Consider the following 57,796-nt stretch of genomic DNA (forward strand, 5'->3'; position numbering starts at 1 on the left):
CTGCCCTGGCCCTTTGGGGGTGCTGGGCCGGAGTGCGGAGGCTTTGGGTGCCTTGAAGACACGTGGTGGAAGTAGACCCCTGGACTTGCGCTGGCCCCAGGGCGTGCCGAGTCTCCTTCGAGAAGGGGCGCACCCTCTATCACACCCGGCGACAGGCAGCAGTTCCCCACTGGCCATCAGCTCTGGGGAGGGGCCGTCCCTCCTGCACAGGTGACTAGACAGGATCCTGAGCTCTACCGACTCAGCCCTGGGGGGCCAGGCCCCGGCCCTTGGTGAGGTCAGGGCGAGCAGCTCCCCTGCCCCGTCCCGGCTCTGCTCCCCCACCTGCCATGGGCTTTGGGGTCCCTGTCTGGACAGCAAAGGGCCCGACCCTGCGAAGGCCTCAGCCTCCAAAGGCGGCCCCGTCCAGACCCAGAAAGGCCACAGCAACGTGCCCAGGGGAGTGGGCCCTGACGCCTCCTGCACCCCAAGGCAGGGAGAGATCGGAGGTCAGGCTTGTGGGTCCTGTGCCTGGGTGACCTGGAGGGCTGCCTGGGCGTCAGAGCGTGGAGGGGCCCTGGGAAGCCAAGGGGTGCACTTGGTCACCCCAAAGCAAGGCTCACCAAGAGCCTTCTGAGGGCAGGTGTGCTTGTGACAGCCCTGCAATGGGGCCTTTCCAACTTGCTGGAAAGGGGGGCAATAAGCCAAGAAAATCAAGCAGTCAGGCCAAGAGATGGTGGGGAAACTGAGGCAGGACAGGACTGTCGCTGTACAGGTCTGCTTGGCTATCCTAACAAAGTCCCACAGACCCGACTTACACAGCAAACGTTTATTTCCTCCTGGCCCTGGAGGCTAGAATCCCAGATCCAGGTGTGGGCAGGGCTGGTTCCTCCCAAGGCCTCTCTGCTCAGCGTGTAGATGGCTGTCGTCCCCCTGTGTGTGTCTGTGTCCCGATCTCTTCTCCTTGTAAGGACATCAGTCCTATGGGATTAGGACCCACCCTAGTGACCTCACCGTAATTGGCTTCCTCTGTAAAGACCCCATCTCCAAATACAGCGACACTCTGAGGTCCTGTGGGTTAGGACTCCAGCATAGGAATTTGGGGGGACACAGTTCAGCCCATGACAGTCACCATTGCAAGAAGTGTCACCAGAAAGGACGGAGAGGCCGCTGCAGGGGCTCGGGAAGGGGAGCCCAGCATCGCGTTTGCACGTCTTTGGGAGGAGGGGAGGCTGGATGTGCCTGGAGGAGAAAAGGGCTGGGAGATCTGGGAGCGGGGCCGGGGGAGGGGCGGCTTCAGAGCCAGGTCGTCTGTCCGCTGGCTGGAAACCGAGCCCCAGCCCAGGTGTGCGGCCACGAGGAGAGGGGAGCAGTGGGGGAGGCTCGAGTGGGGCCATCGCCGCAAGAGCGGGGCCCCGGGTCTGGGCGGGATGACAGCAGCGGGCATTTCCTCAGCGGGTGATCGATGGAGCAGGGGCTGAGGGGCTGGAAGCACAGTGTGGGAACCGACTTAGCCAGATGTGCGAGGGGACCCTCGGGAGGAGTCGCAGGGGCTGCGCTGCAGAGCTGGCCACGGGGCGTCCAGACCCCCGACTCTCGGGAACACCAGCATCCCGTGCCGGCAGGTGGGGACCGGCCCACGTGTGCCCAGCCGATCCTCCCCAGCTCCCCAGCAGCGGCCCCCGTGCCTCCCCTGATTGGCCCCATGTACGCTTGGACGAGGGAGGTGAGTTAACGCAGAAGTTTCCTCCAAAAGAGCTCAGCAGCAAAGCCCAGATGGAAAAATCCGCCTCCGTGGAGCACTTTGGAATGGGGAATGATTTCTTTCTGGAAATATGTGGTGTGAGGGGTGAGACAAAGGACAGCCCTGGATGCTCCTTAAGACAGAGACCAGGGCCTCCGTGGGCCAACAGTCCCCTCTCCTCGGGACCCTCACCTCCACATCTTCCACCTTGTCCCCCCCTCCTGGCTGCCCTAACTCTCGGTGCCACAGGTTGGAGGGTCCCAGCCCAGGTCCTAGGTGGGCTTGCTGCACCCCAGACCAGCAGAGCCGCGGGGACTGGTGGCCACCACGCACACGCGGTCCCCCATGGCTGCCTGTGCCGCCGCCAATCCCACCCCCGCCGTGTCCTCCTGGGAGCAGCGGCTCACTGCTCTCCAGGGCGGCCCACCCCGTCGGGCTCTGCTCCAGGTGTCTGCGGGGCCCAGGCTCCCGCCGTCTTGTGGCTCGACACTCCTGGGAGTGCAGGAATCCTCCCCGTCCTGCGGGTCCCTCTGCAGACGTGGACGGGTCAGACCCGGAAGGGGCACAACCCCTTGTGTTCACATGTCCGTGCTTCTTCCTGTGGCGCGTCCACCCCGCGTGGGGCTGGGCCTCACGGGCCCGTCAGCGGTGCCCTTCCCGCCTCCAAGCCCTGTCCCTCTGCCCCCTGGCCAGCCCTTCCTCCTTTCCCCTGAGGCGGCTGCCTGGTCTTTGCACGTGGGCCGGGCACCCCCACCCAGCCCGTGCCTGTGCTCGGCCCACTGCCCTGGGGCTACTACGGCTCTGGGTTCCCTGCCAGGCGGGCTCTGCTGACGGTAGGCGGGAGCGCCTCCTTCCCCGAGTCTGTCCTCAGGGAGCTCGCGGTCCAGGTGGGAGAAACCACTCAATGGGGACATTTAGGTGCCAGGGGCAGGCCTCCCCTTGGCCGTGAGCAGGAGAGAAGGGTCTGCAGGAGGCCTTCCCCACCGCAGGATGCCACCGTGACAGGCCCGAGGCCTCCCTGAATCGGGCCCTATGTGTCGTGGGCGTTGAGCAGAGAGGGACCTCAGAGGGGTGAAGGCCAGAGCGGGCAGGCCCTGGCACGGGCGTGGGAAGGGAGACAGGATGCGCGCCCCTACCTCCCGGGTCAGCCCAAGAGGCAGGGAGGGTGGAGGAGGAGAGGCAGAGGTGAAGCTCGGCCGTGGACCCGCCTGGCCTCTCCAGCCCCCAACCCCTGACACGTAGCCTCAGTCTTCAGGAATGTCCTGTCCGTGGCAGGAGCTGCCAAGGAAAATGGACAGAGCCCAGGGGCGGGGGCCCCGGCAGGTGGCTGGGGGCTCTGACACTTTCCTGGCCGGGGCCGGCGTCCCCCGTGGACGCTGCTGTGAGGCCGTGGTGTGCTCATGCATCTGGGGTGTGGGACAGCGTCCAGACCTCTGGCCATCTGCTGAAGCTCCCACTTGGAGGGCCGTGTTGAGATGTCTGAAATATTTGTTTTCTAAAGGATTAACTTCCAGATGATTCTAGAAGGGGCCAGGAACAATCACCCTGGCTGCAGCAGGAAGGCCCTTATTCCCCCTTGGAATCTGGACCAGGAAAGCACCTCTGTACCTTGAAAAGTTGAGGCCACACTCTCTGCCTTTCTTGCGGCATCAGCCCATGGACTCACTCCCTTGTTCACTTATTCATCCAGCAAACACCTCTGCTATGACCCAGACCTCCGGCAGGGGCTCGAGACCCCACCTGGTTAAGTCCCCCTCCTCGGCAAGAAGAGAACAGGGAGGCTGCCGCAGACGGCCCCAGGCTGCCTCTGCCCGGCCCCCACACTCTCCCCTCTTCCTGCGGCCTCTCGCCCGTATGCCCGGGGCATCCTGGCCCCTGTTCCCACGGAAGGGTCAGCCCCAGATGGGAGCTGGGCGTCCCCCCATCTGCCCACTTTGCTCCCATCGCCCTTGGGGGTCTGGTGAGGAAGGGGAGGAGCTGGACACCTCTCCTGTGTGAAGCTGCTGTGGGCAGAGGTCTCCAACCCTCCGTGGTCTGACCCGCGGTGTCTACGGGCACTTGCCGAGATGCAGGGTCCCCGTGGGTGGAGGATGGGGGTCGAGGAGAAGAAGACCCCCTGGACCAGCCAGGCGGGGGCCAGTCCGCGAGGGAGGGGGAAGAGGCCCGGAGAACAGACTGCCTTTGAGGGGAGGCTGGGTGTGGTGGACCACGTTTGTTTCGGGGAGGGAGGGGTTGACAGTTCCCACGGGGGAGTGGTGAGGGGCTCGGGGACAGCCTGGAGATGGTAGGGGTGCTGAATGAGCCAGAAAGGGGGCGGCCAGGGGGTCACTTGAGGAAAAGTGCGGTGCATGGAGGCTCCAGAGTGCCGGGTGGTGGGTGCCCCTTTGTGGTCTCAGAACCATGAGTACTGAGAACAAGAGAGAAGCGTCTTGAAGAAAAGGCCAGAAATGGGGCCTGGGAGAGGCAAGGGTCCCCGGGAACCCTGGGTTCCCAGCTTGCAGGCAGAAAGTGGGGACTGAGAGACTTCCCTGACGGTCCAGTGGTTAAGACTTCGCCTTCCAATGCAGGGGGTGCGGGTTCGATCCCTGGTCAGGGAGCTAAGATCCCACATGCCCTGTGGCCAAAAATCCAAAACAAAAAACAGAAGCAATATTGTAACAAATCAATAAAGACTTTAAAAATGGTCCACGTCAAAAAAATCGTTTAAAAAAAAAAAAGAAAGCGGGGACTGAGACACCCCAACAGACACACCACAAGCCACTGAGGACCCGCGCTTGGTTCCTGAGCGAGAACCCAGTCACTCCTTTGACTACCCAGCGAGACGCCACGCACTCAGATGTCCCCAGAAGATTTGCAGGACCCTCCCTCCTGTGTCTGCCTGACCTTGACCTTGCATTAGCAAGCGCGGTTAATGCTGGGTGCCTGCTGTTCAATGGCCGAATCCAAGGGAGCCTCTCTGAGCAGGAGGGTGTGGCTGGGGGATGACAACGGGGTGGCCCCAGGGGCCCCGCGGGCGGCGGTTATCCTCCGCTGCCTGAGAGCCTCATTAGAACGGTGAACTAGTGCCCACGGCTCCGCGGTCGGGACCCAGGAGGGACGGGGCTGGTGGACCATTTTGTCCACGCGTGATGGGCTGGACTCGGTCACTTGGAGACACTCCCCTGGCAGCCGGGCTCAGGCCCCACGTCTGCACCTCAGAGCTCCCTGCGGGCCCCTCTCTCCATATGCCTCGCCGGGCTTCCTCACCGCTAGTGGCCTCAAGACAGTGGGATGTCTTGCACGGTGGTGGCTAAACGAAACCTGGGTGGCTTCTTAAAGCTCAGCCTCGAGTCTCATGGCAACAATTCCAGTGCATTTTATTGATTCAAGGGGAGGGGGACAGACCCCACCTCTTAACGGGAGGGACATCCAAGTTTCATCGCAAAGGCCCGGGCATGGGGAAGGGGGCTTTTGCCGCCGCCTTGGTAACCGGTGGGCCGCACCATGTGTCTCTAGAGACAGGAGGAATCGCGGGGCTGGGGCTGTGGTCAGAGTACCGGCACCAAAGTCAGTGGATAAAACCATCAGTCCAGCGGCAGGCGGGGCGGTCCTCAATGCCACTTCCTCTTGGGATGAACTGTCTTGTCTAAGCTCCATTGTGTGAACCGTGAGATGAAGTGAGGATTCTATCATAGAAGCAGAATCAAAGGACAAGGGAACTTTAAGGGACTCGAACTTCTGCAGTGATGGAGCCTTGCGCTGTCTACGAGGCGCTGCTGCCTCTGGTCTGGGGTTGGGCCTGAGGCCAGCAGGGCAGGCGCTCAAGAGAGAAGACGGACAGGACGTGGGAAAGGACAAGGGCCACCCAGACAGCACGAGGACACACAGGGACCCGGGTGGGCAATCTGGAGCCTTCATCTCTTGCCACCTTCTATGGGTTAAAGCGTGTCTGCAAAATGCACGTCCACCCAGAACCTGTGTGTGTGACTTTATTTGGACAAAGGGTTTTTGCAGGTGTCATCAAGTGAAGATGGGGTCACAGTGCAGTAGAGCGGGCCCTAAATCCAGTGGCCAGGGTCCTTCTAAGAAGAGGGACATTGGAACACAGAGACACATACACGTAGGGGAGAAGCCACGTGAAGATGGAGGCAGGAACGGAAGGATGCAGCCACAGGCCCAGGGACGCCTGGAGCCCCCAACGCTGGAAGAGGCAGGAAGGACCCTTCCCTGGAGCCTCAGGAGGGAGTCCAGCCCGATGACACCTTGATTTCAGACGTCTGGTCTCCAGAACCATGGGAGAATCAATTGCAGTTGATTTAAGTTGCCCAGTTTGTGATAAATTGTCATGGCAGCCATGGGGAGCTTGGGCGGCTTAAACAGCAGACATTCACTGTCTCCAGTCCTGGAGGCTGGAAACCCAAATCCAGGTGTGGGCAGGGCTGGTCCTCCTGAGGCCTCTCTCCTTGGCGTGTAGACGGCCATCTCCTCCCTCTGTCCTCAGGGGTCGTCCTTCTGTGTGTGTCTGTGTCCTGATTTCTTCCTATAAATAAGGACACCAGTCCTGTGGGATTAGGGCCCATCCTAGTGACCTCAGTTTACCTTAATCTCCTCTTAAGTGTCCCTATGTCCAAAGACAGTCACATTCTGGGGTCCGGGGGGTCAGGACTCTAACATACGGATATTGGGCGACACAACTCAGCCCGCGACATCAGACGATGTCCTCACGCGGCCGACAACTCAGACCCACACAGGGACGGGTATTCCGGGGACACAGCAATGCAAAGCAAACCTCAACCCCACCTATGGGACCCCCGTGCTGCGTCGAAGGTCACAGAACCAGACACTGGGAGAAGTGAAAACAGAAGACGTCTGCAGGAAGGACCCTCTGAGCCGTGTTTCAGGTGTGCTGGGCCTCGGCCAGTCCTGCTCAGTGCGTGGGCCAGGGCCAGGGCCAGGGCCAGGGTGGATTCTGCCCACTGGGTCCAGGGTGGTGACCTGCCCTTGCCATGTGAGAACCGGATTTCTGGGCCAAAGAGATTGAAGTAGGGTGGGCACGGGGCTTGAGCTAGGCCACGAGGTCCATCTCTGGGACCTTTGTTGGGACCACTGGGAAAGGAGCCTTCTTTCCACTGAAATCTGTACCCATCTCCAGGGGCGGCTGCAACAGATGACCGCAGGCTGGGCAGCTTAAACAACAGGAATTCATTCTCCCCCAGTTCCGGAGACTGGAAGTCTGAGATCAAGGAGGCTGCAGGGCCGTGGCCCCTCCAAAGGCTTAGGGGAGGGTCGTTCCTGCTTCTTCCAGCTTCTGGGGGCTCCAGGTGTCCCTGGGCTTGTGGCCGCATCCCTCCCGTCTCTGCCTCTGTTTTCACATGTCCTCCTCCTCTCCCTGTGTGTCTCTTCTGTCTCTTATAAGGACACTTGTTATTGGATTTAGGGCCACCTGGGTAACTCAGGATGACCCCCTCTGGGATCCTTAATCACAGTTGTGAAGATTCTTTTCCCGATAAGGTCACATTCACAGGTTGGGGGATTAGGACGTGGACATGTCTTTTGGGGGGGCCACCATCAGCTCACTACAGATGCTGTACTGCAGGATTGTAAGCATGGCCTGGGGACGGACGGCCTCTGAAAACAAGAATAGATGAACCTCAGGACCAAGAGCTGCAAACGGGCATCTGGGGACCCAGCTCTGGGATCCAGCTGAATCCAGTTTGACTTGAGATACTGCCACTTGTAGCCAAGTCTTATGGGTCTCTGGGTTGGTCACAGAGGGAAGAAGAAAAGCATTGGGGGTAGGGGGCTGGCTGCTTGGGAAAGGGTCCCAGGGGGACCTGCCCTACATCTGACCAGGCCACTCCGCCTGCAGGACCAACGTCCATCGGGCGAGCTGGCCCATCCTAGTTTAGGCGGCAGAGATGTCCTCCCAAGGGCAGAACAACTGGCTGTTCTGACACTCAGCTGAGCCCCAGTTCTAGAATGGACCAGCTTCCGCCAAACGAGGGGAGCAGAATTCAACACAGCTGCTTCTTTCTTAGTCCGGCCCACGCCCCTGCCCCCTGTCAGGCTCACGGTCGCTCCTTCCGGCCGGGCGGCGCCACCCGGGCACCATCCGTGCTCAGCTCCTCTGGGCAGCAGCTCCCAGGACTCTCCTCTGTGTGCCCAGGGCGCCCGGTCTGGAGTGAGTATCAGATCAGAGGGAGGTGTGGCTGTGCGACAGGGACCACGAGAAGGGCCTTGAGCCCGCCGAGCTGCCTCCTGTGCCGGGAGGTCGTGAGGGTGGACCCCACGGGTCCAGCCACCTGCCTTGCTGCAAAGAGTTTCCATCGTGGGGTCCGTGATGGGCTGAATTGTGTCCCCCAAGATTCGTAGGTTGGAGTCCTAACCCCCAGCCCCTCAGAATGTGACCTTTATTAGGATATAGGGTCGTGACAGAGACAATGGGCAAGGTCCCTTTGGAGGAAGTAGGGCCCTGAACCCTTTGGGACTGGTGTCCTTATAAGAAGAGAGACACAGACACAGAGAGAAGCCACGTGGAGACCGGGGCAGAGACTGGAGTGATGTGTCCGCCAGCCGAGGACCGCCAAGGGTGGGGGACCACCACCAGAAGCTGGGAGAGGGGCCTAGAACAGATTGTCCCTCAGAGCTTGCAGAGGGGACCTGCCCCACCGACACCCTGATTTTGGACGTCTGGCCTCCAGAACTGTGAGAGAATAAATTCCCATGGTTCTAATCCAACCAATCAGTGGGGCTTAGTTATGGCAGCCCCTGGGAACCTCAGGGCCCCACCACCTGTGCACATCCCAGCCAGGGGGAGAGGGGACAGAAGCACGCACCTCTGGAGGGGTGACCATGTCCCTTTGGTCAGAAGTTGATCATGTGGCCACGTCTAGCTGCAAGGGAGGCTGGTAAAGGTTACACCATAACAGTATAGCATCTAGAAGCTTCTAACAAAAGATTCTATTGGTGTGTAAGGAAGGGGGGTAATCAGGAGTGTGTGGCATAAGCCACTAGAACAAATGTCTGGGGGGGGGGCGCGTCCACGCAAACAAGGATCTGGGCCTCCAACCGCCCTGCCCCAGGAGTGGAGGCCTGGAGGACCTGGTGCTGTGTGGGTGGCTGCAGCTCTGGGGAAGGCAGAGGTGTGATCTGATGCCCATGTACTGGGTTTCTGAGTGCCAGATGAGAAAGTCTGGGTTTGCTTAAGGGAAGCTCTCGAGGTTTCGGGTGTGAGAGGTGCGTGCTCCAGGGACACTGCAGGGAGGGGGTGGGCTTGATGTGCAGCGAGAAGGCGGGGGAGGGGCTGCCTTTGGGTCTAAAGGGCACCAGGGCCCAGGGCCCATCCGGGTGGCAGCTGAGGGAGAGGAGAGAAGGTCCTGAGCTGGAGCGGGAGGTGGGAGCCAGGGGTCACGAAGACGTTAGGATGGCCCCATGATTTTGTCTGGACACGGTGGCCCAGTGTTCACGCAGACAAGTGAGTGAGGTGAGGGTTCGTGCCGGCTGGGTTTAGAGCGAGGCAGCAGCTCCAGGCTCAGGCAGTGGCAGACGGTCAGCTGGAGTGGCTGGGACTGGACACTGCTCTGGAGACGAGCACAGTGTCCTGAGGAGCCTGAGGGCCGGGCTGGAGAAGCGTGTGCCCCTGGCTGCCTAGCTCAGATCCCTGCTGCTGCATTGCCGGCTCCTTCCTGCCCGCTGTGTGCCGGGCGTGTGGCGTCCCCACGGACCCCCGGGGAGATGTGTACAGGCTGGCACGGACACACAGCCACAGGCGCGAATGCCAGTGCCGTGTAGGGGCTGTCCGGGCCTCCCCAGGGAGACCTGAGATCTGAGTGGGAGGGGGCAGAGGGATGACATCTGGGGTAAAGGGCATGGTCAAAGCCTGGAAGTTAGGGAGGTCAGAGTGGCCGAAGGCAGATCCTGGAAGCCTTGGCCAACCACAGTGAGAAGGGAGCAAGGGATGTATATATGTATATACATATATACATATGAGGTTAGTACCAGTTGGGGGTTGTTACCCAGGTAGGAGTTTGGTACCCAGGTGGGAAGTTGGTACCTGGTGGGAGGTTGATACCCAAAAGGGAGGTCGGTATCTGGGTGGGAGACTGGTACCTGGGTGGGAAGGTGGTACTTGGGTGGGATATTGGTACTTGGGGAGGAGGTTGGTACCCAGGTGGGATATTGGTACCTAGTGGGAGGCTGGTACCTGGGTGGTAGCCCGGTACCTGGGGGGGGGGGTTGGTACCTGGGTAGAAGATTGATAACTGGCTGGGAGGTTGGTACCCAGATAGGAGGCTGGTACCTGTGTGGGAGGTTGGTACCTGGGTGAAAGGTGGTACCCAATATGAGGTTAGTATCCAGGTGGGAGATTGACACATGGGTAGGAGGCTGGTATTGGGTGGGATATTGGTGTGCGGGTGTAAGGTTGGTACTCAGGAGGGAGGTTGGTACCCAGTGGAGGTGTCACTGAGTCCTGCTGATGGATGTGGGTGGAGGGAGAGGGCAGGGAGATGGCTCAGGTCTTGGAGGTAGAAGTGCCTGCCTCCTCACTGACTGGATTTGGAGGATGAGGGGGAGCAAGGGACAGAGTGATGAGGCCAGGAGCCATGTCTAGGAAAGGAACACTGCAGGAGGCAAGGTGGAGAAAATGGTGGCTGTGCTTGGGGCCTGGGAGCTGGAGGCTTGTGTGGGGCTGCCATGCGAGGTGATGGGGACTAGTTAGTCCTGTGATTTGAGCGTCCGAGAGCTCGATGGGATGAGCGTCAGGGCTCAAGCACCGGGCGTGACTGTGCCTGGGCCGAGGAGCACAAATGGTGACGGCAGCCAGGGTCCTGCCCCCCACCGTGGCCCTGCAGGGCCTGTGCCTCTGCCACACCCTTGGCTGTCCCGCGGCACAGGACACGAATTCACTGCCTCCTCCCGAACCCTCCACCAAGCCCGGTTCTCCCCCCACCTCCCCACTCCCCCACCTCCCCAGCCATCCACCCCCTCACCCCAGCCATCCACACTCCCGCCATCCACACTCCCGCCTCTCCTTCCCTCCAGACTCAGTGACGCTCCTTGTACTCTGCCCGTTGACTTCTGCCCGGCTCAGGGCGGGGCCTTCTGTGTGTCTCCTTCCAGGGCAGCCCTTGTGATTGTGGCCTAAATGGAGCTGCAGGGCCCCCACTCGGAGCTCCGGGGAGTCACTCGCAGCTCAGCAGAGAAGTCTGCAAGATGGCCCAAACTGCCACCCTGTGTGCCCTGCCTCACTCCCAGGGGGTGAGGGATGGCATCTCTCCAACATCCCATCCAGTCCCTTGTGTCGCGAGCCCTCACCACCCACACCTAAGCCTGTAGGGGACTGTAGGGTGACGCCCCCGAACGGCACCAGCTAGCACTTTCCTCCAACTGCTGAATGCCAGCAGTGCTTCCTGTGGGCACCCGGCCTGGAACTAACACTGCCCACCAGCGTGGACGGTCCACTGTGCAAGCCTGTCTGGCTGCTGAGGAGTGCACACTGGGTCCCCGCACACGCACAGTGGTTGCAGTCTAGGCACCTATGTCTTTCCGTTGGCTCGGCAATTGGACTGGACCAGCCTGGGGCACAGGTGTCAGGAAGTAGCCCTACAAGGCCCGGTGCTGAGGTGAAGGGCAGAGAGTGGAGTTGCCACTGCTTCTCCAGCAAGCTCCCCATCTGGCTCCTGGCGATAGGGTGGTGAAGGAGACAGAGGCAGTGAGATGACGGTCAAGCCTAGCAGGCTGGAGGTGCCCGCAGCACAAGGAGCAATAGTGTCGGGGAGAGAAAGGGTCCGTCCATGACAGTCCACCGCCCCAGACTGGCCACGTCTGCAGGTCATGTCTGCTGGGGCTCTACAAACTCCTCTTGGTGCTGTCCCACGCATGTATCGCAGCACCTAGCCACCCACTCTTACTGTGGCCAGGACCAGACTTGGCCCAGGGGGTCCCCGGAGCCCCTCCGCTAGGGAACCTCTCTAGCTGTTGTTACCTGAAATTGACGCCTGGCCTCTCCTCCAAGCCCTTCTATAGAGATGCAAATGTTCCATTAGCATGCAAACAGCCTGAGGTAACCAGCTCTCACGCAAATACCTCCCATTCTCCCCAGGGGAATCAGGGAACTGAAGAGGTGCCCGACCCCAGGAGAGTGCGGATCTAAACCAGGAGGACCCCCGGATCCTGGCACTGTGGCCAGCGAGTAGAGAGAAATGCCCACAGGAGTGCCCTGGGTCTGCCCAGGAGCCCACATGATACACGGAGCCGGGCCGCAGCGGACCTCTGACCCAGATCCCCATCACCTGGTCCAACAGGAAAGTGACAGCAGATGCCTGGAGGCACAAGGGGTCCCCGTGTCCTGGGGTGGACATGACTGGGAGCCCAGGGGATGGATGTCCGGGGACAGGAGACCAGGTCCAGAGGGAAACTCTTCCTGCAGGACCTCCAGCAGCCCAGGGGTCCTGGGGGCTGACTTGTCCAGCACAAGAGTATTTCAGGATTTTCCCCCTTGGTTGTGGGCCGACCCCCGCCCCCTGCCGCCCCAGGCCCATTGCACCCGTGAGCGGTGCTGAGTTGGTTGTGTGTGTGGAGACAGAAGCGGCCGCGAGGCGGCAGTGCAGGCTCACACATCACCGCCGCCGTGGTCGCGGCCGGGGTCCACCCACGTGGCGTCCCGGGTCCGCCCAGGCCAGATACCGCAATGGTCCACGAGGGTCATCAGGGAGACGGGACACTCGTCCGAGCCACCCCAGTTCACCCCATCTGAGTCGCCCCGGGCTGCACCATTGTAGCTGGGAGAGGAGAGGGACGGCTCAGGACAATGAGGGGTCCCTGTGCCTGGGGTGACGCGGAGTCGGCTTCAGAGGGAGAGACTTCCTATGGGGTCTCTGGCAGCCCAGGGTGCTGGGCGCTGCCTTGCCGAGTGCAGGAGGATTTCTGGGGTCTTCATTGTCTTGGGCCGACCCCGCAGACCAGTTGCACCTCCTGAACGGTGCGAAGTGGTTGTAGGTGTGGAGATAGAAGCGGCCGCAAGGCGGCAGGGCAGGCTCACACATCACCGGCCGGGGTTCGCCCGCGTGGCTTCCCGGGTCTGCCCGCGCGGCATCCAGGTTCCACCTGCGTGGCGTCCCAGGTCCACACAAACCAGTTACCACAGTGGTCCACGAGGGTCATCTGGGTGATGGGGCGCTCGTCTGAGCCACCTCAGGTGCCAGGTCGGGCCACATTGCAGCTTCAGTCACGGGTCTCCCCCTGAGGTCCCGTGGTGTGGGACCTATGTCACGTCCCCCAGGCACGAGGATGGCGTCCCGTGCAGCCAAAACCTGGGACTTTGTGTATCCAGCCCAGCGCGCCGACCCCACCAGACGGTCCTCCCAAACTCTGGGCCTTTTGTTGAGCTGCATCTGCCTCCAAGGGGAGACTCCGACCCTAACAGCCAGTCATTAACATCTCCATGCAGTTCAGCTGTTTGAGATGCTAAAGGTCTGGGCGTGCCGCCGCCGCCTCCGGGTCGGGCGCGGCAGGTCCGCTCGTCACCCAAGCACCGCCACGAGCACCGCCACCACTGTGTAGTGAGGCAGTCACCCTAGTTTCCTGGGGATCACTAGTGGGTGGGGATCCGGACGGGGCAAGTCGGTCAGTTCTCCATGCCGTGCTCTGGGACCCTCATGAGCCCGTGGAGGTGCATTTCCCGACCGACCGGAACACCCTGGGTCTGCTCTGGAGCTCACGCGCTGCTGGGAGTGGACCCCACCGCACCCTAGGGTCACGGCCCCATGTCACCAAGGCTGGGGGACAAGTGGGGATATGGGAATAAGGGGTCCTGTGTCCAGGGGTGACGAGGACCTGATGGGGAGCCTGGGTGAGACAAAGCCCAAACTCCAGAGGGACCGCAACTGCACCAGACCACCGGTGGCACGGGGCCCTGAGCACCGCCTGCCCAGCACAGAGGATCCCGGGGTCCTCCCCCCTGCATCAGGGGCCAACCCCCTGAGTTGGTCGCACCCCCAAATAGGGCAAATGGTTGTGTGTGTGGAGACAGAAGCGGCCGCGAGGCGGCAGTGCAGGCTCGCACATCACCACCGTCGTGGTCGCGGCCGGGGTCCACCCAAGCGGCGTCCCGGGTCCGCCCAGGCCAGATACCGCAATGGTCCACGAGGGTCATCAGGGAGACAGGACACTCGTCCGAGCCACCCCCGTTCACCCCATCTGAGTCGCCCCGGGCTGCACCATTGTAGTTAGGAGAGGAGAGGGACCGCTCAGGGCAATGAAGATTCCCCGTGCCTGGGGAGACATGGAGTCGGCTTCAGAGGGAGAGCTTTCCTACGGGGCCTTCGGTAGCCCAGGGTGCTGGGCGCTGCCTTGCCGAGTGCAGGAGGATTTCTGGGGTCTTCGCTGTCTTGGGCCGACCCCACAGGCCTGTCACACCCCCTGAACGGTGCTGAGTGGTTGCCGGAGTGGAGACAGAAGTGGCCGCGAGGCGGCAGTGCAGGCTCACACATCACCAGCCGTGGCAGCCGTGGCCGGGGTCTGCTTATGGCCAAATCTGGGGGTCTGCCCCATCCTAGCTTGGGAGTCTACCCATGGCAAAGTCTGGGGTTTTCCCATGTAAACCTGGGGGTTCACCCATGGCGAAGGCTGGAGTTTTCCCACCTTAAATCTGGGGGTCCACCCATGACAAAGCCTGGAGTTTTTCCACCATAAATCTGGGGGTTCACGCATGACAAAACCTGGAGTTTTCCCACCGTAAATCTGGGGGTCCACCCATGACAAAGGCTGGGATATTCCAACGTAAATCTGGGGGTCCACCCATAAAGTCTGGAGTTTTCCCATGTAAATCTAGGGGTTCACCCATGGCAAAGGCTGGAGTTTTCCCACCGTAAATTTGGGGGTGCACCCATGGCAAAGGCTGGGTATCAGGTGTGGCAAGGGTCCACAGGAGCAAGCTCTTCCCAAGGCCCTGTGTGAGGTGCAGTCAGAGCTGGAGAGCTCTGGGTCCCTTGCTTAGGCATGTCTCCTCCCCCCACCCATGGCACCAGCCCCGCTAGACTCCGTGGCCGATCCCTATGGACCGCCTGGCCCCAACACCCCCCACGAGGCCAACGTGGTTGCCCCAGGGACAGGGTGGCCCAGGGTGGCTGGGGGAGACTCGAGGCTCTCTGGTCTTTGTCGCAATCCTGAATGCGCAGGCGGTGTCCTGGGCAGCGGTGCACAGAGTGGCCACGGCAGGGCTGGGAGGTTGCCGGGCTCATCACCAGGGCGCGCCCGCGAGCCGTGGAGCACAGCGGGCGTGCCGCGTCCTGACGATGGATCGTGGCGGCGAGGGGACAGGGCGCCCGGCCACAGTGGGGAGCCCGCGCGTGGAAGCCACTGTGCGCGCAACGGGCACCGTCAACTAGACGGCACTCGAGCAGGGAATCAGCGCCTGCCTGGCCCGCGAGACCACGGTCCCTTCCCTCGGCCCGACCTGAGCCCCAACCCCCCACACCCCTCACGACCGCTCCATGGACTCCGGGCCCGCAGCGTGGTCTCAGCCGCGGTGGTGACGGAAGGCGACTCCGAGTCCCACTGGAGCGCCTGGCGGCCCCAGCCAAGACCTCCGTCCAGGGGCAGAGTATGCGCCCAGTGGGGGCTGGGTGGGGAGCAGCCTGCAAGGTCCGCCCAGAGGGGACATGACTGTTTCGACCTCGGAGGGGGGAGGGACATTTGGGGACAATGCCAGACCCTGTCTACGGGATGCCAAAGGAGGGGTGTGGAGAAGGCCCTCTTTGGAGAATTCCAGGACAGGAGAGGAATGTGCGCTGGACCGTCCCGGGCGGAGGTGGGCCTTGCGGTGGCCCCAAGCACGGTCCCCGCTCTGATTGGCTGGCAGAGCAGGGGCGGGAATTCTGGGCGGGGCCACCCCAGTTAGAAAAAGCCCGGGCTAGGGCCCGAGGAGCAGGGTGTGGGAGGGGGGTGGTGGGAGGGATGGGGGGGCTCAGGGGAAACTGGGGAAGTGGGGGAACTGAGGGGTAACCAGGGAAGCGTGGGGTACCGGGGGCAACCAGGGGAAGATGGGGAAGCGGGGTGCAGGGAAGCATGCGTGGGCCAAGGATCACCTTGGAAGTCTGGAGCCTGGCAGGAGCGGAGAAGGGTGGAGGGGCTGGCTTGGGCAGGGCTGGCGGGCACCTGGGAGCCTGGCGGGGATGCGGGGTGGGCTCCCAGGTGCCCTGCAGGCAGGACGACATCGGTGTGGGGAGTGACAGGCCCAAGCTGGGGGTGCGGAAGTAAGAGGGGGGAGCCAGGCATTCATCCCGGTCAATTTTGGTTTCAGGTCGTGGCGGCTGGTGGACGGGGGAGCTGGAGAGAGGCTTGCCCCAGGGCCTGGGCGGTGGAGGTGTAGCTGGCAGCCGTGGGCAGGTGAAGGCAGCGCTCTGCCGGGCCAGGTGAGTCCCCTTCCCCTCCCTGGGCCTTGCTCCGCTCGCCTTCTGCATAAGGAGGTTCTGGGGAGCCAGGGCCAGCGAGGCGAAGTGGCTGACGTCCCGGCAGAGCGGCAGGGTGACGACAGGGCAGGCAGCACAGGTGACACCGTCTCAGGGGGAGCTGAGGCAGGGCGGGCTGGGAGCTGCGGCTGTCCCAGGTGGAAAGGGCATTTCCAGAGAGTCGGGCGGGAGATGGGGCAGGGCTGCCAGCGAGGGAGATGATCCAGCACGTGGGGGCCATTCAGGCCCCGGGGCAGACAGGACGAGGCGGGGGACTCAGGTCAGTGGGCCCCCAGCTGCCACTTCACCCACTGCAGTTCATTTAGTAGCAGGTACAGGGGCGGCTCTGGCCCAGGCCTCCTGAGGCCTGAGCCGGAGCCTCGAGGGCCGGAGAACGGGCAAGAAGGCAGGCGCAGTGTGCGGGGAACCGCCGCAGGACGTCACCTGGGGGGAGCGGTGGCCACAGGGACAGGGTCCCAGGGAGATTTCTGCAGCAAGGAGGCTGCCGCGGGCCCAGCGGGCCACCATTCCCATGCGGCACTGCGGCCCGGGGGCTGGCGCAGGAGGGCCCCCAGTGAACTTGGTGACACTGGTGACACTTGGCCCTTACCGCCCGCCCCTGGGACTGGCACGGCAGACAGGACAGCACCCAGGGGAGTCAAGGGCACTGGCGAGACCAGACTAGGCGAGGGGGGCGGGGTGGCGTGAATGAGAGCTCTGGGGGGGCGGGAGGTCGGGGCGCAGGCAGGGGCGAGGAGCCGGAGCCTGGCGGCGAGCCGGGGGGGTCACTGGCCTCTGAGCCCGTGGCCAAGGCGGGCCTCTGCGGGCGGTGACGGAGCAGGGATCGGTCCGCGCTCAGACCGGAGACGAGGGTGAGTGTCCAGCCCGCTGCCCTCCCACCCCCTCGGCCACCTCTGCCCACTCAGCCAGCGCCTCCTCTGTCTGCCCACAGCCATGTCTCCAGTGGGTGTGGACGTGCCTGCCAGCCACGGAGGCCGGGCGCCGGGATGTGGGCAGAGGGACATGACACGGTCCGGCGTGACGGCGAGGACAGGCGGGACGCCGTCCGGCCTCCCTGGTGAGTGCAGGTACAGGCCAGGCCCCCCGGGCCAACCGACCCGCACCCAGCCCTCATGGCCGTCCTCTTTCCCGTAGAACATTCTTGGCTGGCCCCGCGGGGGAGCTGGAACACCCAGCATCTCTGTTCCTTTACTTTCCTGAAGGAGCCAATGCACTACTGCTGCTCTCTGGACCCCCAGAACCCTCAAGATGACAAGGTGGGCGGCCCCCTGCCACACATGGGGTGGACAGAGTCGGGGGGCTCGGGGCCGAGAGCTGGGCACTCATTCTGTCCTGACCCGCAGAAATGGTGCTACCCAGCTCATGCCTGGGCCTTGGAACCCGGACTTCTTCAAGTCTTTCTAGCTCTGACTAAGAATATGCTGCATTCTGGAACCACTACACACCCTGACTCAGGAATCAGCTCTGGAAGGTGGGCGCGGGCGCCCCTCCCAAAGCCCCCTGGCCGGACCGCCCTGACCCGCCTTCACGTCCTGCCTCTGTCCGCAGGTTGAGCTAAAGGAACGGACGACCCACACCACCGGAAGGGCAGCACCGCGGCGACACCCACCCCCGCCTGGCAACTCCATCTTTGCGGCTACCCCCTGCCGCGGCCCAGCGACCACCACCAGCCTCCCTCCCTCCTCTTCATCCTTTTCTCTGTCTTTTTTCTTCTCTTCTCTCCTCTGTCCTTTGCTCGGAAGACTCAGAGCGCCCAGAACCCTGTCTCCCCGTCCCTCCTGAATTAATTTGCACTAAGTCGTTTGCACTGGTTTGGGGTTCTGGAACAAGCCTGGGTCTCTCAGCGAGTGAGTGAGCTGCTGAGTGGCCCGGCCTCCTCGGCCTGCGTCCCCCCCAGCGCCCCCCCCTCATCCATCTCTGTCTGGGGGCGACTGGGAGGGGGCCCGAGTGTGTGGGGCCCCGCCCGCCCCTCGCCTAGTCTGGACGCTCCGAACATCGGGAGCAAAGCTCGAAGCATTCCATTGTGTGTCTATCTCGCTCTGTGTCCCTCCCTGCCAGGGCCTCCCCAGAAGCCCTGGACTCATCAATAAACACAGTTACAGGAATTGGTCTCAGGGACTCTGGATTTGAGCTGTTTGCCTGAGGGGGGTGCGCCGTGGGCTGGGGGGACAAGGGGCTGGGGTGGGGCCTGGGATGGGGAACGTGAAAAGGCGTATGGGCCACGAGGGGACGGACACAAAGGGTGGCGTGGTGGGTAATGGATGGGAAGAGGCGATGGGTGGGGAAGGATCACAGGGCGGGGGGCTGTGGACAGGAGGGGTGGGCAATGAAAGGGCCTGTGAGGTGGGACGGCAGAGGGCACTGGGACTTCCGGGTACAGGGCAGGCACCACGTGGGGACCGGGGCTGGGCGGTGGGCTGTGGGACCCAGGGGTTCCCTGCAGGGAGACGTCGGGGCTGAGGGTGAGGAAGAGGTCCTGCCACATAAAGCCCCTCCTGCACACGCATCACCTAGGCCTCCCTAGGCCCCTGCCCCGGACCCCGAAGGCCTGGTCTAGGGGATTGGTTTCTAGAATTATCCTAGGGGAGTGGTCTTGACATGTGGCCCAGGCCGGCCACGCCCCTGGGAAGTCCACCGCCCTGCCACACTCATCCACAGCCCTGCAGGCCCTGAGCGCTGGGCTCGGGGCACAGAGGCCTCCCTTCCCTTCACTCTGCCGTGGTGGAGCGGGGGGCGCAGGCGGGCAACAAGCAGGAGACCCCCGCGAGGGGCAGAGCAGGGGCGCTGTGGGGCGAGCTCTCACTAGGCAGGCGACAGCGGGGAGGGGGTAGAAAGGGGTGGGGGCAGAGGGGAGAGGGGGCCCACGGCCGGGATGGGAATCTTGCCGCTGAAGGCCCAGGGCCATGTCCTGCTGGCGTCTGGCCTGGGGTTTGCGCCCGGGGTGCAAGTGCAGCCCCCGCCTGTGTTCGTGGTTGGTGTCCGGGTACAAGGCAACAGCTGGCCGGTGACGCCCCTCTGCCTCTAACCGCCCACCCCCCCCACCAGGCCTCCCAGCTCCTGGGCGCCAGGCGCGGCGCTGGGAACCCGAGGGAGCAGCCCTTGGAAACAGGGCTGGGTCCTTGACCCCTTCCCGTGCTCAGGGCAGTCAGGAAATGCCTTGCGGGCCAACTGACCGAGAGGAGATAGCAAAGGCCTGGGAGACCCCGAGCGCGTGCCTTTCCCAGCGTCCGGGCTGCGTGGCCCTTGGCTGCTCTGGCTCTGGCCCCACGAGCTCCCCCCTCCCATGCACTCCCCATGGGTTCCGTGTGTCTGGTCTCCTCTCTGGGGCCCACCTCCCGCCTGATGGGAGACATGGGAATTCCAGGGCTGAGAAGGGGGCGGTTCCAGGCCAGCAGGGCAGGTGGTCAGCAGGGTTGCATTTATATGAAGGCGTTTAATGAAGGCTAGCCCATAGCACCCTTGGGGGCTCCCCAGTGCCTCCTGCCCCCCACCCCCTGGAGGCTTTCACGGGCCAGCGGGCAGCTCATGGGTGAGGCTACATCCATCTCCAGGCCCACGGCCCGCTGGACCTGCCCACATGGGTTTTGCCAGCAGGACAAAGAAACCCATCCTTCAGGTGTCACGAGTTAGAACTCCCCATGGCCTTTTTCACAAGCACCCGTCTCTCCTGGAGCTTTGCAAAGCTGGGCCTCAGAAGACGAAAGCCCAGCTTCCCAGGGGATGGCGGTCGTGGGGTGGGCACCGCAGGGGGCCGGAGGGGCCCTGAGGACGACCTGGCCGTGGGTGGGAGGAGAGAGACACAGGCACTCTGGAAACCTCTTCCGGGCATGGGGAGGACTCTGCCTACTTCCAGGGGAGTGGGGCCGCCGAAGGCAGTGGGGCCAGGTCCTCGGGGGCTGCAGCCCCTCCTGGTCACACCCGCACTCCTGCTCTGGGCTTCCACCTGGAAACCCGAGGTTGACCTGGGGAAGTGGGTGCTTCTGGATTGGCATTAGGCCAGGGTAGGGTCTCCTCGCCACATCCACCTGGGGTAGGTGTCCGAGGCCCTCGGGCCCCGCCCTGACGCGGGCTGTGCCCACCCGCCTGCCCCTCCGCATGCACACGGCAGCGTGCACCCTGGGTGTGTCCACCTGCTCTGCTTCCAGGGCCGGTTCCCTGGGCAGCGACCAGGAGGGGACCCACCTGGAGGGCTCTGGGTGGGTGTGGGCATCCTGTGGGGAGGGCAGGGGTGGGCCCAGAGCCCCGGCCCAGGTTGTGAGCCCCGCCCGGGCTGGGAAAACAGGCGGCCAGTGCCTGCGGCAGAGCCCCTCCGTGGAACTGGGGACCCCAGGTTGGAATGTGTTTACCTTTGGCCCAGCCCGACTTCCTGCTTTGAGAGAAGGGGCCCAGAGGGGGCTGTAAGGCAGGCCCGGGCCCCCCACCCAAAGGCGCTTTCAAAATGCCCCTGCGCTGAGTTAAGTGTCACCAAGCAAACTGGGGCTTGAATTTCACTCCCAGCCTCCGCAGGGGCAGGGGCGGGGCAGTCACCTCCAGGGTCTTCACACCTGGACCCTCCCCCAGCCGCGATGCCCCGGAGGGTTTAGGCTGAGCAACCACCAAATCTCTGGCCTACGGAAAACAGGACTTCACGTGTCTGTGTGCCCATGCATCTGTGTCCATGTGTGTGTCCATGCATGCGTGTCTGTGTGTGTGTCTGTCTGTGTCCACACATGTGTCCGTGTATCTGTATGTCCCTGTGTGTGTCCACGTGTCTGTGTGTCCATGTGTGTCCACGTGTCTCCATGTATCTGTGCCCACACGTGTGTTCGTGTATCCATGTGTCTGTGTGTCCACATGTGTCTCCATGTACCTGTGTGTCCGTGTATCTGTGTGTCCACACGTGTGTCCCTGTGTGTGTGCATCTCAGAGTGTCCCCGTGAACCTGTGTGCAGTGGTCAGTCGTCCGGCTGTGTGCTCTCAGGCTGTGCAGGCCTGACCGGCTGCGTCTGCTGGGCTTGTGTCCGCAGGTGTGTGGCTATAGCTGTGAGTGAGGATCTCCGCTCAGGGTCACTAACCCTGCCGGCCGTGCTGAAGGCATAGATGGGGGCCCTGTCCTGTTTGGAGGGGCTCTGTGGGGACTGCTGGCTTTTGTGTGGCCCTGGTTGCATGTGGGTTCGATCTGGGCCCGGATTTAATGACCTCGTGGCCCACCTTCAGGCAGGGATAGTGGACGGTGGGGTGGGGTGGGGTCCGGCCCTCCCTGTAGCCCTGAATGGCGACAGAAAAAACTCCAACAGTACAAAGGAAATGACGTCCCTTAACCAGGCCCAGCGTGATGTTTGGGGTCAGCAGACACGCCCCCTGGGGAGTCTCAGTAAACAGGGCCGGGCCTGCCAGGGGGCCCCTTGCCCCACCCCAGGCTCCGGGCGGCACTGAGCGTAGGGCGCAGCGGGCAGGGGCCTGGGCTGGAGGCCCACGGGGCGATGCCGATGGGGGAAGGGGGCCCAGGAGGCTTGGCTGCTGCTCGGGGCCGGGACCCCATCCCCGGCCTGGGCTTGGAACCCTTTCCTTCGTCTCCCTCTTGTGTTCGGGGTCTCCCCGGGTGTTGTACCAACAAGGCCCCGAGCCAGGGGCCCCAGTAGAGATTGTGTGACCCCCCCCAAAAGGGCAAACGGAAGGTTCTAGAAGGAGCGTGGCCAGGTTGGGCCTCTCCTCAGGCTGTGGTGACCACACTGGGCCATGGCCCAGGCCACCGCGCCCACCTCCTCCCCCTGCCCCCTCCCTTCTCCGCACCTCTCCCAGCCTGCACCTGGTGACACGGCTGGCCCTTGGCCAGGGGTGAGGGGGACCAACGGGCCCCTTCCTGGAAGCCCACCTGCAGGCCGGCTTGCTGGGAAGGGGCCCGCTCCTCGGCGGCCCCCCGCCCGAGCCGTTTCCTGGAAGCGGTCACTGTGGGTATTCTGTTCCTTGTCAGCAGCGTGTTGCATGAAGCAGACACTGCACTCCTTGTCCTCTGGGAGCCCGCGCTCCAGCACCGAACACCTGGCCGGACACAGGCGGGCAGCCTGGGCTGTGGGGAGCTGCGCGGGCCTGGGGCCGGACCAGCAAACAATCACGGCGCCAAGCGCAGGGCCCGTCCCGCTCCTGCCCAACGCCGCCACGTGCCCGGGCCTGGTGGGGCCCATCCTGGGGACCGGGAGGCCGCTGCGGGCGCAGAGCTGAGAAGGGGGCAGGGGCACCGGGGTCGGCAGGCCACGGGTTCCCACGCTCTGCAGAGACCCATCAGCACGCATGGAAGGCTGGCTGGGAGAGCCCGAGGGGGCGGAGGAGCGGGGTCAGGAAGCAGGGCAGGAGCGGTCACCCTGAGCCGGGTAGGAAGAGGCCCCCGGAGGGCGGGGGAGGAAGGGAAGGACGGCCGAGATGGGAAGAACGTGCCCTGGGACAAGGAATAGAAGGAGGGGGTTGGATGGTTGGCATGCCAGAACAGGACGGCCACCAGCGCTGACGGGGACCTTGGGGACATGGACTCGCCTGGGGGCCGGTCCCAGGCCTGGGCGAGCTGTGTGCCGGGGGGCTCATGGCAGCACGCGGGCCACTGGGAGCACTTGGAACGCCGGGAGGCCTGGGCAGGGCCGCAGGACAGGGCTCGGGACACAGGTGGGGGAGCACGGATGCTCCCAAAGGATAGCGTAGGCTGTGGCCTCGGGGACCCATGACCGCCAGGGGGGCCCCAGAAGATGGAGGAGTGGTCGACGGGGTTAAGGGGTGCTGGGGGACAGGGCCCTGGGGCCGCATATCTGAGGAGGACTCAGGCCCAAGGCACAGGTCTCCTCCCCCCCACCCCACCCCGCCCTGTGCCACCTCTCACGTGTGGGCAGTGGGGTGGGATGGGACGTGCAGGAGACAAGGCCCAGGGGAAAAGCGGGGGCCCCTTGGGTTTATTCAGGTGGCTTTCAGATCCCGCCCCGTGCGTGGCGGGGCCCACGGGGTACAGAGCAGCACACACAGAGCCCCCGCCGTGCGCCCCATTGGTTGGTGGTGACATCACCCCTGTGTCAACACCGAGGAGTCGACAGCTTCCCGCCAGGCTTTATGGAGCGGGACCTGACCCGCCCGGGCCTCCACCCCACGCCCCACACACGGCCACACACTGGCCCACTGTTCTGGGGTCTGGGGGCCAAGGCCCCCCAAGGCATCCCGGCACTGCCTGCCCCTGCACCCACTCCACGGGCCTGGCCTCCACCTCCTCCTCCCTCTGGGAGAGACCTGTGGATTTGGAGGGCACAGAGCCGCCTCTGGGATGGGTCTCAGGCCCAGCGCGGCAGAGCGGGCTCCTGTGGGTACCTTCAAACATGGGCCAGGCCCCCACAGACCTCGGAGAGGCCAGAAGTGGTCACCCCTTCCCGGCCCCAAGCGCTGGCAGACACCCATCCTGGGACTGTGGGCCATTGGTCAGAGGGCAGGGCAGCGAGATCCGCCATGGTGACACCCTGCCCACACAGCCTCGTGACATCCCTGGAAGTGGCACCTCAGGGGCCCCCTCTGGGGTCGGGGGTCTGGTCTGCTCCTTGCAGCCAAGCCCCGCCAGCCCCCCGTCTCTCGGAAGGTGGTGGGAGGTCTGGGGCGGAGGCAGGGCAACACATGGCCCGGGAACCTTGTTTCCTAGAACCTCTGCGTGCGATGGGGACCCCTCAGCAGAGGGGCCCTCTGACTCTGCCAGGCTGTAGGGACCCCAGAAAGGCCCAGAGGCTGAGGCCTGGCATCGGGAACAGGCTGGACTTCCGATGTATGGCGCCCGCTCCCGGGGCCTGCCGGGGCGCACCCCCCTCCACGTCCCCTGCTGCCGCACTGCCATGCCGGCCTGCTGGGGGCTCTACTTTAAAGTTTTTGCCCCCCTGAGTCTACTGTCCCTTTCCAAGAGGTTTCTGGGGCCCAGATGGGATGAGTTGGCCTAGAACGGCGAAGGAAGCCGGGCAGGAGGATGGGCGAGCCCTTCTTGGGCACTTTGGGGTGCCCTGAGAGCCTATGGGTCACTGCATGCTGGTCTGGGACAGGCACCAGAGCCCCCAGCCTGGGGAGCTGGGGACAGACGGGTGGCGGGAGGGGGATGGAGGGACACTGAGAAGGTGGGAGGGACAAGAGGGGGTCCCTGCCCTCTGTCACCAAGGAAGGGGCTGGTGAAGGAGGGACAGCCCGCTGGGTGGCCAGGAGGGTCCCTGTTGCTCTCACCGCCCAGGCCTGGCTCCACGTAGCTGCCGACACCCCCCGCCTCTCTGCTGTGTCCCTCCCTCCCCACGGCCCTTTCTGGGACTGACCCCGTGCCTGGGCCTCACACCCCGACCCCATCTGTCCCTTCGTCCCACTGCCGGCCTGGTAGGGGGCCGTGGGCCTGGAGCCTCTGCTCCCCGTTGGCCCATCCGAGGGTGAACGACCTCACCTGGGACGTGGGGCAGAGGGCATGTGTGCCAAGAGTGGCCCCCAAGGGACACGTGGCTGTTTGCAGTTCGGGAGGTGGCCGAGATAAAGCGGCTGTTTTCCCAGTGGGCACAGAGCCAGAGGGGGCCGAGGGGCAGCCCCAGTCAAGGCCAGGCCGCTGCCTCAGGCTCCCCTCTGCAAGGAGCAGGGAGCACGGAGGGAGGGGGACGGTTACACAACCAGCCCTGCGCTGCTGCTGGCCCGGCCGCCGCCGGTGGGACCGGCCTGGCGCCCCTCCCCCTCCCCCATGAGCCAGCCCTCCCTCTGGTTCCCAAGACGCCCCCGCCCCGCAGGCGGCTGCGAGGGTCGCAGACTATTAGCCTCCCACATGTGGGAGCCTGTCATGCGACAACTTAATTAAGGACAAATTTCACGGGTCCTGGATCTGGGTGGGCACGGCCCCAGCCCAAAGGGGCTGCGACCCAGAGGTGGGGGAGCGGGAGCGGATGGGATGGAGTGGGAGGTTCGTGAACCACAGGAGGGAGGCTGGGACGCCGGGATTAAGGGCTGACATGACGTGCCTGTCACGGATAAGTGCTTACGGGGAGGAGGGGACGGTGGGGGCTGGGTGGGAAGGACAGCAGGACGGGGTCTGGAGGAAATGGAATTCACAGGGCCACCCCTGCCTGCTCCGCCGGCCTTGGAACCTCTTTGAGTGGCAAGAAGGCCTCGGGCCTGCAAACAGACCCCCACCCCTGCCTACCCCGGGCCTCCACGGGCATCGCACTGGGGCCCGAGAAGCCACGCAGACGTCTGTCCTGAGCTGGGTGTGGGGCCCAGCCGGGCAGGCCGGACGCCGCACTCAGCCCTCCCCGGGGAGCCCGGGGTCAGTAGGAAGAGGCCAGCCCGAGGGCCGCGGCCGCCCAGCCTGGAGCGAGCCCACGGGTCAGGACGGGCCCCAGACATCCCTGCTCCCCGGCCATCTGTCACGGAGCTGTCACCCAGGAACGTGCTCCAGACGTGCTCTCCCTCCGGATGAGGCCCCGTGCAGGCTCCGGCGCCCCGCCCCCGCCCGCCCCCCCCCCACCCACACCCTCGGTCTGTGAACACGCTGCCCGAGCCGCCCCGGGGTGCCCCCTTCCCAGCCTGGGTCTGTGACCCTGCACTTATTGGGGACATGGGCCTCTGCACATCCGTTCTGACTTTTCCCCAAAGACACAAGCCGGCTCCAAGAGCCCCGGCCTCCTCCTTGCAGCCCCGTTTGTGCTCACTGGCTGCCTCAGAAAGGAGTGCTTCTCGGGCCTCAAGAGAAGGCCGCCCGTCCCGCCTTAGCCAACAGCAAATGGCCCATCCCGTCCAAAATGGCAGCAGGGGCTCTGAGGACGTGCCCACTGCTCTGGGGGCCAGCCAGCCTGCACCCTGGGGAGAAGCCCTTCAGCTCTGCCTCTCCCGGGCCAGGTCCCCAGGGAGGGGGGCCCAGGACTGGTCCCAGAGAGCGGCTACCTCTCCCCAGGAACCCTGCCCAGAAACAAAGTAAGGCAGGGGAGAGGATGAAAGAGAGGCTGCAGGGGGCGCTGGGCGAAGTCCCAGAAGGAGGGATGTCCTTGGAAAGGGGAAGCCCCGGGCTGACCCTCGGCCCCCGGGATTCGGCTCCTGGCCGACGGAGCCTGCCCACCTGCGGGCCTGCTGAGTGCGGTGTTGGTGGGCTTTGCTGTGTCCTCAGCCTTCACCCCTCGTGCGCCACACACACACTCTCCCCGTTTTTTATTTTAACACGTGAGCTCGGCAGACAACCAGCGTGGGCAGCCTGACCCCCAGCAACTGCCGCCCCGCAGCCAGGCCCCTGGGAGCATGCACTCAGCCTGGCCTGAGTCCTCTGTCCCTCCTGGATCGGCTCATTCCAGACTCCGGGTGCCCTGGGAGGGACAGGCCCAGCCCCTGTCCGCCCCCAGGGGCCACGGGCAGAGGTGCTGCCGGTGGTCTGGGGGAGCTTCCTGGAGGAGGGGCTTGAGGTCCCAATCTCAGGACGCTCTGGCCCCCAGCTGCCAGGAAGGGGTGTGCTCCGGCCAGGGGTCCCCTCCGCCAGAAGCACAAGCAGGCCTCAGGGAGCCGCGTCTGCACTCAGAGGGAGCTTCGAGTGGAAACACGGGCCGCTCCCTTGAATGCCACAGAGAGCTGGGAGGGGTCGCTGAGCTCCCACAGACACTAAGGGGACCAGCAGGATGTGGGTGCAGCTGGCTCAGATCCCTCAGTCTCTACCACCCTCGGGCTTTGTGTGCACATGTGGGTCGTGGGTGACTGGAGGTCCCCGAGGGCAGAATAGCCCACCCTCCGTGGGGAGGACGTCCACCAGCAAGAAGACGGCCCTAGCATGTAAGATGGGCCTACGGGACAGATGCAAAGAAACAGGAGGAACCTTCTGGAAGGTGAAGGCTTCCGCAGCTGAGCAGGAAAAGGAGGGCGGGTCTCTGTGTAATCTCACCTCCCACCGCCCACTCCCCAGCCCAGGCAGAGTGGGCAGGCCGGAGGGGTGTGGAGCACATGGGCCCTGGGGTGCACCCCCCAGGCAAAGTCCTGGGCACTGACCTTGGAGCTCAAACAGGGCCGGCGGGGCCGGCGGGGCCGGGCCCACCCCGGGTGGACAGGGGGTCAGGGTCGGCACGCACGAAGTGGGGGAAAGGGCAGTGTGTTGCACTGGGGGTGGGCAGGCAGCCCCTTGGCCGCCTCACCCTTCCACGTCCTTCATGCCGTGTCCAGCTCAAGGGTCACTTTGGATGGGGTTGGGGTCTCCTGCTGCCCACATCCCCAGTGCAGGCCAGCTTCACAGTTTCATGGTGGTGCAGATGTCCAGGGGGGACGGGGTTGGCCACCCCACTGGGTGCCCAGCTGGGAAGACCCTTTCTCTCTGAGGCTGCCTCGGCCCTGGGGGTGTCTCTGGGACCTGCTGTTCTGCTCACAGACCCCTCCCAGGGGCCCCCGGTTCCTTTTGGGCAAGGGGAGCCTTGCACCCAGATTTCCAGCTCCCTGCACCCTGGGGACCCCTGCTGAGCCTGGGGTGGAGGGCAGGCACAGACGGGGCGTCTCCACGTAGCACCAGGGGCCACAAGGACCCCCTAAAATGTGCTACCCCAGGCACCTTCCCAAGGGGATGCCGAGCCCAGGAGCAGGCCTGGGGCGGGCACGTGCTCCAAAGCCAGCTCCCTCTTCCTCCTGCCGGCCTGGCGAGGGGGAGAGAAGCAGGTGTGTGGGGTGGGCGAGGCGAACGCAGCCCCGCTTCTAGACACTGCTGGGACCACGGCAGAGCTCCAAGCCCTCAGGCCGGCTGGGGCCTAGACGCACCCACAGGCTGACAGCCCAGGCCTTGCTCACGGCTTCCTGGGGGCCCACGGGTGCACCCGCCCTGTGGGCAGTGGTCAGCGTGCAGGTGGGAGAGAGCTCCCCCCAGCCCCCTGTGTCGCCCCCAGAGGTCATGGTCGGGCCTAGGCTCAACTGACCTCCGGAAAGTTTGGGGCTGGCTTTTGTTCCAAGAGGAGAAAGTGCCAGTTGCCTTAGAGGTGCTGTGCTGAGCGGGGACTATGGCACGGCGGGAAGCCCCCCAGAAAGCCCAGACGCTGCAGGTTCCAGGGTTCGGCGAGGGAGGGTCCCCTACCCCCTCCACTGCAAAGCTAAGAGCTGGCGTGGAAGCGGGGAGGGGCCTCGGCCCCCCAGAGCCCTGGGTGTGTAGGAGAAAGGCGGAGGGATCAGGCCGGGAATCCCCCCAGCCACCCCCAGCCTCCCCAGGCAGCCCCTGGGCCGTGAGACCAGCTGGGCTTGGCCCTGCCCTGGGAACAGGAAGGCCACCTCTTCCCCAGCCATTTCCCTGGCCCTGGGTGCCAACAGGGGTGCCCAGCCTCCAGAGACGTCTGGTCGGGGAAGACCCCGCCCCAGTGGGTCTTCTCAGTGGCAAGGCCTCTTCCAGGAGGTGAGTAGGCCGATCCGGCCGGAAGACCCCCGGCCACCTGGACCCCCAGACGCTGCCTGCCTGCAGCTCCCTAGGGACCCAGGGCAATCAGAGAAGCGCCAGCAACACTGTTTATTTTCAAATGACACTTTTTAAGAAAAACAGCCTCACCCAAATGCTTGGCCCTGAGTCTGGAATGTGGAGAGACAAACAGCTATGCCCCCTCCCCAGAGCCTGCACGGCCCTCTGGGGGATGGGGCAGGAGCTGGGGGCCGTCCTAGGGGACACCGTCTGCACGCGGTCAGGGCATGGAGCCCGGCTCTGGGCTCTGTCCTCGGTCTCTTGTGCCCTAGCGGCCCTGACACCCCTGCAGACCCAGCAGGGCCGGCTTGTCTTGGCCAGCCTGCCGGCCCCATCACCCCAGGCCTGGAGTTCTCGGACATTCGCTACTGCTCCTGTGTGCTCACCCCACACCCCGGGGCAGTCCTGTGCTTCCAGGCCCACCGGGCTCCCAGCCTGTGTCCACCTCGGCCTGCAGCCTGCCCCAACCCTCTCTGCCCTCTGAGCCCTCCACCTCCAGGAAGCCCTCCGGAAGAGCTCAGGAGGGCCTGCTCCTGGCAGGCAACCGGCAAGTCCCCACCCCCACCCCGCCTGCATTGAGGGTCTGGAACCCTTGTGCCCACAGGCCCTCAGGCAGAGGGGGGACCAGTGGAATGCACTGGGGGACGGCTGGCTCGGTGGCCCCTGCCCTAGAGGGGCTCCCAGAGCCCGTCCCCAGCCGCGCTGCTGGCCCTTGTCCCCTGTGTGACACCCACCCACAGCACAGGGGCTGGTCAGGAGGCCGACGGGTGGCAGGGAGCCGGTGGGGTGGCCTGGGGCTGCTCCTGACCTAGGTGCGGACCCAGCCCTGGAGCCTGCTTTCATCAGGGCACCATAGAGCCTCCCGCCCTGGGTTGCCCAGCTCTTCCGGGAGGATGCCCGTGCCCGCCCATGGTCAGGCGAGGTGCCCGCGGTGCGGGAGGGATACCTTCCCTCCCCCAGGAGGGGACTGGCCCCTGGATCCCTGACAACCCACTGCAGAGGGGAAGAGGCGCCCGGCTCTGCCCCCAAGCCCATGGCTTCCTGTCTCGCCGCCCACAAAGCACTAAAGGCCGGCGGGTCCTGGGACATCAAAGGCCCGGGGAAGCTCATTGTATTGAATTAAGTGTAAATGAGCCCGAGGCATGTGGCTTGCATTTCCCACAATTACCCCTGCCCTGGGAGGGCTTCTGGGCCAGGGCAGGCAGGACAGCAGGAGCCTAGACGGTGGCGCCCTCAGGCCCCGCATCGCCCCACCACGGCCCCTTGCCCCTGCGGGAAGCCTAGCTTGGGGCATAAAGAAGCCCCGTGAGGTGGACCCCACTTTGACCCCCCCAAAGAGAGTGGACCAAGGACTAGGACTTGGGTGGGGGTGGCCCACCCCCTGGGCCCCCTCTGCCTGCCAGGTGGGCAGCATGAAAGCTTCTCCAGGCCCAGTGCCCTCGAGGCCCAGGCCGGCCTTCGGGATCTTCTCACACAGAGTTTCCCACCCCTGTCTGAGCGCAGTGGCCAGAGCCCGTGCCCAGCACTCAGGGGTCACAGGGGACCGAGCAGGAACCCCTCCTGCTCCCCTCACTGGCGGGTGGGCGCCAAGATGCCGGGGCAGTGCCATTTCCCAGGCTCCTCTGTAGGCCTCAGGAGGTGGTGAGGCCACAGCGTGGAGGGAGGGGCCGGGGGCCTGGGGGTGGGCAGAGAGATGAAGCAGGTGAGGCCACAGGAGGGGGCCCAGAAGTCAGTGACCCAGGGGATTATCGTGCCGGGTCGCTGCAAAGTTGGCTGAGCAAACGCCAGAGCCAGGGGTCAGGGAGACGTGACTGGCAGGGCCCCCGAGGCCCCCTTTCACTTTTCTGTTGTTTTCCAGGTCAAAATCCAACTCATGATCCGCCCCCTTAGGGACTATGTTCCAGGAGGCCCAGTGGTCCCAGCACCCCTGTCCACGCCCCACTCCTTCTCCCCCCCTGAGGACGGCCATCCCTGCGGTGTCTCCGTGTCCTGGGGGCACCTCTGTCCCCTTGGAGCTGAGCCCTCCCCTGCGTGGGCAGCATGATTTTCTGCTTCTCTGGGGCTGCAGATTGACTTGGACCTGGTGGGGGGCAGCTGTAATCTCATCATGCCCAGCGATGCCTCCACTGGGCCAGGGGTGACCTGGTTTATGTAAGGTCACCACAGCCCCGGCCGCCATGCCTGGTCCGCCTTGGGGGGAGGAGGGGCACCTCCCTTGAGACCCCAGAGAGAGAAAGGAGCTGGTCCAGCCAAGCCGGGTGAAGCCAGCGCAGGCAGGCAGGGTGGGAGAGAGGCGGGTGTGGGGGATGGAGGAGGCGCCCCCGAGCTCCCCTCGGCCCCTCCGAGCAGCTGCTGGGCTTAGCCGGGCTCACTCCCCCTGGTGTGAATATCCACCATAATCAATCATGGAGGGCTTAGCCCAGGGGGCTGGGCAAACCTGTCAGCCGGCTCCAAGCAGCAGGGACAGCTGCTGTTCCGGAGGGTTCCCAGGGGCCAGACCCACCAGACAGCGGCCTCGGCCCCCCTTCCCCGAGGGGCACCCCACTGAGGGCCCAAACTGGAGGGACTCGGGCCCCTGAGGTGAGGGCAAGAGGGAAGATGAAGCCGGTGGCAGAGGCGGTCAGCGGGGTCCAGCCCTGGCTTCTGAGGCCCCCACGCCCTGGACCCCCATCGTCTGACTCAGGCCCCGGTGCCGGCTGTGGGTACAGGCTAGGGCTGCGATCCCGTGCCCCACCAGCCTGGGGTCGAAGGTCTTCGAGGAGATGCTGGAAGGAGGGGGCAGGCTGACGGATGGGAACAGCTGCTTCCCCCGGCTCTCCCGCACGGACAGGGCTCCCTTCTCCTGACGGAGCCCCCGGCTGCCCCGTCCGTCATGGCCCACCCAGGACTGTGTGTCCACCCTCCCCTCCTCCTAATCCCCCCGCCGGCATCTTCCCAGTGCTCCGAGCAGTTGGATGCATTTTCCAAATTCTCGGGCCACTGCTGTTTCCTCCTCAAATTCCTCGCCCCCCTCACCCCATCCCCGCCATGGGAAAAGCCTGTGATGCCCGGACACTTGCTCTGTCTTGGGCGGGCGGGGGGGGTGGGGCGGGGGGGGTGGGGAGGAGCAGCTGGCTGGGCCCGGCAGCTGTGAGGTGCAGGGGTGCCAAGGAGAAGAGCCCAGATTACAGGGGCGTCATGGGAAAGCTGTGAGCAAATGCTACCCAGACCCCTCCTGCCGGCAGCCCCGTTCCGCTCCCTCTCTGGATTTCTGGCCTCCGAGTGGCCCTGGAGGAAGGCAGATGGGGCTCCAACAGGGACCACTGTGTCCTGCTGGCCACAGGCTCTGCCAGGAATGTCCATCTGCCTGGGCCGAGTCACCTGGCTCAGAGCACGGGTACCAGCCCTGACGCCCGTTCATGGGACATAGGACGGGCCAGCCAACCCCCCAACACAGCCTGCAGGTGGGCTCCACAGGCGGAACCCTGTATGACCATGGAGGGGGGTGCCTCCCACGGGGCAAGGCTCCCTCCTGGAAGGGGCTAGAGTGTGGGCTGGGCCAGGAGAGAGGTGGAGGCAGCCCCGGCCAGGTGTGCACAGGGCAGGCGCTGCTGGGTGCTGTGACCCCCAAGCCCACCTCAGGGGGTCCAGGAGCCCCGAGGACGGATCCTCGTAGGCACAGCTGGAAGCCTGGCAGCGGTAGCCGGCACGGCCGCGGGGTGCCTGGCCCTGCAGCCAGAGGCGGGTTCCCTGCTGACGACGGGGGGCTTTCTCTGCCACTGGGGAGCTAGGTGGACCCGACCGTAGACCCCGGGCCTCCTCTTGCACGTTTCCCAGGCCACTCTGGTCTCAGTCAGTCCAAAGTTGCACAACGGTCTCGATCGGTCCAAAGTTGCAAAGCCAGCACTTTTTCTCTGGATGGCGGCCCGGGGTGGGCTGCACCAGCACTCAGGTCTCGGTCTGCAGCCAGCGGGCCCTCTGTGGGCCTTGACCCTGGGCCTCCCCGAGGCTGGCCGGCCTGCCCTCGCTCAGCTCCAGCCCCCTCCTCGCAGCTCCAACTCGACCTCCTTCAGCAGCCGTTTTCCCATCCTTCCCGTAATAAAAATCAGAATTCTGTCTCCTGCCCACTGGACAGGACCCCAAGACGGCATGGCCTGGTGCCCACCTTGCCTGACTGCGGCCTGGGCCCTGCCACCTGAAAATACGCATCCCCTGACCCCTCTCCCTGGGCCCCTGTGCGTGGGGGGCCCTCTCCTGCTGCCTTTCTGACCTTTTTTGCTCTCCCCCCGTCCCCCCCACCCCCCCGCCTCCTTCTGCGTACACCCTGCAGGCCCGGCCACTTTCCTGGAGGATGAATTCCCGGGGGAAGTGCTGACGGCGCCCGGAGCCCGTGTGCCTTCCTACACTCGCGTCCCCACGTCTCACCCACTAGCGGCCACAGGTGGCCTGGCCCAAAGCGGGGCCAGCTGCACAGGTCGGGGGGAGAGGAGACAGTCTCCTGGTGGGGACGGGGAGACGGCGGTGGGCAGCAGGGGGGTGGGCCCCAGGCCAGGCCAGCAGGACGCCATCTTGCTGCCCCGGGATGCTGCCCACGGGGAGAGGACCACCGACTTCAGACAGTCCTCAGCTCACCGGTTTTGCAGCCCCTTGAGCAGTCTTTGCTTTATTGGGGTAAAATACATGTGACATAGAAACTGCCGCTGGGCCCACGGGTCGGGGAACAGAGCAGCATCAAGCACCTGCCCGCTGCTGTGCAGCCGTCACCACCTCTCTGGACCCTTCACCTTCCCAAGCGGAAGCCCCTTGGCTCGCCCGGCCTCCTTGGGCCTAACCCTTGGGGGCAGACGGACAGGGGGGCCGCTCTGTGTCACCTCCTCAGGGGCTGCCTGAGACACAGAACTGTCGACTGGTATCCCCAAGTCCCAGGGCTGGGTCGTGGCAGCAGGGCCCCGGGTGGACAGACGGGGACATGGCAGAGGGGCCTGCGTCCCAAGGCAGCAGCTGAGCGGCCCATCACTGGACGAGGCCGGGGCCCTGCCGCCCACCTGCCTGCTGGAGGGTCAACCGCACAGCCCTGACAGCAAAGGGGGGTCTCACCTTCCAGCCTCTGGCTGTCATTAGCTGCTCCCGGGCGGGAGGTGGGCCCTGCAGCCAACGAGGATCCAGGCTCGCGTGCGGCCACCTGGACCTCATTACTCTTAAGTGGTCGGGTCTGGGGGGGGCGCGGGGGGAGAACGGCCTGCACCCGCCCCCACCCCTCCAAGCCAGCACTCTGGGGGCTTCACCACAGAGTGGAACTGAACTAGGCCCACCCCAGAGCCTGGAAGGGACGTCGGTGGGAGGCCGAGCCTAGCAGGGAAGAGACCAGGATGGGGGTGGAGGGAGCGATTTGGGAGGGGTGGGGGTCAGACCGTGGTCCATCCCCTGGGGTCCCTCTGCCCTCCCCGAAAGGGACCTGGAGTAGTTGCAGTTAAGACCACCATCAATGCCCCGTTTCTGACAGGTGGTAGGGGTCACGGTGCCTTTCCCACCCGCCTCACCCTGCGAAGGACCCTCCTGACTCTCTCCCACCTCCCCACACCCCGGGAAGCCTCTAGCAGGTGACGGAGCCAGCAGTATGCCGAGGGGACCCTGGGGGCAGCCATCCCGGCAGCCCGAGATCCCAGCTTTGCAGCCACAGGCGCTCCAGCTGCCCAGACCCCACCTCAAGGTGCATTTCAGCTGACAGGAGGCACCTGGGTCCTGGGTGGGAAGGGGCCGGGGTCTGGGGAGGGGCCCCCAGCATGGGCCCAGAGCGAGGCTCGCAGCTCCTGCCCCACGTGGAGCAGAGACTCCAGGGAGGACGCTCAGGGCTGGGGGCGGGGAACGGCGGCTGATCGGGGCCCAGGCTGAGGGTCCCCCACGCATCCCCGTCCCTTCATCCCGGAGCCCTCCTGGCTGACCGCAGGAATGTGCAAGATGGCGCCGGGGAGGCCGGCAGGCGGGGCGGGGGCGGGGCGGCCTCCGCACAGGCTGACCTGAGAGATGGGAGCACGTCCGGGCTCTTGGCATCACCACGTACGTGCTTTTACCCGCTGAGCAATATACACTAAACGAGGCTCAAACGAGAACAGCCAAAGGAACGGCCGATTCTGTCCTTTCTTCTTAATCCCTTTGGCTTAGGGTTTCCCGGCCTGGACAGCCTGTCCGAGGGGAAAGCTGCCCAAGGGCACATGGGCATCCGTCCGGGGACATTCAGGCAGTGACCAATCCCCGGCCACCCTGGCGTGCGCCCTGCATCACGGGCCATTTCCCAGCCGGCCAGTGGGGGAGCAGCCGCCGTGGGTCCCCGAGGCTTGGTGAGATGGCCAAGGATGGGCCCGTGACGGAGACCAGCGCGCAGCCACGTCCGGGAGTGAAGGAGGCGCACAGGCCGGGACGGAGGACGTCTGTGCCACCCCCCGGGCCAAACCATGACAAGCAACCCTCTCCCCCCAGCCCCCAGCACCAACCCGGAGACCACCCTGGGCCGGAGCCCAGCATGGCCACTGCCGCATCTCGGCCATCCAGCTTGGGACAGGTCAGTTCCCAGACATCCAGGCTGGAGCTAGTCCTTGAAGACCCTCAGAGTCCAGCCCGGCACAGGAGGGCCAGGTGAGGGCCCTCTGTGGCCTCTAAGGATGCGACCAGGGGCTGGCTGGGGTGCCTGCCCTGGAGGGGGGCGATGCCTTCCCTCGGCGACCATTCACCAAAGGACAGTCCCTCTGGTGAATCTCCCTCTGAGGGCTGCAGGTTACCCAGAGTCCCACCTGGAGACGGCTGCCCCTTGCGCCAGCCCCCCAGCCGGGACCCTGGCACCCAAGTGTCCAGCCGTGGCCCCAGGGAGGAGCTCACCCCCCACCCCGAATCAAGAAGTGTCCCCAATCCCATATAATTTCAGCCTATTTCCTCCCATCCTGGCTTCCCAGGAGGCAGGGATCAGGCCCCTCCGGAGACTCCCTAGTCCCGGAAGGGTGCCCTCTGTCACGCACGCTCACACCCGGCTCCCGCTGGACATGTAAGCTGCTGCCGTGGGCCCTGCTTGGAGCCTAATCGGCCTTTGTGATAAGCAGACCTCATCAGGAAAAGGCCTCTGTGCCCCTCACCCTTATTCCCCAGCCCCCAACCCCCAACCCCATTGGGCTGGGCGCTTTGACTTAAGCAAATCATTAGAGCCAGTTAAACAAAGGCATCAGGGGTCTTGTCATCTCCCTCTACCTTTATCCTGCCCTCCCCCAACTTGAGCCTTTAACTCCACAATGCTTTGCATTTTGGGGGGCTTTCTCCCGACTCCCTCCGGTCCCAGCCCCATGGAGATGGGGCTGTTATCCCATCCGGCAAGAGAACAGAAGCCCAGAGAGGAGAGGGGACCCGTGGCCCGTCGCGCTGGGGTCCACAGTGGGCTGCAGGGGGACGGGCCCAGCGGGCCCTGAGGGGAGTGCTGGGCGCCATTCCGGTCCAGTGGAGGGTGCTAGGAAAGGAGCAAGGATGAGGAAAGAGCTCTGGGTCTCTAGAAGTTTCCTCCAATCTCTTCTGATGGAGTTACTCAACTCCACTCTTGGCCCTGTGGGATGAGGGCCCCTTTGTCCGGCAGGGACAGGGCGGGCACCCACCTCTGGACCCCGGTCCCCAGCGCCCTGCCCTCAACCTGGTGAGGGGATGCTCTGGCAGCTCCGGAGACCACCATCTCTCCAGAGCCCCTCCGCCCTCCCTGCTCCCCACGTCACCCAAAGGTGTCCCAGGCCCCAGTGGGGCTGCCACGAGGGCAGAGTGTGGCCCAGGAGCCCCAGCCCCTCCGTACCCCCTCCCCACTGACAGCCTCCGAGGTCAGACACATCTCTTCTAGTTTGTGTTTGCCGCTGGAGGGGACACCTGCTGCCCACGGGGTGGACGAGGGCGTCCATGGGCAAGCATGGCCGCACAAGATGGCGCCCGTCTCGCTTCCTCAACAAGAAGGGAAGATGCCGCTCTTTGGGTGGACGGACACTGCTCGCTCCCTGCCCACCCCGTGCCAGCTTCCTCGGCTCTCTCCTCTCCCCCGAAGAGCGGCCATCAGGATGCCCTTCCCTCCAGCCACGGGGGGCTCCATTCCCCTCCCCCGCCATCCTTTCCGTCTTCCAAGCTCGTGTTTTGGCCCCTTCCCCAAGGCCCCAACCTGTCCATCCTCCTTGCTGTCTTCTCCAAACCCTCTCTTTTTCTAAATATCCACTTGTCCCCACTGAAGACCCTCCATCCTTCCCAAGTTCTCTCTCACTTGCCGTGCAAGCTCTGCTCCCTCCTCCCAGCAACCTCCTGGAAACTTCTACCTCTTTCCTGGTCTATCTCTCCCGGCAGCAAGAGTGTGACCCGGTGAGACCGGGTGTAGAGGGCCTTTGGGCCGTGGAGATGGTGGCCTGGGGACGGATGTTGCTGACTGACTCCCAAGGAAGCCGTGCAGGTGGGTGGTTGGGCCCAGGGGTGGGGGCGGGGGTGTCTCTGTGGGAACGGCTGGAGCCTCGCCTGGGCCTGAGGGAGGCCCCGCCTGGCACGGCCATGTCTGCGCTGGGCAAGTAAGTGGTCACCCTGTCGGGGCCTGAGCGTCTTGGTCTGAGACGGAGCGGCCGAAAGCCGGCTGCTGCGGGGACCGTGCAAGCTTGGCCTGGAGTCCACCACGTTACAGCGCTGGACGAATGCTCCCTGCCACTCACCTTACCATGTGACCCTGGGGTCCCCGCTGTGGCCCTCGGGCCACCCTGGAGCCTCACCACGCCTCACAGAACCCTGGTGGGACTGGACTTGGGGCCCACGGAAATGCGGGGGGACGAGGGATCCAGAAACAACCCAGTCCCCAGGCCGAGCTGGCCGAGGCCTTACTCGAATGGGGCTTCCCATCCCAAGAGACGCTCTGGCCAGTCGTCCGGATCCAGCTCCCTGGGGCCACGGTCGCCCGCCAGGCTCCAGGCGGGTCTGGGATGCCCTCCTCCGGGGCCTCGCCCGCTTCTCTCTGCAGCAGGAAAAGGGAGCACGGCCAGCTGCGGGGCGGGGGGCGGCAGGGAAGAGGGTGCCCTGGCCACTTTGCTCCCCCGTGGGCACTGGGGAGTGTCTCGGGGTGGCCAGGAAAGGTGAGGAGAGACGAGAGACCCCAAGAAGGAGGGAGACATCATGGCAGGTAGTGTGACAGGGGAAGATGGCCGAGCCCCTGGCTCGCAGCAAGGCCTGGCCGGCCGTCCCTCCAGAGGCGTGCCACTGACCGCCTGGTCAGGCTCTGTTTGCTGTGTGTGGGGTTTGCAGAAAGTGCTGACCCGCTGAGCCCACAGGCCAGGCTCAGAGGGGGCAGGAAGGAGGTGGTTGCCCAGCCTCGGGCACTGCTGCCCCATCTCCCGTTTCCAGGGCACCGGAGCCACCAGATCTGCCGGCTCTGTGCCCGGGGACGGGCTTGCCTGGCCACTCCAGGCCGGGCTATCAGCGTCACCAGGGAGAGGGTTAAACATCCACCCCGCGTCCAATGCCCCCAGGCGGGTCCCTCACTCCTGCCCCCCCCCACTCCGTGCCTCCTCCGAGACCCTGGACGTGCACCTTTCCCCTGGGAGCAGAGGGAGGGGGAAGGAAGCGGATGGAGCCGCGGCCCCGCCGGCCCCCGAGGGCACCTTCCCACGATGTACCCCCGCCCCGTCTGCCTGTCTCCTGTCCCCAGTTCCCACGGGGCCCCTCCTGATGGAGGAGGCTTGACCTCGGGGCTGACTAGCCGCCGCCTGCTCCCGGAAGACAGGGGCTGCAGGGCAGTCCTTGGCCTGAGGCTGCAGGGAGGGGTCTCGGAGAGCAGCCCAGAGGCAAACCCAAGGGTCTTCCGGAAGGAAGAGGCCTGGTGGGCACGTGGAGGACCCAGGTGTGCCCCGGTGGTCACTCTCCGCAGGTCACAGAGGGTGTGAGTGGGCAATGCTGGGGCCTGGGTTGAAGAAGAAGGACCCAGAGCCACAGGGCCGGGCCGCCAGGTGGGCACGTGTGTCTGTTGGGGACCCCGAGGGAGAAAGAGGGGAACAACCGGGGCCAGAGTCAGGCTGGATGATTTCGAAATTTGGTGTGGGATGGAGAGCTGGACCTCAGGGTGATTTCTTTTGTGTGCTGGCCTCGTTCGGGGCCCCGGGGAGGTCTCAAGACGGAAGGGGGTCTCGGATTAAGCCTTGTAATTCCATTCCCCAAAGAAGATGAGATGGGAAGCAGGAAGGAGGGCCCAAGAGGGACCCCGGCTGCGGAGGAGGAGGAGGAGGAGGAGGGAGGACACAGGGCAGCTGGGCCAGGGCTGGGCAGGGTCAGGAGCCGCTCCATCGTGCCAGGATGGGGGGCACGTGGGGCTCGGTGGGGCTGGAGGGTGGGACCTGGGGCTGCTCCTCACCCTCCCGGGCAGTGGGAAGTAAGGTGGGGAGTGGCCACACCGTGGGGGGCGGGGGCAGCGGTGGCAGTATCCGGCGTGGAACCGGGCCCGTGCGGGTGAGGGCACGTGAGCCTGGCCGAAGTTTAGGAACAGGGTCACCAGCACCGGGTGCCCGGCGGGATTCAGCGTGTAGAGGCCCGGGCTGGCCTGCTGGGGCAGCGGGGAAGGGGATGGGGGCGCGGTGTTGCCCAGGGTACGGGTGGGACTGGGTGAGCGGAGCCCCCAGCCCCCAGCCCCCTGGCCGGCCACCCCGCCCCCACCTCCGGCCCGCTGCCCTCCCGGGGCCTTCTGGATTCCATCAGGTGTCACAGCAATCTGGCTGTGACATAATGAGGCAGGCCGGGGTCAGTGGGGTGACCTCTTGTGGCCCCGATGTTTGGAAATCCCCAAATCAAAATGACCCAAAAGACGGGCTTGAGAGTAGACTTTCCAAGCGGGCCCTTCAATCACGCGAAAACACAAGTGGACAGGCCCTTTCGATTACCGCTTCCCGCAGACGATAACGCAGCCGGGACCCCAGGACCACCGCGGCTCCGTCGGCTCACCTCTCCTGGGGGCCAGGGGCCAGGACAGCTGGCCGCCCGTGCCCCCGCAGATGTGAACAGGGCTGCCTGGAGCAGGCCCCCGGGACAAAGAACAATGTATGATGGGCCGCTAAAACCAGCGTGACCTCGTGCCACCCTCGGCGCCCGCCATGGGTCCAGGGGCCGGGCGGCTGGCAGGACTTGGGCGGCTGGAGGGGGTCTGGCTGGGGGGGGCTCGCGTGGCTGGGATCCGTAACTCACGTGCGGGGAGGGGGAGGCGTTGGCCGCGGCGTGGAAGGGGGCTTGACGGATGGCGAGTCCCTCCCACCCCCAGGTTCAAAGTCTCGCGTGAGCAGCCCTAACATCCTTCGTGTCCTCCCTTCCAGGTGCTATTCGGAAAAAAATGCTTCTCAGACGACATGCTGAAAACTTCAGCGTGAGAATTTAATGTCAGAAACCCCATAATCTCTTTCCCAGAGATAAGACGCAGTCCTGTGAGGAGGGGTGAACCCGATCCCTTAACCCAGAGAACAGACGCTGGGCCGGAAGGCAGGGGCTGGGGGCCTGCTTGGGCTGGGGAGGGGGCTGAGAGTGGGCTGTCACAGGCCGGGTGTCCACACGGTGGGCTCACTTCAGTTTTCCTGGAAATGTTTGCTGCCGGCCGCCCTTCTGGGTGGACGGGCCTCTCCGGCGTTGGAACGGGACATTTCTGCTGCAACGGTGGCTTGGACGTCCCCGTGATGCCACGGCCTATCCCGCAGACCCTAATTTAGGCCTCGAGCCTCCTGGCCAGCGTGGAGGGTTCAGGTTGCCGACAGCTGAGCCAGGAAGGACAGCTTGGCCGGCCGTCACCGCACACGACCTTTCCGAGCAGGGTCCCGCTGCCTCCTGGCTGACAGCGCCACCCTTGGGGGACACGATGCATGCACACTTGCGCTTCCAGGTCAGGTCCGTGGGGGACACTGTCTCCCACCCAAGGCCCTGGCGCTGGGTCCACCCCAGCTGTCAGCTCCCAGGGGCTGAGCCTGGGTGTGCGTGCTGGGAGTTCTGGACTGCCCTGGTCGGCCCAGGTGTCAGCCTGGTCGGGGAGGGATGGCAGATGCCCGAAGGACCCCAAACCATTAGCGCTTGCCTCGGTTTGCAGACGAAACTTCCCTGGGTGGTCCCCAACGGACCCCACCTGGAACAAACGTCCCCCTCAGCCTTTGGCGAATGCCCAGACCCCTGTGCCGAGGCCTCCGCTGCTGGGTCACGGCTCGGGCCGGGCAGGCACCCCAGAAGAGTGGGTGGGTGCCCCTCGGGTGCATGGGTGCCAGACCCCAGTTCTGGGGTTGCACTCCTGGGGAAGGGGTTGTGGGAAGGTGCCTCTCTTGGGGGCAGGGCCCCCCGGGGCTGCAGGATGCCACTGACCGCCCTCTCACCATGTGACACTACTGCCCCCGTCAGGCGGCCACCCTGGGGCTCTGTCCTGGTGACCTCCCCCCACCCCGCCCCGCCCCGCCCCGCCCCACCCTGGATGGTCCGGGGCCCTGACAGCCTGAGGGGCAGGGGTAGCTGCGGTGGGGGCACTGTCCCCGTTTTAACAGAGGGAGCGGCAGGTGAGCTGGGAGGGGCTTGGCCGTGAGCCAGCGCCCCGAGAGCCCCCGGAACGTGCATTTCAAGCAGGCCGAGTCCTTCTCTCGAGAAACCCCAACGTCCTGGGGTACCTGAACCCAGGGGCCTGGCCACCTCGCCCCGGCTCCCCACCCCCGGTGCACAGGCCCCTGCGTGGTGTCCTGGCTCCGGGCCGGGTGGGACAGGGATGGGACAGGGGTGCACACGTCCCAGGGAAGGGCTGGAGCGAGGCCAGCCTGCAAGCTTCTTCTCCCAAACTTGGCAGTGTCTCTCCGAGTGTCCCACCCCCTCGAGGGGACGACCAGGAGTCAGGGGGCCACTCTGTTTGGGGCTGTTTGTGGGCCCCTCCCAGCATTGCCATGGCAATGACACGGGGCGAGGCCGGGAGCCATACCTCAGAGGTGACTAAGTGTGCCGCGTGCCGCCCGTTATAGCGCCCGGCGCCCCCCACCCTTGGGACGCACACACATCGGGCCCTGGCTCCGGCCCCCCGCAAGAATGTTCCATGAGCCCCTTGGGCAAGCATGTGGCCCAGCATGCCAGGCCAAGCACGCCCGGCCGGCGCCTGCTCCCCCTCCCACCCCGGGGTCACCGCCCGGCCCGGAGCCTTCCGGCCGCGTCCACCCTGCCCGTCTGGAGCCTCCTCCTCGGGGCTCTCAGGTCCCAGCTTCCTGCTGCAGGGAGCTTCCTGGTTCCCTGCCTTTCTGTCCCTGCAAACAGACCCTTGGCGACTCTTCCCATCCTGCGTCCCGCACTGCACCCTCACACTCCGAGGTTGCTCTGCGGGTCCCCCATCGCCTCGGTCCCCCAGCCGCTCCCTCGGTCCGTCTCCCTGCTCTGCCCAGGACACGCACCCAGCGCCCCAGGCGGCACAGGGTTCCTGGGTGGGGAGGAGAGTCCAGGAGGAGCTAGGCCGACGTTAGGGACCCAGGCCAAGGCCACAGCAAGGGCTGTGGAATGGCCAGTGTGGCCCCTTTCCGTTCCTCTCCTAGGGGCCTCTCGGGGGGCCCTGGCAGTGCCCTGGCCCTGGGGTCCGGGGACCACAGGTCAGCAGCCCCTGGAAGAGCCTGAGTTCGTGGGAGCCCGGACCCGCCACTCTGGCCGGGGTCATCTTGACTGATGCGGACAGCTGCGTCCACCTCCCGAAGCTATTTCAGTTTTAGCAGGAGTCGGGCGGGCTGGCACGCGGGGCCCCCGGCATCCAGGCGGGCAACACGATATTTTCAGATAAAGGGCGTCGCTCGTCACTCTCCTCGGGCAGCTGCCGGCTCCCCTTACCCACTAAGCCCCAAAGGAGGCTCAGAACACACAGTTTTCCTGCTTTGTACCAGCCAAGGGGCCAAGGCGGATTTAGCCAGGGTGAGGCCAGGGGACGGGGAAGCAGGGGGTGCCCTGGGAGGCAAGGACAGGCCAGGGACGGGGCAGCAGCTGGTCCTAATCCCACTGGCCCCACAGGGCCTCGCGCCCGATTTTTATTCTTAGGAGGCATCTTCTGCAACTTGGGCTGCCTTTTCTCGAGGACACAGGACAAGCCCAGTGTGGGCACACACCAGGTGGCCCCAGGATCCAGGAGGGGTTTCCCCGGTCGTGGTCTCTGGGCTCTGGGGACAAGCGACCAGAATCTCGGGGCTGGAGCTCTGGGTGCGTCACCCCCAACACACTCGGCCACTCCTGCCCCTCGGGAGGTGAGGGTTGGGGGCCTTTCCTGAAGCCCCTCAAGGCCCCGTGGGCCACTCGGCAGAGCAGTGGGAGGAGGGAGTTCGCGAGCCCAGATCTGAGGAACGCACTGGGGGCCGAGGGACACAGCAGGAAGGAACCTGGGGATGGAGGGCCTTCTTATCTTAAGTGGAAAGAGAACCAGCAGTGGCACAAAGCCCCCGCAACTGGTCGAGCCCCTGAGACCAGGCAGGGGACCCGGCGGTACCCCAAAAGCACAGAGGAAGCAGGCAAGGGCGCCACAGACGCCAGGGGCCAGCGAGGGGCAGCGCGTGGGGCTGGGGGCACCCCTGGGGACACTCTTTAAGAGGGTGAGAATGCCCAGGGTCTGGAGGAGTAGAGAGACCCTGGACTTGCTCTGGAGGGGCAGGCGGCTGGGGGGCCGTGTGGGTTGGGGGCCAGTGTGAAGGGAGGTTTATGTCCTAGACCAGCAGGCCTGGTGGCACTTCCAAGGACATAGCCTGATTTGGGGCCGCTGCACTGGGCAGTGATGAGGTGCCCACTTCTAGCACCACCCCCTGCCCCTAGCCTGGACGCCACACGAACCCTTCCACAGCACGGCCGCTTGCCTGGGGCTTCTGCCGTGCCTGCCCTGCCACACCGTGGCCTTGTGCGGGAGCTCACCCCCAACAGGGCCGCCACACCTGGCAGGGACATGGGACGTGGCAGGACGCACGGGTGGCCAGGTGTGGTGATGGACAGCCACGGAGACAGAGACCTGGGCTGGGCAGGCGGCTCCAGGCTTTGCACGGAGCCAGAACACACACTTGGGTGGAGAAGGGGACCGGGCATCAGGGGGACAGGGTCCTGGGAGCAGCCTTTGGGCACCTTCCTCCAGCCTGGCCCTGTCTCCCCGCTGGCCGACATGATCATGTCCACGTTTTAGACAAGAAGGTCGAGGCTGCAGCCAAGGGCCTCCTGGCGGCAAGGCCAGCAGCTGGGAGCGAAGGGCAGGACCCCTGGCCCTCACAGCCCCACCCAGGCCCCTGCCCAGGTGGCAGCCCTCGTCTGCTGGCCACTAGGAGCCAGGAGGGGGAAGCCTGTGTCCCCAGAAGTCCTCAGACGGGCCGCTCACGTCTGAGGTACCCACAGCCTCCTGTTCCTTGGTGCTCTGGCCTCAGACACCGCAGAAGGGCCTTGGAGGGCCAGAGTGGCTGGGCTGAGTGTGTGCGGGTGGCCAGATGCGTCTCTCTCCAGGCAGCTGGCCTTTTGCTCCGCAGTCATTCCGGCTGGTCAGCAGCGCCTGGTGCCCCAGCCTCCAGGTCCCTCCCCAAGGTGGTCCAGCAGGGAGCGGCTGCCACCTCTGCCAACCCCTCTGTCCTGTCCGGTCGAGGACGTCACTGTGGCGGCTCAGTGGAGCCCCGGAGCTGCAGGAGCCCAGCCCCCCCAGGGCCCCCCTCACTCGCTCACACACGTGTGCACACGCACCAGCGGGACCCAGGGCCTCTGCACCGCCGGGCTCACACCGCACCCCCTCTGGCAGCAGGCATGGGGTTTTGTTAGGGCTACAAATCAGATATCACACAGTTTGGGGCTGACATGGGTTTTATAAGAATTATTTAGGGCCCTGGCCCCCCGTTAAGTCCCAGGGAGAGCCTGGCAGGAGCGTCGGCTGTTCAGGGCCGGCGGAATTCCAGCGAGGCCTGAAGGGAAGCCCTGATGAGGTCAACGCCCGGTGCTGTCCGCAGGGACGTGGCACCCCTACCTGGGGCCTGCGCGAAGGCTTCTGGAGGCACCTCCCCGACCCGAGGGACACGAGGCCCCGCCCCCTCAGTGGTCTTCTGAGGTCCCTCCGGAGTATTTCAATCTTCCCCTCTGGGCAGTCAGCGGGCACGCTCCCGCAGGCAGGTGCCATTCTGCTGCCCTGTGCCCACTGCCCAGATGCTCGTCACCTGGTGTCTGTGGCTGGTGGATCCAGCGGCCATACGGAATGTGACGGGGCTGGAGGAGGGACGGCAAGGTGGACGGCCCAGGGCCCCTGATTCCACGTCCCAGAAAGCTGCTCACCGTGCACGCTGGGAGGGGATGGCGGGAGGCGCAAAGCCCAGACGCTGCAGGTGCTGGTGCCGAGGACACTCGGGCACCGTCCCAGTCATCCAAACAGCGGCTTCCCCGTGCGTCAGAGCGTGTGCGGTCCTGTCTCCATCGCCCGGAGGGCCCGGTCTGGACCTGGCATCGGACGGAGGGCCAGGGGAAGGGGAGCAGCCTCCTGGGACTCGGGCTGGGAGGAGTAAAGGGGCAGGTCATCCAGGGGAGCGGGTCAGAAGAAAGAGGGGCTGACCTCTGCCTGCAGAGTGGGCTGCTGGGCGCCCCAAACCAGGACTCTCCTCGGAGACACTCTCAGGGGTGCCCAGAGGGCTCCTGCATGGAGATGGGTGCGCCCACATGGGAAGGAGAGGACCGCCGGCGAGGTGAATTGCACGCTGTGTGTCTGCCGGGACCCCTACGGAGGCCACAGGAGCTGCAGGGAGAGGAGAATCCAGCCACGGGGGAGCCCCGGGACCCCAACTCTGCAAAGGCAGAACCAAGGATGCGCCCAGCGGAGCCAGGCCCAGGCCGGAGTGCAGCTGTGCAGGGACAGGACCGGGGTCCCCCAGGCCCGGCCTCGCGCAGGGAGGAAAGCAGGCTGGGCTGCCTTCCCTCTGTCACAGCATCAGGGGTCCAGGTCCACCCGAGGAGGTGGGGGCCAATCAAAGCCAGATGTGGGAGCAGCACAAAACATGGTGATTATTTTGACTAGGAAAAGCCCTATTTACAAAGAAATAATGAAGTGATCTGGGGGGATTGGTGCTGGGGATGATCTCAGTCAGGAAGGAGCAACACAGATGCTGAACATGTCGGCCTGGTGGGCCGCGTGGGGAGCCGTCCTGGCCGCTGCTTCCCAGGCCGGTGGCCCGGGTGCCCCCGCGTCCGTCTTGGGGTGTCTGGGCCAAGCCCTGTGGGGTACAGCTCCCTCCGGGCTGGGCGAGTGGGAACCTGGGAAGGAGACCCAGGTCTCCGGGGAACCTTTCCCTTTCTCCCAAGAAGCCAAGCGCCCCAGGGCCAGGCCGGGGAGGCAGGTGTGGGGCGCTGGCAGAAATGGAGGGGTTTCCCTGGGGTGGGGTGCCCCTGCGCACAGCGGGACATGCAGAGAGAGCCAGCTCAGCTCTGAGAGGAGATGGAAACCTTTGTCCTGACGGGACTCAGTGTCGGTTACAGAGATGGGACAGGCACCCACACGCAGGGCGACTTGGGGACCAGTGCACGCGTGTGCCAGCCCTCATGCCCGGGGAAAGGAGGGTTTCCGAGGGCCGGAACTGAGCGTCTTTTGGACCCGAGGCGCGGCATTTAGGGAAGGAGAGAGGCACAGGGATGGGGGTCCTGGGGCTGTCTGGAAACCCCCTCCCCGTGCCAGCCCCTGACCCCGCCCCTGACCCCAGTGGAGCTCCCAGGGCCCCGAGGGGGCAGGCTGTTTGACACCCCTGACCAGGCCCTATCCAGCAGCCAGGCAGTTTGCAGACGTGGCCCATCTCTCCACAGCCTTTGGGGACTTTCAGGGACTGATAAACACCCTTGTTGGTGGTGAGGCAGCCCCGGCCTCCCGTGGAACATTCCAGGCTAAGCACCCGACATCCCCGAGCAATGATAACACACATGCCAAGCGCCATCCACGGACAGACAGATACACAGACTGTGGCCCACGCACGCAATGGAAGGAAACCCTGACGCGGGCTACAGCATGGGCCCGAGGGCGTGCCGCTGAGTGACAGAAGCCAGCACAGACTCCATTTCCATGAAGTGTCCAGAGCAGGCAAATCCGCAGAGACGGAAGCAGGCTTGTGTCGGCGGGGCTGGGGTGGGGAGTGGGGGGGTGGCGAGCGTCGGCGGGAGGGTGCGGGGCTGCTCTGTGGGTGACGTGAGAATGTGTTCAAACTGATCACCGTGATCGGTGCACACCTGCCTGAACAGTGAGACATCGACACACTTACGACGGGGCACCGTAGGGATGCGAGCCATATCCCAATAAAGCTGTTTGAAAACAGAGAAGAACAGCCCTTGACCAGCTGGCTCTTCTGCCCTTTGTGATGTGAGGGGGTGGCGAGCGCGTCTTCACAGCCAGGAAGCAGGCGGCAGCCGCAACCGCCAGCTTCAGTGAAAACAGTGGCTGGGGGCCCACCTGGACCCCGCCCCAGGCCCTGCCCGATTCTCAAACCCGCGGACAGGGCAGGGCTCTCCCGCGTGGCCAAGCTGATGTGCTGAACTGGGGTGTTCACCAGTGATTCACGCACACTCACGCATTCGTTCATTCATGAATGGAGTTCAGAATTACATGAAAGTCGGGAGGTGGGAGGGGACCCCCTCTGGAGTCACCCTCAAGGGGACCGACTTCTTTAGTTTCCTTTGTGTTTTAAGGCCTGGGGGGTGGGCGGGGCAGCCCAGACGACCGGCTGTGTCCCTGGGCCCGGGTCCCCTGCTGAGGCCGCCCAGAGGCCAGAGGATGGAGCCCCCGACTCAACTGGGGGTCCCAGCTGCAGAAGTGAGCGGGCCCTCCCCACCCCGGCCGAGGGGCCCAGCCAGGCGGTGGGTCACCTGCAGTCGGTTACTTAAACGATGCACGTGGAGCTGGGATGACGGCATGATGCGGCCCCGGGGAGACTCTGGCCCTTGAAGAGGAAAACCAGACGCTGGCGGAGGGGCTGCGGCCAGATGGGCTTCCGCTCCATCCTGGCAGCCCTGGCGGCCGGGCCTCACCTGGAGCTGCTGGGGGGTCTGGGATGCGTCCCGTGGGCCACAGGCCGGGCCTGCTGCAACTATAACTCATCCGCACAGGCCCGCTGGCTCCAAGCAGGGCCCGTGGCAGCCGCAGGGGACTGAGAAGGCGGCCGGCCCAGCCCCCAGCGCCGCCCCTCGCGGGCTCTGCCTGCCGTATCCTGGGTCTCACAGCCCCCACAAGGCGACGAATGGCCCTAAAGAAGGGAGGCACAGGGGGCGGTGTTGTGGGCGCAAGCCCTCTTCCTTTGTCCGTATACTTTCCCCCAGGCGCTGGCCCGGGGTGCTCCTGGCAGGACTGTCCCCACGGGAAAAGGAGCCCCCAGGTCCACTGGGTCGGGCCCTCGCTGTCCCCAGCCCCACGTGAGGCTGTCCAGCAAAGGCCTGAGCGGGCAGGATGACACCCAGCCTAGGGGGCCCCCGGGAGACCCTCCTCTGGTCCCCACGTGTGGAGGAGCAGAGGGGAAGAGGATGCTGGGACCAGACGTCTTGACCACCATCTCCCAGCCGCGCAAGGAAGGGGGAGACGGAGGCTCGGAGCAGACGATCGCGGGGCCCACCGACCTGGGGCAGAGAGACCTCCCGAGGAGGCACCGGCTGTCTCCCTGCCAAGCCTCCAGCCTCCAGCCTCCAGCCAGGGAGGGGCAGGGGTGTCAAACAGCGCCTTCTCAAGGCTCCGTGCCTGGGGTGGGGGCAAGCAGCCCCCCAGCTGAAGGCCCGTTTCCTGTTGCTCAGCGCCCTGCAAGGCAACCCCACCCCTGCCCCGCACACTCGGCTCTGTGCCGGACACCCCCGTGTCCCACCCCCACCCGGCGCTGCTGTGGCCACTCCATCCACCAGCCCTGGGGGTGCTGAGGACAGAGGACGCCTCGGCCCGCCTCCGTGGCCGTGACCGGCAGATGCCAGGCCCTGGGGGATGTGGGGGGCACAGCGAGGACAGCAGAGGGCCGCCGCGTGGGAAGGGTCTGGGGGCTGCGTCCGGGGGCGTGCGGGCGGCCAGCGCTGGAAGTGCAGCAGACGGAGGATGGGATTCCTCCCCTGGCCTTGAGTCGGGGTCCTGGGGCCCCATGAATTATTTCTCTCAGGAAAATACCATTGACTCCGTTCTCCAGCCTCCTTCCCGACCTTCCCCATCACTTTAAATCAACGCTGAAGGGTGGAGTTTGCCCGGACCTTCACCCTCCAGCCGGAGGGGAGCTTCAAAGGCCCACGTGACGCCCCCCGTGTCCCTCGGGGTGGAGGGGGCCGGCCAAGCCGGCTCCCCACTGTCTCCCCCGCGGAGGGAAGAGCCAAGCTCCAGAACGGGGAGCCGGGAGGCCGCGGAGGAGGGTGGTCCCTGAGCCCTCGTGGCATCTGGCATCCGTGTCCCACCCCAGGGGCAACGTGGCCTGATTCCCCGAGCGCACCCACAATGCCTTCTTGCTTGTTCCCCAGACCTCCAGGCCCGCGGACACTCAGAGACGGGCCCAGCCAACCGGGTGTGGCCTCACCGCTCCCCCTGCCCGGGGGCGGCTGCGGGGCGCTGGCTCCCGGGGGCGCTCAGGGTTAGGCTTTTAGCTGCAGAGTGCGATTCAGAGAGAAATCAAGCTGCGGGTGCATCTCAGGAACCGGAGAGGCAGGGAACCAGGCTCCCGGACCCCCCGGGACCAGCGCCACCTCTACCCCCACCCCGCGGGTGCCCGGTGCTGGTCGTCCCTGACCGCGCTCCGCTTCCCACCTGCAAGCCTTCGGCCCGGCAATCCTTCCAGATGCGGCCTTGCTCCGGACTAGTCCCCTAAACCCCACTCTCTCTGGATTCCCCGCCCTCCCTGCTCAAGACCACACTGGAGTGTGCCACCCTGGACCCCCAGCCCGCACGGGCTCTCTCCCAGCGGCCACCCCGACCCCTGCCCTCAGCACTCACTCTGATCTCCCCCACAAACCGCCCGAAGCAAGCTCTTCAACAGAGCAGCTCAGGATGACTTCCTGGGTGCTCTGGAAATGGGTCTCCCCCCCAGCTGGACAGGGTTCTGGGCCTGCCTGGCTCGCCTTGCGCCCATGGGACCCTGACGAGACACGCGGGCCACCCGCGGCCGGGCCCCTGCTCTCAGGGTGGGGGCAGGGCCCAGAGCACAGAGCATGGGGGGGCGGCCTGGGCCGGTCTCCACAAGCAGCACTTTTATTTGAGTTGAGCTGTCAGCCGCCCGTCACAGGCCGAACCAGCCGGGGACGCCCCCGCGCCGGGGGTCGCAGCTCTGCCTCCGCCGCTGGTCTTCCAGGACCTGGTCCCGCAGGTCCTCATCCGCAGAACTGCCTTCAGGCCTCTTTTTCTCAGGAAACAGATCTGGGAACGTGAAGGTCTGTCCGTGCGCCTGGGGAGGAAAGACACGGGCTCAGCCTGCAGCGCGGGCGGGACAGGCCGGGAGCCCCGTGGGAAGGTCCGTGGCCAGATGGAACCTGCCCGCCCATCGCCTGCAGGACAGACGCAGGCCGGGCCCCAGCCCTCTGCGGTGGAAACCACTGCTGTGACAAGGCCCCTCGTCGAGGCCAGCTCGTCAGGCAGCGTGCCCCCACCCGGGGGAGCGCAGCAGAGCACCCCGTCCAGGCAGGAGTCGCCCGGCCATACTGGGGGCAGGGCGAGGAAACAAGGCACAGATCGCGTCTGCTGCCTCCCTGGACCGCCTTCCACCCAAAATACCGACAGGCCTTTACCCACATTAAAGACTAACCCTCCTCCCGGCTCAGAGCTTGGCAAATAAAACGCATGTAACGTACAAAGAAACGTACATGCGAGCAGTCTATAAATCAAGACCGGCTTTGCAAATTAACTGGTTTTACATCTTCCACTAAAAGTTCAGAACACGTGAGTGCCGGCCAAGTCCCAGCCCGGACCCCCAGCACGTGGTCGGGGTACCAGCCCGGCCCGTCAGTGGGCCGGAGGGAGGAGGGGACCCCAAACAACGTGAGGTGCGGGGCCACCTCCACGTGCTACACATCGCAAAGCAGTTCCAAGGATGGGGGCGGGGGGGGGCGGGGAACGACCCGGGCCAACACTCCCAGGGCTGCGCCGTCCACCTCCAGACGGGCAGAGAAGGACCGGATCTGGAAAATTTTAATAAGTAAAATCAGTGAAGTGCGCTTGGTTCTTGGAGACCCTTGTTTTGTGAAGACATTTGGATTCGGGCAGGCGGCCAAGCGTGATCTGAAACAGCCCACGTACTCGGCCCTGAGAACGGGAGGTTTATAAATCCCGCTCACACGGCGCGGAGTGCAGGCCCCGAGTGATGAAAGGCAGCAACCGTGTGCTCGGTAGCCAGCCTGCAGGAGGAGTCGCTTACACACTTCAAAACTTTCTTTCTTCTTCTTTAAAATACCAAAGGGCAATAGTTTACATGCAGGGCTGATTGCCCAGAATGGGGGATTTATGTTTAATATACCGAGGTGATTCTGCTAGTTTTCTGAGGTGGGGGAAACCTAAAATGACATTTTAAAATATAAATACAAAGATGGTAATCCGCAATAGCTTGGGAAAAAACGGAGGGCGCCGCTGGGAGAAATTCCTCGTTTTCTCACCGAGACAAGCGCCGGGCGTGGGTGCCGACTGCGGCTCCTGGGGGTTCCCTTCCTAGAGAAATTCACCTTGTACTTTCAGAAATAAAACCCTCCATCCTTCCAAAGCTGACCAGCGGAAAAGAACAGGAGGGGAGGAAAGTGTCGCAGTGAAAAGCGAAGACGCCGGCCCGGGACGGTGAGGGGCGGGCAGGGTGGCGGCGGGGGGCGGGGGGCAGGCTCTCTGTCACCAGCAGGCTTCAGCTTCAGCCTGGGGGCCGAGGCTCCTTGCTGTGGGGTGACCCAGGCTCACTAGCTCCCCGACTCTGGGCCAAAGAGACGGTTATCAGCTCGTGGGAGGAAACCCGGGACCCCCACTACGGGGGACCAGCTTTCCCGAAGCAGCCAACTCCGAACAAATCCGGGAATTTCACTTGTCTTCCTGATGGACCTCTGTGTGCTCTGCGATCAGCTCGGTGATGAGAAGCCCAGAAACGAGGCCCCAAGGGACACACGGGGAGGACGTCTCCGCAGACGGAGGACAGAGAGGGAACCCCTTCGGGGGGCGAGGGTCCAACCCCCCGGCCGGTTTCCAGGCAGAGATCTGCCGGAGTCGGGCGGGGTGGAGGCGGGGGGGATCCGTTACAAATTGAATTTTGCAGCGGAGGGAAGCGTGCCTGGCAGGGACGCCCTGTGCCCCCACTTGTGCGGCCCTGATTTCACAGGGGAAGAAAGGCGGCCGGGTGGCAGCTGCAGATACCAGATCCCAGGCCGCGCAGCTCAGCTTCCAGAGCAAGGTGGGGCCCGGGAAACGCAAGGGCTCGGATGACTCAAAAGCCACTTGTAACTATAGCTCTCGCTGAAGGGCCTCGTGGCGAATGCCGACATATGGGGTGTCAACCGGCGTGCCGTGACAAAGACAGATGGTCCGATTTAACACAGAGGACACAGGCGTCTTTATAAGGCCAACGGCCACTCTCCCTGCCTGGACTGGCTGATTTTATGCACAGCAAATATTAGGCCAAATAATTACGGGGGCCCCTGTTTAGAACAACTGTGACTGTTTTTCAGAAAAGCTGCCATGCTAACTTGGTCTTTCAACAAACTGCCTCCTAAGGCCCAAAATAGGCCCTGGGGCCGGTGGGTGTTTTCATAATAGCGCTACTGCCATCTAGCGGCCCCGGGGCCCGCGGGCTCCCCGCTCTGACCCAGGCTGTTTACGAGGAAAGTAAAGAGACTGGAAGACCCCCACCCCCTCCCCCGCCGCCCAGGGTTTCAAACGCAGGGCAGCTAACAGACTCTGTAGGCAGGTCCAAGGTCACGTGCCCCGGCAGAGGAATCCTGCCCGGAGCCCACGGGGCCTTGGTGCTGGGGGGCCAAGGCTGTCCATTCTGAGTCAAGAGCATATCTGGGAAAGCATGTCTGGGGGCAGCTCAGGCTGGAAAGGAAGAGCCGGAAAGGGGCTTGGAAAACGCGTGCCTTCCTCTAGCCAGGTCTGGGTTTCGGTCAGCAAAGGCTCAGATGGGGTGCTGGACGCTCTTTCCGGAGCCCCTCGCTAGGCAGGGGACACAGTGAAGAGAACCTGGGGGAGTGTGCCGCACCCCGCAGTCAGGCCCAGAGGAGAGGGGGTCAGCCAGGACCCCAGCACGCCCCAAGTGGTCTGGCTTGACACCGAGGCCCCAGCGGGAACCTCCACCCGCATGGCATTAACTGCTTCCTTGCTTTGACGCTCGCCAGCCCTGGTTTCTGCCTGAACCCACCCCAAGCCCAGCGGGCCCACATCTGCCCACCGCACGTCCAGGGCTGGCCCCCGAGAAGTCCCCCAGCACCCGTCCCCTCCCACCTCTGAGCTGTGCTTTGAACCCCAGCTCCCCCCGGGGCTCCACGCGGGTGAGAACTAGGTGCCAGCCGGGGGCCCCAGGATCCTGCCCGCCCCCCGCCCCAGGTCACGGCCGGGGTGAGCGCTCACCAGCTGCACGTAGGCCACCTTGGAGTCTGGTTTCTTTATCCTGACGTTCCTGTAATCCCTCCTCCTGCTGGAACCTGTCGGAAGGGGGGGAGACAAAAACCTTCACTCCCAGCATGACGTTTCCAGTCCCACTAATCCAGGAACCCACTTTCTAGAAACAGGCAAACACGCAGGCACCGTCGGGCTACAGACTGCAGGCGGCACGCCCTGGGCCACTAGGCCAGGCTCGCGCGGGCAGGCGCCACCACCGCCAACCTCCGCGCGGTGAAAACCCAAACGTGTCTAAAATAACTCAAGAAACGGCTTTCTGCCCTGTCAGCACAGAGGCTCTTGTTGTCTGACCTCCCCTCGACGGAGGGTCGTCATATTTACAACTGGGCAACCGGGGGCTGGGGGGCAGGGGTCAACAGGAAGGAACGAGAAAGGCCCAGGGGAATAAAAACAGCGCTTTGCTGACCGGCCCGGGGGCAGGCGGGGGAGCGGGTGGGTGGGTTGAGCGTGGGGCCCTGCTCTGAGCAGCCGGCAGGGCCAGGCCACCCAAGTTCCAGCCCTGGGAGGCCACCTCCACCCTGCGCGTGCCTCAGTTTCCTCATGCGCAAAGGACCACGTGCCAGAGTGGCTGCGAGGGGGACCAGGCCAGCGACGCGGGCAGCCTGGGCCACGGGAGCTCCGCGGAGGAGCCCACACCAGAGAGGGCAGCCCCCGCCCTGGGCACCCACCGTGCTGCACCCTCGTCCGCACGGCAGCCACGGGCACGTTGTAAATGCGCTCGAGGTAACTCCTGAGGTCCACTCTGGTCATCCTGGGGCAAAGGAGAAAGAAAGGAAGTCTGAACAGGGCCGGGGTACAAGGTGGCCCGCCCGACGGGGCGAGCTGCCGACCGCAGGCCCCGGGTGGGAGCGGGCTCGGGGGAGGCCAGGGCTGAGGCCGGGCCCCGCTGACTCCGGAAATGCAGCCCCTGGTCCCCACCCAGCACACTTGCATCCGGACGCAGCAGTGAGGGGGTGACGGGGGACCAGCCCCCAGGACTCAGCTCTGTGCTCCCTTCCACTGGTCACACTCCCTGGGGGCCCAGCTTTCAAGGGGAGGGGCGGGACGGTCTGCGAGTGCCCCCTGGCTGCCAGGAGCTGCCCGCAGCGCCCGGCCGCCCGCTCTGCAGCTGCCGCCCTGCCCGCAGCACCCTCCCGGCAGGCGCTTCCCAGAAATGACGGTCAAGGGGATGGTGGGCTAGGTCCCATGCCCTCTTCACCCTACATGGGCCTCACACGGAAGCTCAAGCCAACCCCGGAACCCCTAAGACTTCAGCATTGGACACAGGGAGGCTGTGTCCCTTCGGTAACTGGGGCCTCCGTGAAGGCCCCACTTGAGGACGAAGCCTTTGGAAGCCACGGTGAGCGGGTGCAGGAGTCACAGCCCAGCCTCCTGGAAAGAGCAGCCAGGACCGAGGCAAGAAGAGAAGTCAGGTCTCAGGCCAGGCTTCCCGGGGGCGGAGGGGAGCAGAACACCCCGAGGCCCTGCACACACCAGACCTCGGACAGCGCGGAGCTGCCTGCATAATTTTCACGGCAGGAAGAACCTTGCTTGTGAGTGGGGTTCGGCGGCACCTCTGGGGCTGTGGGCCCCTCGGGGCACTCCCCAGCCTGAATTCCTCTGGGGGCGGGGAGGGGGGCTTACTCCATGGGGATCCGGAACTGCACAGTGTCCTCGGGCTGGGCCATGCCGGGCCGCACCAGCTGGATGAAGAAGTTGGTGCGGAAGACCCGGAGCTGGGGGTTGCCCAGCTGGTACAGAGGGTACCTACAAGGGGGAGAGGGGTCGTGTCAAACGTTCAGAACACGAGGCTCCCAGGACACCCCAGCAGGGTCCACAGGTCATCACGCCCATGGGGCCGGGGAGCCAAGGGGGCAGTCACCCACAGGCCACCCCCTCTGCTCACCCGGCGTGGGCGGCCAGTCCCCAGTCCCCGGGGCAGTGTGGCCTGTTGACCCCCAAGGTCAGCCTTTGGAAAGGACCGGTGAATGATTCATGAACAGAGGCCAGAGGACATGCCCACCCCACCCCGTAAACAGGCTCAGAGTCATGTGTTTGTTCAAAGTGCCGGTCCCAAAGGCACGCGGCCCCCGCATGGCTGTCGCCCTCCAGGAATGGGCCCCACACAGGGCGCGCCCTCTAGCTCCCTTCAGCTCAGGTGAGGGGGGATCGGTCAGAACCAGCTTATTCTGCACTGGCCCACCCCCGCGGTGGGGAAAGGGATGGGGCCACCTCCACACCCCCTGCGCTGGGAACGCCAGTTCATCCTTGACAAGCGTGAAGATCAACAGATAAGAGGCTCGGGAGAGGTGGTGTGTGCAGATCACCAGCTACAAGCTGACCGCCCGCCTGCCCCACCCCCAAAACCCCCAAAGTGAGCAGAGGCATCTAGAAGGTGCAGGCGGCCACCACCTGTGGCTCCCACCCAACTGCCCCTGCCAGCTGGACCCATGCTCCCGGTGGGGTTTGGTGGGCCAGGAGGGCTACGCTGCCAACTGGGCCTCGGGGCTGGGGTGAGGAGGGGGCCCAAGGTCCACAGGGGCTGCAAGGGGGCCAGGGGTCTACTGGGAGCCCAGGGGACGGGTCTTGGTGGAGGGTGGGCACAGGGGCTGAGGATGCCATCTAGGGTCCCTGGTGACCAATTTGCAGCACAGCACGTGGCCCCTGATCTTGGGGAGCACCCAGCACCAGGGAAGGGGGCTCAGCGAAGCCAAATCTCACGCTGCCTCTGGGCCTCCCAAGTCTGGGAAGCGTGAGGGGGTCAGGAGCCGAGGTCCAGGGTGTGGCATCCTGAGGGGGCAGGGCTCAGGCACCCTGGCACAGGCCGGGGCACCCGCAGAAGAACGAGTGCTGAGCTGAGTGCTAGGTAACGTCTCCCGGGGTCTCCTGGCGACCCAGTCCCACGTGGCAGCTGCCCCATTAGAAGCTGGTGGCACAGCCTTCTCCGCTGTGCCGGAGAGGCGGGAGGGGCAGGTTCTGGAAGCGCAGGGCTGCTCGCCCAGGACCGAGCCTCGCTCTGCCCTCGGGGGGGTCCAGGCCGGCGGGCGGCCACCCAGGCTCACACCTTCCCCCTGGTGACCAGCGGCGAGCACTGCAAGGGGCGCAGTCTGGGGCCCCTGGGGAGCTGCGGGGGTGGGGGGCGCGGTCGGCCGGAGGGGGCCGAAGCGCGAGGTCGGCGGGGCCCAGACCCGCGAACCTTCTGTCCCACCCGCCCTCGCCAAGCGTCAGGCCCGACCCCCAAGGGGCGGCCCGGGCCCCTCCGGCTCCGGAACGACCACCCCCGCCCCGAGCCCGCCCCGCCCCGCCCCGCCCCCACGGGGGCCTCGACGCCGCACGTTCCGCGCGGGGCTCTGAGTCGCGTCCCCGCGGCCCGGCACGGCCCCCGCAGCAAAGTCCCGGGCGCGGCCACGCCCCCGACCCCGCGCCCCGGGACCCCCACTCACAGCACATTCCGCGCCATCGCCGGCTTCCGGGGCCGCGGGCGGAAGGAGGGGCGCGCCCGGCCCGGACCCGCACCGCCGCAGCGCCCCCTGGCGCCCGGGAGGACGCGCGCAGCCCGCGCACCTGGGCCGCACCTGGCGGCCCGCCCCGCCCCAGCCCCACCGCCCTGCGCACCTGAGCCCCGCCTGACCCCACCTGACCTCCATCGCCCTGCGCACCTGGGCCCCACCTGACTCCCGAAGCTCCGCTCACCCAATACCCACTCCCCACCCCTCACGCCCCGCTCATGCCCGGCAGCACACCCCAGTCCCACATGTCCCCCCTCCACCCTGGGCCCAGCACACCAGTGGACCACCACGCATGCCCCCCACACACCCGCCCGTGCCCAGGATAACTGCAGGTCATCCCGCCCAGAGCCTGTCACCCTTCCAGCTGCTGGCCAAGGTGGGAGGCTGGGGGAGTTGGGGAGGGGAGGGTGTGTCGGAGGCCCCTCTCTCCACCTGGCGGAGGTGGTTTCCTCCCTCCCTCCCTGGCCCCCACCCCAGTCCTTCTGGCCGGCCCAGCTGGGGCCCCTGCCCTGGGCCACTCTCCCCATCCCCTGAGACCCCCCCCAACCAGGTGCCCCAGCCACGCCTCCCCTGTGAGGCTGCTGGCTTCTCCAGGCCTCTGCTGGGCACCCCACTTCCAGCCTCTGCACAGCATAACACTCACGGGGGACCCCCTCCATAGGGCCAAACCCTGGGCCCACTGCCCCCCCCACCCCACCCCCCCCGCAGACACACACGCAGCAGGCAGACCTGTGGGGAGGAGAGGGCCGCAGCCTCCCCCCTCCCGGTCCCGGTCCCCAGGCCCTGGTCCCCTCTGCTCCCTGCTTCCAGCCTCCCCCAACCAGACTGTCTGGTTCCCCTGTGCATCCCACAGCACCTCACCCTAAGTGCTCTTCAGGGCAGGGAGGGCATTCCACAGTCTGCAGGGAGAGAAGGGACCCCAGGAAGCAGGGGAAGGTCCCTGCCGGGAGGCTGGGAGCAGGCCTCCAGCGTGGGGATGGAACGGCAAGGAGGCAAGAACAGAAGGAGGCTGAGGAGGGGCAGGCATCGAGCTCCTGGGTGGGGCTGGGTGCTGGGGAGGGGGCTGGAGTGCCCTGCTTACTGTAGTGTTTGGTGGTGGAGACCTCACGTGGATTCGTCTAGGATGAAGAAACTGACATTGGGGAGCGGGTGCTGGGGAGG

The 57,796-nt window shown here is 65.1% G+C and overlaps 4 protein-coding genes across 8 annotated transcripts; 2 read left to right on the plus strand and 2 right to left on the minus strand.

Moving 5' to 3' along the window:
* The first annotated feature begins 15,733 nt into the window (after nucleotides 1-15,733).
* On the plus strand, nucleotides 15,734-18,278 carry LOC309636522 (uncharacterized protein). 2 transcript variants are annotated; one of them, XM_082409697.1, is made up of 5 exons: nucleotides 15,746-17,024; nucleotides 17,105-17,230; nucleotides 17,308-17,429; nucleotides 17,517-17,644; nucleotides 17,722-18,278. In XM_082409697.1, the coding sequence occupies exons 2-5, from the start codon at nucleotides 17,107-17,109 to the stop codon at nucleotides 17,729-17,731; spliced, it is 384 nt and encodes a 127-aa protein (XP_082265823.1). In that variant the 5' UTR covers nucleotides 15,746-17,024; nucleotides 17,105-17,106; the 3' UTR covers nucleotides 17,732-18,278. The 2 variants fall into 2 exon arrangements, with proteins under 2 accessions (XP_082265824.1, XP_082265823.1); XM_082409698.1 differs by lacking the exon at nucleotides 17,517-17,644 and having other exon boundaries at nucleotides 15,734-17,024; nucleotides 17,376-17,429.
* A 16,560-nt stretch (nucleotides 18,279-34,838) lies between these two features.
* Nucleotides 34,839-46,457, plus strand: LOC309668046 (uncharacterized protein). 3 transcript variants are annotated; one of them, XR_014268047.1, is made up of 3 exons: nucleotides 34,839-35,126; nucleotides 36,920-37,022; nucleotides 46,370-46,457. XR_014268047.1 is itself a non-coding variant. In XM_082477240.1 (3 exons), exons 1-3 carry the CDS (start codon nucleotides 34,911-34,913, stop codon nucleotides 39,966-39,968), a joined length of 381 nt encoding a protein of 126 aa, XP_082333366.1. In that variant the 5' UTR covers nucleotides 34,839-34,910; the 3' UTR covers nucleotides 39,969-43,205. The 3 variants fall into 3 exon arrangements, 2 of the variants coding, with proteins under 2 accessions (XP_082333366.1, XP_082333365.1); XM_082477240.1 differs by lacking the exon at nucleotides 46,370-46,457 and adding an exon at nucleotides 39,907-43,205; XM_082477239.1 differs by lacking the exon at nucleotides 46,370-46,457 and adding an exon at nucleotides 39,493-39,720.
* A 104-nt stretch (nucleotides 46,458-46,561) lies between these two features.
* Nucleotides 46,562-48,995, minus strand: LOC309668047 (uncharacterized protein; the record flags this gene model as incomplete). The annotated part of the gene is made up of 5 exons (XM_082477241.1): nucleotides 48,164-48,995; nucleotides 47,582-47,796; nucleotides 47,420-47,493; nucleotides 46,819-46,858; nucleotides 46,562-46,734 (listed from the first exon to the last, which is right to left on the minus strand). Exons 2-5 carry the CDS (start codon nucleotides 47,649-47,651, stop codon nucleotides 46,562-46,564), a joined length of 357 nt encoding a protein of 118 aa, XP_082333367.1. The 5' UTR covers nucleotides 47,652-47,796; nucleotides 48,164-48,995.
* Nucleotides 48,996-49,741: 746 nt separating this feature from the next.
* On the minus strand, nucleotides 49,742-56,648 carry MRPL23 (mitochondrial ribosomal protein L23). Of its 2 annotated transcripts, XM_082477238.1 has the most exons (5): nucleotides 56,570-56,648; nucleotides 54,771-54,893; nucleotides 53,816-53,898; nucleotides 53,097-53,170; nucleotides 49,742-49,950 (listed from the first exon to the last, which is right to left on the minus strand). In XM_082477238.1, exons 1-5 carry the CDS (start codon nucleotides 56,584-56,586, stop codon nucleotides 49,786-49,788), a joined length of 462 nt encoding a protein of 153 aa, XP_082333364.1. In that variant the 5' UTR covers nucleotides 56,587-56,648; the 3' UTR covers nucleotides 49,742-49,785. The 2 variants fall into 2 exon arrangements, with proteins under 2 accessions (XP_082333364.1, XP_082333363.1); XM_082477237.1 differs by lacking the exons at nucleotides 49,742-49,950; nucleotides 53,097-53,170 and adding an exon at nucleotides 53,450-53,749 and having other exon boundaries at nucleotides 53,784-53,898.
* Nucleotides 56,649-57,796: the final 1,148 nt, after the last annotated feature.

This window comes from Balaenoptera physalus, assembly GCF_965194825.1.
Source record: "Balaenoptera physalus genome assembly, chromosome: 10".
NCBI classification, from domain to species: Eukaryota; Metazoa; Chordata; class Mammalia; order Artiodactyla; family Balaenopteridae; genus Balaenoptera; species Balaenoptera physalus.

Bases quoted from the DNA above. Each gene is read 5' to 3' on its own strand.
- LOC309668046 (XM_082477239.1), top strand. From the start codon at position 34,911: ATGGCCAAGGATGGGCCCGTGACGGAGACCAGCGCGCAGCCACGTCCG. The intron at 35,127-36,919 runs GTCAGTTCCCAG...CTCTCCCGGCAG, and splicing joins GGCCATCCAGCTTGGGACAG to CAAGAGTGTGACCCGGTGAG. The intron at 37,023-39,492 runs GTGGGTGGTTGG...CGCTTCCCGCAG, and splicing joins CTCCCAAGGAAGCCGTGCAG to ACGATAACGCAGCCGGGACC.
- MRPL23 (XM_082477237.1), bottom strand. The intron at 53,899-54,770 runs GTAAGCCCCCCT...CCTTTGCCCCAG, and splicing joins CAGTTCCGGATCCCCATGGA to GATGACCAGAGTGGACCTCA. The intron at 53,750-53,783 runs GTGTGGGCTCCT...CCCGTGGCCCAG, and splicing joins GGCGGGGGCTGCCCTCTCTG to GCTGCCCGCGTCGCTGGCCT.
- LOC309636522 (XM_082409697.1), top strand. From the start codon at position 17,107: ATGTCTCCAGTGGGTGTGGACGTGCCTGCCAGCCACGGAGGCCGGGCG. The intron at 17,231-17,307 runs GTGAGTGCAGGT...TCTTTCCCGTAG, and splicing joins GACGCCGTCCGGCCTCCCTG to AACATTCTTGGCTGGCCCCG. The intron at 17,430-17,516 runs GTGGGCGGCCCC...CCTGACCCGCAG, and splicing joins AGAACCCTCAAGATGACAAG to AAATGGTGCTACCCAGCTCA.